The sequence below is a fragment of the Amphiura filiformis genome, chromosome 5 (assembly GCF_039555335.1).
Source record: "Amphiura filiformis chromosome 5, Afil_fr2py, whole genome shotgun sequence".
NCBI lineage: Eukaryota > Metazoa > Echinodermata > Ophiuroidea > Amphilepidida > Amphiuridae > Amphiura > Amphiura filiformis.
This window is the reverse complement of record NC_092632.1, coordinates 7189431-7249982: the sequence shown is the minus strand read 5'-3', so window position 1 is coordinate 7249982 and position 60552 is coordinate 7189431. Positions and strand designations below refer to the sequence as shown.

General features: G+C 37.2%; 2 protein-coding genes and 1 long non-coding RNA gene across 3 annotated transcripts; all 3 read left to right on the top strand.

Annotated features, from left to right (window-relative positions):
* The first annotated feature begins 2540 nt into the window (after positions 1-2540).
* Positions 2541-3514, top strand: LOC140151792 (uncharacterized). Its single transcript, XR_011858954.1, has 3 exons — positions 2541-2690; positions 2872-3021; positions 3392-3514. It is a non-coding gene; the product is annotated as an uncharacterized lncRNA (long non-coding RNA).
* A 13112-nt stretch (positions 3515-16626) lies between these two features.
* Positions 16627-19204, top strand: LOC140151791 (G-protein coupled receptor GRL101-like). Its single transcript, XM_072174128.1, has 3 exons — positions 16627-17763; positions 18039-18274; positions 18809-19204. Exons 1-3 carry the CDS (start codon positions 16653-16655, stop codon positions 19043-19045), a joined length of 1584 nt encoding a protein of 527 aa, XP_072030229.1. The 5' UTR covers positions 16627-16652; the 3' UTR covers positions 19046-19204.
* Positions 19205-28623: 9419 nt separating this feature from the next.
* On the top strand, positions 28624-59864 carry LOC140152545 (uncharacterized). The gene is made up of 7 exons (XM_072174927.1): positions 28624-28801; positions 52864-52936; positions 53506-53599; positions 54901-55170; positions 55865-55961; positions 56554-56666; positions 57830-59864. Exons 1-7 carry the CDS (start codon positions 28763-28765, stop codon positions 58041-58043), a joined length of 900 nt encoding a protein of 299 aa, XP_072031028.1. The 5' UTR covers positions 28624-28762; the 3' UTR covers positions 58044-59864.
* The last annotated feature ends 688 nt before the right edge of the window (positions 59865-60552 follow it).

Here is a 60552-nt window from a genome sequence, read left to right as displayed (position 1 = left end):
GTCTTGTGACCCCATATCTGAGCGTACACTACGAATGAGCCGTAAAGTCGGCAAATTGTATTCTGAGATACAGTGTAAAATGTGCGTGAAGGTCGTATTCATAGGTACCTTAATTAGGCGCGACATGTTTCTCATTTGATAGCGTTTAAACCAATCAATTCAATAATCCTTCCTATCCTGAAGAGGATAATAATCTTCTACCTATTTCTATAGAATCATTAAATAGCTCTAGTCTTTGTTTGCTTTGGCTAAATCCTGTTCAAGTGGCGGGTTACAATTGCATTGTATTTTGTTTAGGTATGTATAACCAACAATCAACAATGAGAGGACATTCCTGAACCTCGTTGACTTTGAAATGACCGCCAATTATGACTTTATTACCAGCAATGATACACATGTAGAACCGAAAAAGGTACCATTTTGTTGAAGGAGCAGAGTTCAACAAACATAACCCCGCTTCTGGATATCATTATCATTTGAAGTCAAATGATATAACCATTTTCGTAGTGTCCGGTTACATATATAGATTATTTTCAAGGCATTTCTCTATGATCACATAAACATTGTACCTTTGGCTTTCAAACAACACATGTAAAAAAATCGCACACTTGATAGCATTAGCATAAAAACAATGGTCTAGAGTCACTGGCTGAAAACGAGTTGATTTATTAAAGGAAATAAGATGCTGAAATGAGGTATTGCCTTTTGGAATAGTAGGCAGCACTTTTCCCGCTCATAAAACCACCTTGTCGAGCTGTTAAGGTTTTAGTTTATTCACAATGTGTGCATGGTCAAATATGTGTTACAGATGTAAAAACATGATATCGCACACTTCATTACGTCACAGCATTAACATAAAAACAATGGTCTACAGTCACTGGCTGCAATTGAGTCGATTTATTAACGGAAATAAGATGCTGATCTGTTGTGTTTTTTACATTTTCTCAAGAATTAAAGTATGGAGAGTGCTGCCTTTTGGAATAATAGGCAGCACTCTTCCGGCTCATAAAACCACCTTTGTCGAGCTGTTAAGGAGGTACTCAAAAATTATAGCACATTGGTGACAAGTAAGATATGTATATTATAGGACTACAACTACTGTACTGAAAATTCAGCAACTCAAATCAAGTAGTTATTGATTTATTGATCAAATATTGGTTTTCCCTCATTTTTGACTGTAACTCCACAACTGTTGTCCGTGCTGAAATAAAATTTCCCGTGCAGTTGTTATAGTACAATACATATCTTACTTGTCCCCAATGCGCTATAATTTTTGAGAAAAATGCAAAAATAGGCACAAAATTGGGCAGGGGTGTAGACATACTTATGGTCATCAACAATGTTTATGTCTCATTTAACGATATTGAAGAATTTTTAACCTGTCGGGTTATGTTATTTTCAGACATATGCCCACTACCTATTGGATTAGAAAATGGCAGTGATACAGAGTTGATTCTGACAGCCTCAAGCACCTTCGATTCCAGTCATAATGCCAGTTTTGGTCGGTTAAGGAATACCTCTTTCTGGAGACCTCTAGAAAGTAACAGTCTTCAATGGTTGCAGGTAAAACTGATATAATCGGATATGCATTCTGCCAAAATACGATAAAAGTACCTCCCCCAATAATAATAAATAGCTTTGTGCAAGTACATATTTGATTGCAGGTCCACTTTGGTGTTCCTGACTGTTACAGAATTATGAGTGATAAAAATTGCTCCTAAAAGATAACCGTCACGTTTTCACTTCTCTCTTCCTCTCTTTTCTTTCATTTTTTTTAATATCTCGGGCAGGTTTGTTTCGGATCTCAACATATCATAAGTGCAATATCTTTGCAAGGAACAAACAAAACAAAATATGGAGAACCAGGAGGATGGGTGACAGAATTTGCATTGTCTTACACCACAGATGGTCTTCTTTGGAAATCACATACATCGCTATATTTGGTAAGATTTTGTGAAAAAAATGCACTCTATTGGGTATTTATATGTATGTGCTAATTTATCTAACCTCTTTTGAAAATCACAGCTGCATTGATAAACTAAGAATTTTGTGGAAAACCAACGAAGCAATCAGTTAAACGCGACACAGCTACGTGTAGCCCTTCAAGCCGAAAAACAAATAAACAAAAACACGAATTTGAACCATAGCCCAAGTTGTCCGGTATCATAATTCAAACCTTAAAAACCCAGATTCAGTAAAAGAGAACACCAAAGTCTGATTTCATTTATCAAATTCTGTGATTTGTTTTCTCTCGGCAGACAAACGGAGATCAACATTGTATAGCACCAATAATATTCCTGCGTCCGTTTCAAGCCACGTGCATTCAAATTCAGCCTACAAAATGGGCCAACTACATAGCAATAAGACTCGAGGTCTATGGATGTAATGACAATGGTATGTCAGTTGTAAACGCTTGTCACGGATCTTTTATAGATGGTTTATACAAGCCTATTGTTTGGTCTGCATGAAGACATCTTGAAAATTGATCATTTACCTAACTTTCGTTTTAATTTTGTAGATTGTGACTATCCAGTAGGTATTATCAGTTCCCGCCATGTATCAAACGACAGCATCGAGTCATCTTCTGATTCAAGTGACTTACATTCAAAAACACAGCTCGTATTAAAACATGGCAGCTTCAAGGGACTGGCTGGGTGCCAAGGCAGGATGATATCCAACCGTGGTTACAGGTAAAAGTCGCTGATTCTCCTGTTGTAGTCTTTGGTTGTTATGATTAGTCTTACTCTTTTAATTGTTGTTGGAGATGATGTTGGTGTTGTTGGGCATGTAACGGTGTTGGTGCTTGTGGTGGTAATAATGCCGTATTGGTGATTGAGTGCTTTTTACAAGTTTTGTGTTTATCTGTGCCAGCTTACATTACAAATACCTTACACAATACGAAATTTAGTGACGCAAGGTTGTGAGAATCAAGACTATTGGGTGACGTCATACATGTTATCATATTCTTCACAAAGGAGCAGCATAGTGAATTACACTGATCAAGTCTCTACCAAAACAAAGGTAATTTTCGGTTTTTTTTTATTAATATAGATAAATGATAAATATTTAAAATGATCATAATTATAGCAGTCTCGAGATTTGCTTCTTTCAAACTAAACCTTCATTCCCCACCACTGTATCCGTAAAGACATTGGTTCTTTTCAAGTTCTTGGTGTTGGGGTTGATCACGTTGTTTCCCAGTGTTGTGGTAGGGTTTCCCAGCAGCTGTTATCAACACAGTTGTGTCAAGTCTTTTCACTTTCAGATAAATTGAAAAAGTTGTGTGTTGAATTAATTATTTAAACTTATCAGCATCTTGTGTCATTTAGAGGAGCACCTCCAGTGGTAGTTTTGCTTGCATAATCAGCGGCATTGGTTATTTCTTAAACAGATTTTTCTAGGAAACAAAGACAGACATAGTTTAGTGCGGAATCTGATGGACCCGGCATTTGATGCTGACATCATTAGAATCTATCCAATCACGTGGCATACTCAAATATGTCTTCGATGGGAGCTTGTGGGATGCATTGCTGCAAGTAAGTAAACATTCTACTTTGAACCTCAATTTGATAAGCATAGCTTAGAATTTGACATCAACATTATGAAAGGGTTGGTCTATTATAGTGTGGAATAATATTGAGAATAAGGAATTATGATTTGACAGATTTTCATCATCTTCCATCAAAAATTTCTAGTATTCTAAGGGAACAAACCAAAAGATCGATGACGTCCTATAAACGAAACTAGTTTCGTTTAGGGGGGAGGGGGTAAAAATACTCGATTACGTTTGTACAAAAACATCGGTCTGAAGAATGTGTCATTATTATTATTATGTCAAAATTTTCAACATTTCATTATTACGTTTCTGGCAGGGAGGGAGGGAGTCGGCTGAGAAATGAAACTAGTTACGTTTATAGGACGTCATCGATCTTTTGGTTTGTTCCTTAATGCCATCGAGTCCTTTAAGAGTCACATTTGACAATGATTTCGTAATGTATAAGAATATTTTATTTCTTCGTAACATTATTTAAGTTCTATATCAGTCAAGGCAAACCTTCATGCGGAGTAAGTCATCCGAGCTGTGAATATGAGCGACAGTGTTCCTTACCACGAGCCCGTATATCCAGTGTGAATTATCCCAACACATACTTCGATAATACGGACTGTATTTGGACTATTACAGCAGAGGAAGGGAACTATATTTCTCTTCGTTTCATCTCTTTTGATATACCATCAGATGAAGATTGTGATATAAATGGACTAATTATATCAGAGGATAAATCAAGAAGTTCAGAGATTGCCACATTTTGCAATGATAACACCCCATCAAAGAATGGATCTGTTTTAAGCAGTTATAATTTCATGTATTTGAATTTCTATGTTGGGATTGGTGGCGACCTTGGTAGTGGTTTCTTGGCTGAGTATAGAGCAATGGAATATGAGAGTAACAACGTCAACCAATCAAACGCAGGTATTACATCGTGGCGATTTCTGCATACTGACGAATACCACTTTACTATAAACCGTCCCCATATAACCCGTGAAGTGCATTGTGTGTGTCACTGAACGCGGGCAGCGACAAAAACGCACTTGCACTGCAAAATAGCGCCCTCTATATTCAATCAAAATATAAAAGGACTGGTTATAGTTATCTGGGATTCGTCAGTATGTAGTGATCATGGTTATGAGCCTATCTAATTACCAATGGCACCGTTTAATAGCCACCGTGTAACACACAGTCATTGCTGAAAAGTTGTGGAGTATTGAGGTTTTGTTCTCAATACAATCGCAGGTCACTTATATGCACATGTTTGCGATCCTAGTGGAAAGCATAATGTATGTGTGACATAGAATATGATATAGATTTCAATGTAATGTCAGTCTAATGAATATGTTACGTTTGTGTGCCATGTTGGTTGTATACATAGAAATTTCGATATCACGTGTTTCTTGTTCTTCTCTGGACAGATGCTAGTAATATCTGCAACATCACATGGACATACTTTGCTGGATTCTGCTATCATTTTTACGATGTGGTAATCCCGATTCGGTGGACAACAGCCGAAGGAATTTGTCGATCGTACGGCGGCCATCTTGTCAGTATTAGAAACAAGGCTGACATGGATTTTATTCACCAGTTTATAATAGAGAATAGGGCGTGGATTAACTCAACGTATATTTATATTGGTACGTTGTATGTTCTTTATTATATGAACATCAAAGAAAATTATGATAGAAATAAGGGAGACAAAAAGGAAAACATAGACACCGGGACGTAACGGAGCTACTGCAGGATATGTGCTTGTTAGGCTGCGTTCACATAGAAGTATACTATTCGGGTATACGGTGCACGTTTTGCAGGTGCACGCGTATAGCTCAAATCGAGCAGGGCAATTTCATAGTACCGGGTCACCGGGTCACATAAGGCTACGATCGCATAGAAGTATACTATTCGGGTATACGATGCACGTTTTGCCGGTGCACGCGTATAGCTTAAATCGAGCAAGGTAATTTCATAGTACCGGGTCACATAAGAGCTATTCGAAAAGCCCGTATAGCTGCGTATAGTTTAGTATAGTGGGAATCGTGCGTGTTCGATTTTAAATGGGGTAAATTCATTTTTTTAATAGATGCACTATCTAATTCTGCACATGACACCTCATTGAATGCAATGTGACCTCAAGAAGTAAAGTTACAAGCATTTGATAAGACGAAGAAAATGGGTAAACTGACATACTCGCTATCCGCTATACGAAATACGCTCATTCGATCAGGCTGAGTTCACATAGTATACTCCTATATGAACTCAGCCTGATCGAATGAGCGTATTTCGTATAGCGAATACCGTATACTTCTATGTGAACTCAGCCTTAAAGACCCATTCAGTGATCCCAGCGCAAGTGTGAAAAAATTTAAATTGTTTATAAATTGCTTAAAAGTGAAGGATAAGTCATTCAAATTGCCATTTGGTATCTTTGAAATGACAAATTTGGCAAAAACGAAGAAAACAGCAGTACTGACGAAGTTGAAGCCCCATTCAAATACATGTAGCTAATTTAGATACTGTCAGTATCTAAATTACAGATAGATTCGTGTCGTGTAAAATGTCTTATTTTGTCTTAAATACGCGGCTTTCGGCTGAACCACTCGCAGGCTATGTTAGCACATCTATGACAATGACAAACGTTCCAAAATCTGAATCTTGATGATTTTTACGATCGTCCGGATGAGCAAATCACTCAATGGGCCTTTAACTCCATTTGAATGCCTTGTTTGTTCTTTAAGGGTTGTATTTTAATTCAGTGAATGGACGATACATATGGTCTGACGGACGTATGGCGAGTTACATGGATTGGTCAGTTCCCATAGAGTAAGTAATTACTTTTTGTAGTTTTTCCCTTCGTGAAAGTAAATAATAAATCTAAATCTAATAAACAGTTGTCATATTTGCTAGCGGAAATATTGATGTCGAAAATATAAGAATAAAAGCCGAACAAAAGGCCAAAAGAAAGTGGTCGTTCACGATCATCACCAATCAAACGTGTCCTAGCAGCTAAGTTGCTTAAGTTATATTAATTTAACATGGTTGATTCTGATTCTAGCCAATGGAATGAGCGCCAACCAGATGGAGGAAGCTTGGAGGCATGTACTCTGATAGATTTGGTCAACTTTCATTCAACCAATCACTGGCATGATGTGCCTTGTGCTGCTAGGGTCGCCAGCAAGTTCGTATGTATGGTACCTGCAAGTAAGTAATTCACATAAAGATATATGCGGACAGGGGCAAGCTAGGTGTCGCCCTCCCGGGTTAAAATACTGGGACCTTTGGCCTGTCCGGGGTAAGACTATCATCCTTATCAGCCAGTATCTGCCACTACAGACCGTAGAAGAAGTTTGAACCACGTACGCCAACAGACGACCATTTAGAAAGAGTCGGCGACTGGTATGTCGTCGTCAATGGCTGTTAATGTGAAAATCAAATCCAGACAATGGCAGATACAAACTTCAATATTCAGAAAATTTGTTCAACTTCCGTGGGCAAAGTCTCAATTTACCGAAGAGATAATAATGTGTAATTGACCCATTTAAGTCTCGGGATTTCAGTTTTTATCATTATTATTATTAAGTAGACGTTTGCACTCAATAGTCCTGTAATTTATCTGATACATATTACTGTGCATTATTACAAATTGAATAAAGTAAAAACAAAATCAAGAAGAAGCAAAGAGTTTTGTAAGTACAGTTCACAGGACATCATATTCACGCAACCAGAGCTCCTCCGCGCAACCAGTGACTTCTAATTACCGAAAGGACTTATTTTGAACACATAATTGCATGAACAATACTTACTTTGTGACGGATGTGGTTCCCAATTTATTTTCCATCATGGCACACACTCTGATTCCCAATTTTCTATCATTTATGATCAACACTGTTGGTGTTTAGATTTTAATTATCTTGATTTACAAAGTTCGTTCCTTCGTCATACGATTGCATCTTTAATGTAAAATTTAGTAGCTTTTAGTCCCAGTTGTGCGTTCATGACCTCTTGAAATTGCAAAAATTTTAACCTTTGAAATAGCCTAATAAATTAAAAGTTGAACTCAGCAACATTTATATAACATTAACTTTGATATTATTGGCTACGCTGGTATTAAAGATTTTGTGTTTTTTCCAACAATGAATGTTTCGATTATTTTCTTTGCAGTAAATCAAACGAAGAGAAGTATTCAATCGGAAATAGGTACTAAAGTTATAGTTATGTTATATTGACTACCATTACATTATGTCTGTTCTATTTTTATTTTATTATGTCTTGTACTTGTAGCGTAGTCAATTCCTTTGTCTGTCTGTCGGTCTGTCTGTTTGGCTCTGACTGCCTGTTAGTCTGTCTTGGCAGTCCGCCTCTCTATCTGTCGCTCTGTCTGTTTGTATCTGACTGCCTGTTAGTCTATCTAGGCATGTCCGTCGGTCTGTTTGTCTCCCTTCCTATGGCTTTATGTTTGACAGCATGTTTTTGTCGAAATACTGGGTGGGGTACTAGTAAACGAACATGTGCGAAAAGGTAAACCGATTCGATTGCACCAAATCTCAAATGTAAATTGTGTCAAGTTTTTATACTTGCTTTTATTAACGTCACAATGTCACAATGTTTATTTTAGATACATCGGGGGGATGCCCAGAAAACATGTTCACATGTTTATTCGGAGAATGTATCCATTCTATGTTTGTATGTGATGATGTACCAGACTGTTATGATCTAAGTGACGAAGATAACTGTGAAATCGGTACGTAAGATCTGTATCTAATAAGGTCCTATGCACGTACAGGGGTTAGCAAAAAGCACACAGAATTGCGCAAATGTGGTGTCCAAACTCAACCCATTAACGTTTTGACATTTTTCTAACTTTGCGCAACCCGGGTGTGCAACCCTTATTAGCTTTGAATGGCTCGTCAAGTTTCGCACAATTTTGTGCAATTTTACTTTGAGCATCTTTCAACAATTCCCCGCAACTTTTGCCGACTACGGACTTTGTGCAATTTTGGGCAACTTTCAAAAGTTTATCAAAGGAACTTTATACGTATGTAATATGTAACTTTGGGCAACCTAAAGGTGCTTTAGCCATTTTCGTATTTTGTGTCCAACTTAGGAATCCAAGGTGCAGCCAAATTTAGACATTTTCACCTCCATGTAATATGGGATCTACCATACAGAATGTAGCTGATCTTCAATTTTTATCAGATCTAATTATAAAAAAAATCATAGACTCCGGGCAGCGAATGACAAATCAAATTACTCATTAATAATCTTTTTTTTTCCTTTTTGTCTTTACGATTGTAATATCAATTGCAGAAGACTTGAGCTTACCAGCATTAAGACATGATCTAACCTCTGGCTGTCGTCAAGGTCGTGTCCGGTGTATGGACGATAATCGATGCATATCTACGACGTATTTGTGTGATTTTAAACAGCAGTGTGATGATGGAAGCGACGAATACATGTGTGGTATAAAAAATTCAAATATACAAAAACTTTTACTCTATACACAAAATACTTCAAAATAGCATCCACCCCAAAACCACTACACATCTACATAAACCCCCACACACTACCCTTATGCAAAATCACAGAACACTCCCTACACACACCCCTCACCTACACACCTCCATTGAAAATGATAGTCTTTATAAGTTATTACCAAAATTGGTAAAAAAACCTTTTTGAAAGTATCTGTAAATTCCGCAAAGATACACATAATTGAAGTCGATTATGCATGTATCGAATTACTTGTTATCGATCGACTCGATATTCATTACTATGGTAACATTATGCATGACACCTCAAAACGTTATTTTTTCAGTGCCTCTTCCATGTGAACACGACCAGTATCGTTGCGCTAATGGTCAATGTATTTTAAAGAGAAGACATTGTGATCTTATAGTTGACTGCGTAGATGGATCCGATGAAATACAATGTGGTAAATAGCTAATGGGTTTGTCTGTCTTTCTGTATGTCCGTTTTTCGTCGTGATTTCCGCATATGGTCATGTTTTTTGAGGTGGGCACCCAAAAAAGGTGGAGCTGTCACATTTTCCAAAATATTTTCTCTTCTTATTCTTATATTTTTGCTAAAATCCATCATGAAGAAATGGTTTTGGTCTTATTTTGAAGATAAATTATTAATTAAATGAAATAATAACAAATACAGTTGAACAAATCAATTAATTAATTTCAACAGCTTAATTAAGTTAATTAGTCAGGGGTGGAGCCGGAAGCGGAGGAGCCGGAAGCGGAGGAGCTCTGTGTAATTCCAATGGGAAGTTGGTGTTCATTTTAAAATTTATGCATTTGTTGCCTCAGTAGGAGTAAAAATGCATTTGCATGATGTTAATTTTATTATATTAACTTTCTATAACTATAATTAGCTAGTTAATCTTAATAAATTTAGTAATTAAGGATTTAACAAGCTTTTAATTAATGCAGTGGAATGTGTGTCATGCAATATAATGGGCTTTAAATTTTGCATGCATTTCATCTGTCATAAATAGATCTTTTAAATTGTTTTATCTTTGAAATATCTATAAAATAAATCTTCTCAAAGGAGATTATTACAGTCAAGGATTTAATCATTTAATGACATATTGATCTCTGGCTATTGTTAAATAGTTTATTGATGTAGGCTAATTGTGCATGTATGCCTATTGTACATGTACTATTGTTACAAATTATTCACTGTATATTGATTTTTGGAACACCCTATATGGGAATTGGATATTTATGTGATATTATAGCAATTCTTTAAACTATTTTCAATATATTTTCCAAATTAATGGCACTTAGTGAAATTTTTCATTAAATTAAACAATTTAAAATTTAACTTTTTTCACACCCTGTATTACACAATGGGCTTAACAAATATAGTGCAAACTTTATATTCAATGAAAACACTAATTGTGTTCATTCCAAATATCAAGTTTATTTTCAAATTTAATATACCATGTAGAAATATTGGAGTGGTAAAGAAATGTAATTTTTTATGTATTTTTCAGTGGAATCACCCTGTATATTTTTTGGCACACCCTGTATATCCACTCAAACTTTACAGATTTGCAATCCTGACAATATATGCTTTCTAAAAATGTATAATTTTACATAGTTTGGGTGAAAACCTTTTGAAATATAATCAGAAATACAAAAAAGGAGTTGATTTTTGGCAAATTGCAAGATGTGACGCAATTGGGTCCCACCTCAAAAAACATGACCATATATAGTTACGAAAAGTTTTACAGAACATGGCTAAACGATTTCTCCCCCTTCTGACAGCGAGAGTGCCCCATCCGAGATCTTCCAACATTTGGGTGACACTGCTTTCCCTCTGATAGTCCCCTGTGCAAAATCTTGCAACTTTTCTCTGCACACTCTCAAGTTTGTTTATTAGCCCTGCTCTGTATGGGTCCCACGCACAACTGGCGTACTCTAGGATTGGACACACTAGTGCCAAATATCCAGTAGACTTCACTTCCCCGGGACAAAACTACAGATAGCGAGTTACTCAGCGATCATGTTGCACTGCCGAAATATTGATGCTGTTGCGCCCTCTACAGTTAATACAAAAGGGTGGTTAAAGTTTTCTTAAAGTCCGTCCCCCACAGAACTCCAGGGTGCACTACACCAAATCCTTCCGCATTTGGTGTAACCCTTCATAGTTCCGGTAAAAATAGCACCTATGCGAAATATATCGGCGTCCCGAGGGAACCAAATTTGAGTGACTCTTGGTTGTTTTGATAAAAAAGATAGAATAGGAGCTCAACATTACATATCTGTTCAGAAACTTTTCTGAATCGAATGTGCATGGGTAATAGGCCCTCGGAACAATATCATGGCCGGAAATGGTAAGGAGGCGAGCGTGTCGGCTGAAATTCGGGATGGCGCTGTTCAGGAGTTCGTATCTCTCAAGTTTGTCTTAACTTGTCCCGAAAAATTAAATTTAAATAAAAGTTTAATCTTTATTTAAGACATTGGTTTGATCAAAATATTAAAAATGTTGTTACATGGGGTAGAAAAACAAACTTACTTTCTTGTATTTTCCCGTGTATTTCAATGGGACGATTATTTAGTGGTGTGTGCCCTCCATGTTAAATAGCCAGAGCGCTGAGCCAGTAGGTTTTCTTTTATACAGAAACCCTTCCTGAGCGTTATTACTAATATTATTTCAGAATTAAAATTTGACGGTAATCGTACATTATGGATTTTAAACAAACGTCATTTTCTCCTTGTCTTTTCGAAACATATCATATTAAGATAAGTCGTCGGTTGGCTTCCAGTGCTACGACGGTACTTGGTTACCTTCACATGCATACTGTGACGGACAACGAGATTGTACGGGCAAAATTTGGGAGGATGAACCAACTGCTTGTTGTAAGCAAAATAGGTTGTCGTGTTAAAAGGAAGCTATATAGCAAACAAATTATTTTCTGAATGTATCAACCTCCTATTCTATATATATATATATTCCAAATATTATCGACAAACTATGTTTTGGCACGCTATTTGCTTGAAATAATTAATACTCGTATATCTTGTTCTGGCTTCCCACGTCATATATTTGTCTTCGTAGCTGTCAAATTCGCTCATTTGGTTAAATAAAAGGTCCGAGAATTGAAAAGAACTGATCTAATATTAAACCTAGCGGTATATAAATGCAGTTTACTAGCTTTTATTGGTATACTAAGTTAGTGTCCGAATACGGTATGTTATCTTATTTTCCAGCTTCCATTGTCTGTAATAAACAGGACCAAATGGAATGTAAAAACTTGGCCTGTGCAGATGTTAACTTTCGATGTTTATATGGACTTGATGAGTATGGTTTGCAATATGGGTGCAGAGATGCTACTCATCTCCGCAACTGTGGTAAATGTTTTATTATAGTCCCGAATTATATTATAATATTTAATACCAATTTATATAATTAATATGATAAATTAATATTTCAATATAATCTTGTTTGATTAATTAATTTTAATAATAGTCACTACAAGAAACTTATCTGACTGAATATTGACTGTATATGTAATGAAATCCTGAAAAGTTTAAACGTTCAATAATTGCCTGAAAACATCGCACTCAAGGACGAGACTCATCTATTTTTTTTTTATTCTACAGGTGTATATTTACCCGGGATATTTACTCTACGATTACGCTCAAATACATTCTTTTAGTAATGAAGTTTGGAATTAAATCAAAATACTGGACTTACTATTTTTAGCAAAGCTACGTTGCGTGTGATACCATCACACTTCATCAGGCAACTGACCCGCTGGACTGGTCATGTGACAAACTTCATATACTACAACTGGATGACTGAAAACATTCATCAATTCTTTTAGTAATATTCACTCATTATAACTTTTGATCGTTTATTTCTTTACAGAACATTTTGAATGCCCTAATGGGACACTGAAATGTCCCGACTCTTATTGCATTCAGCTTCAACACCGGTGCAACGGTGTATTGGAATGCCCGAATGGTGAAGATGAACTAGACTGTGGTAAGTGGTGCAGGTGGTGTTGGTTGTGGTGCAGGTGGTGTTGGTTCTGATAGCGGTTGGTGGTCGTGATGTTGGTGCCCGTGTTTGCGTTGGTAGCTGTGCTGTTGATGGTGGTTGTGGTGGAGTTCAGTAGTGGTATTATGTATATCTTATTCATTATAATCTGAAAACATTGTCAATCATATCTGCAGAGATCTATACTTGTCCTGGTCATTACCGTTGTCATGGTTACCATATCTGTTTGATTCAAAACCAAATTTGTGATGGTGTACGACAATGCCCATCTGGTGACGATGAAGAATTATGTGGTGAGTTTTGAAATAGATTTAGTTTCCATCAAATCATATTCATTTATCATCAAATACATTGTCTGAGATATGTGTTAATTAAAATCAATGTATTTCTATTCTCTTATGCAATCTGCATACGATTTATCAAAAATGAAAAAACACAATTTATTTTGACTTTGACATTGCTAGTACAGAGGTCTAGTACAGATTGAAGGCTACTCGGCCGCCAATATCTAACCTTTCCCCCATTATTTGTACATATTTCTTTCTGGTCTCATTAAAGGTTTCAAGTGTCCTGATGGTTGTTTGTGCACCGGTCTTTCTTATGTTTGCCACGACATTGTGTGGACATCACAAAATGGCGCCCTGATCCCATACACTGTACGCCATTTGTAAGTCACATGCATTTTGTAACTCAAATAAGTTTGCAAGTCATGTTCTAGTCAATAACATTAATAATTCAATCGACATGTGTGACAGGTGTGATTATGATAATAAAGCGTTGATTATGTCATCTATAAAGCAAGACAGTGAGATACTTTGGTGTTTTCTGACTTGGAGTAAGTGATTCAAAGCTACACCAGGAGATCAGATTGTAATGTAATGATGAAATGTCTATTGAAAAGTTATTATTTGATTAATGAGGTTTATTTTAACATCATAACATCGTACATTTCTAACAGACATCTCGTAAATTTGATGGTCACAAATACCTCACGGAGGCATACAGTAGAAGGCGTACTTTTCATCAACTTGGACTTATTCAAGATGATCATTGTATTGTAAGTAGATGAGCCGGAACATTTATACGTTGCTAATATTTTCTTACGCATACGTGGTCTTTAAAGAGCATTCGGAAGTACAAATCAATCAAATGGAACATGTGATCTGTGTGTTAAAGTCCCATTGAAGCAGATGATCAATTGAATACAACAATATTATATGCATAAAATATTTTTATCGTCGGATATTCTGATTGGTATTTCTTGTAAGATCCAGCCATTATTTTAATTACGTAATCCATACTCTGTGTTTGTTCCAGAAATTTATCCGGTAATAGTTTAAATGATATAAGTGAATCTTTTCGTCAAAATGTAAACCTACAAACTTTGTAAGTAGCAAGTGTAGAATCTTCACAGATCATATCACAATGCAGAAAACAGTACATTGAAACATAATAGGTTTAAAGTTTAAATATCGTAATACGAATTACTGCAGAAACGGGTAAGACGATGTTAATGTCGAATGATCAAATAAGTAAGTACCACTTGGTCAGGTCTGCCTACTATGGAATATATATGACACCAAACTACACTCATAGAGCTTCTTCATTATCTAGTTTAAACACATTTAATAGCCTTGGATCAGATCTTCGATCAAAAGCGATTCTCACACACGCATATGTGTATGGTCCATACGATTCTATGCGATGAGTGCAGGGCAAAACATTCAAAATTGTATTAATCTATTAATCCTGTTAGTGTTACATCACTACTTCTACGGCGAATGTAACAATTACATATTGATCTGTACTTTCAGAGTACTTGCCGCAAATGACATTGAGTACATACCAAATGGTACATTCGATGCACTTAGATTTGTAAAATCTTTGTAAGTATTACCATTATTATTATTATTATTATTATTATTTTGCAATGTCATATAAAACGGTCACTTTAGGTATAATGAATGATGACTTTTGTGAGCAACCAGGACTTCATAAATCACATTTAAGTGTGCCAATTCATGTGTTACAGGATGTCTTAATAAACAACAGTCTTCATTTGTTTCGTTTTCAATTCCAAGGGACCTGTCTGCAAATCCAATTATTCATATTGATGTTGGTGCTTTTCGCAACTTACATAGTCTAAAATTTCTGTAAGTAAACTATATGTAACGTTTCAATGATTGAAGGCATATGTACTCGCTAGTTTGATCTATTATATATAATCGCGCTGGTCTCCACCCCAAATGGAATTATTTCTAAATAAAATAACGGTTGAATAACATTTACATTCATAGCTAAATCTCAGTCAATTTCAGTTTAATCACTTTGAATGTTCTAAGTTGTTTACTACAGTTATAACGATTTTAATTTCAGTGACATTCGTAAAACTAGTATTATTGGTGCAACATCCGCTGTATTTTACGACCTAGTGCAATTGGACACACTGTAAGTAATCATTTTTCTTTTAAACATGTTGTATTCCGGGGACTTTCAACACTAAGATGTGTATTATGTGTAGTCCAAAGACCCCCTGTTTTATTGCCCCTTTCCCCAAAATACATCATACTTATCTTGTTCCCACCCTAGACTATGCCATAGTCGAATTTTATTAAAAATATGTTATTATTAGTCATGATGAACCCATTTCGTTGAACTCAAAATTATACTGATGTTTATTAAAATTAAAGTATTCAATAGTCAATGGTCATAAAGAGTTAAAAAATATCAGACGATTAGTGACAATAAAAGTAATTGAATTCAACATTAACTTGCATAATTATAACGGCTCACTTTAATACTGAACAATTCTGATTTTGGAATCTACCAGTTTATTGATAGCGAACCCCGAAATTTGGGAAGCTAACAAACAGAGGGAGTAGGGTGACTGATCAGATGTGAAAATCTATCAATTGTGCACACATTAATTAAATCAGAGTTTTAAGCTTAAATACAATATCCAGAGTATGCACAATGGGCAAGTGGACTACGGGGTAGTCTAGTTCCCACCCCGGCACATTTTTGCTCCCAAGACAATTTTTGTTTAAGAAATACTACAGCACTGTACTTTTACGACATCTAATCCCAAAACATCTACCCAGGAAAGACCACATTTTATAATCTGCCCAGGAAAGACTATATTTTATAATTTGCCGAGGAAAGATCACATTTTTAGTATCTTACCGTATTGTGTTAGTATCTGCCCGCGAAAGACGCTAATTCTTTAGCAGTTTCCTGCAAAAGGACCCTATTATTCACATTATTATGTTTCCAGAATCTTCCTTCCTATACTGTGTACAGAGTTGAAGAATCCAATATAATCAAAACTCATAGCTCGACCAATAAATCTGTGTATTTGGTTTTTAAACACCATCCAATTTTATATCACAATTTTTCCCACGAAAAACCCAATGTTGAAAGATGCGGACACACATACATGTCACTTTACTACTGGAATGGAAGGTATATAATTTTGTCTCAGTTCTCTAGCATGTTATTTTTTCCTTCAAGTTTGTGATTGTTTCTCCAATCAATTCCACTTTTCTTCAGATATTCTGATAACTATTTCTTCTGCTGCCTTGTCAGCGACATGGAAACAGTGACCAGTTGCCTACCAGAGCCAGACCAGTTTTCATCATGCCAGGATCTCATGCGTAATCAATTTCTACGAATTTGTATGTGGCTTCTTGGTTTAAGCGCTTTCCTTGGCAATGTATTTGTCATACTGTGGAGAACAGTGTTTTGTGGTGCAAAAGAGCGCTCAAATTCTGTACAAGATATATTGGTGTTGAACTTGGCCATTGCAGATGGTCTTATGGGGGTCTACATGTTAACTATTGCTGCAGTCGATATGTATTATAGAGAAGTTTACATAGCCCACGCTGATGATTGGAAGAGTAGTATTCTCTGTCAGGTTGCTGGATCTTTTTCAGTCATTTCTTGCGAAGCATCGGTTTGCTTTCTAACAATTATCAGTTTTGATAGATATGTGTGTATATCATTTCCTTTTAGTAATAGAAAATTGAAGCGTAAATCTGTCAAAATTGTAGCTTTAGTAGTTTGGGTGTTTGTAAGCATTGTAGGTCTTGTACCTTTATTTGCACCACGTTATTTCGGTGATCATTTCTACAGTCGGTCAAGTGTCTGCCTTTCCTTACCCTTAAGTAACGATCGTCCTCCCGGTTGGTTCTATTCAGTATTCTGGTCGTTGGGAGCAAACCTTGTTTGTTTCATCCTCATTTTAGCTTGCTATATTGCAATTTACATTGAAGCCCAAGTTTCGGCAAAGATTCGACATGTTGACTCCAAGAAACAGAATGAGCTTGATATGGCCATGAGGATGTTGTTTCTAGTTGGTACTGACTTCATATGTTGGATGCCAGTCATTGTTATGGGTATATTGGCTACTTGTAACATAGTGCTTATACCTCCTGTAGTTTATGTTTGGACTGCCGTATTTATATTACCAATAAACTCATCTCTGAACCCCTATTTATACACAATCTTAACGAGAGAAATAAAACGGAGAAGTTTACGAAGTACTTTGAGAAAATCGAATAACAGTGCCGGATTGACCTCTCAATCTACAAAAGGGAAATCGAAATATCATGGAGAAGAAGAGAACAGTGTTAGTATGACGAAACAGTCAACAAAGAAAACTGTGGAGTTTGACCAATCATTACAGAAAGCTACAGGCGGTGGTAAGTACTTCAAAGAAGAAAAGATGATGATGATGATGATGATGATGATGATGATGATGATGATGATGATGATGATGATGATGTATGTTGTGGTTGTCTTAGAAGTGGTCTCAGGACAGTGGTCATGGTGGTGGCGATGAAGACGAAAAATGATAAAAACAGGATGACTTCGACCAGGACAATGTGATAATCAATGAATTTGAAAAAATTTACACAAATAAAGATTTATGCGTTTTCATGAGTTTATACAATATTTGATATTTCCTTCTTTCTAGCATTTCACCTATCAAATCTGGTCACCAGTCACATTTTAAGAAGCCGTTTGATTCCTGCAATTGACAAACATCTAATAGAGCCATATTTGTTATCTAAAATCATCGAACAAGGACTGCGGTTAAATGCAGCACATTTGAATCAAATTCAAAGAGACCTGATGAAAGCATTGGACTCTTGTCATTCCTCAGAAGGCGGTCATGGACAAGTTGACGAAGAACATATACTTATTGAAGAGGTATTCATTCTACTAGCATTTTCAAACTTGTAGATATTTTCAAACTTAAAATTTGAATGCCTTATTCAAACTAGATTAAATGCCAAACTAGATTTATTATAGCATACGCACCAACAGTTTGATTAGCGTTATAGAAACACAAAATATGTCATAATTATTTATCATTCTTCTAAAATCATTAAAATAGGAAGTCATACAATTGTTAACACAAAAATGTGGGAGCCATGAAGCTTCTTTTGTCAAATATGCTACATTGAAAATGTGTAATTTTATTAAAATGAGTGCTCAGAGAGCACCTCTCATCATACCTTAAAAATCTTAAAACTCCTGTGCTTTTAGGCTCCGCACCAGGAACCTGTGTCATTTTGTTAATTGTGAAGGGTTAAAAATAAAAACTTGGATTGGAGGTTACAAACAACACTGGTCATTGACATATTTAGGACCCCACCAACTAAAATGACGGTACCAATTTGATTTCGATCTCAATATCATTACACTTATTTGACAATTTATATTGGTTTTGTTTAATTTCAGATTGGGTGCCATGTGCGCGCATTTTTGATCGCAAGTGATGTCAAAGAATTAACTAAACACAAACTTTTATCTAATCGGACCGCAAGCGAGATGGAACAGGAGCAAAATGTAGCAGAAATACAGTCACGTGATTTGAAATCAGAAGATTTGAATGCTTTGGACAATTTACTGTTAAGACTTCGCAAGTCAGAAAGTGCAGTCTTAAACACTATTTCAATGCACTCGGCAGATGTCTGAATGCATTGCTCAGTCCAGAATAATTGTCCAGATAGCTGTCAATAACTATTTCACCTGTTGTCTGATCAAATTCCACCTGTATATTACTTCAGATATTGCACATTTCGAACAAAGATTTCGTGGTAACATAACACGTAACGTATTTGTCTGTTCACTATAAGATTCCTATTGCGGCATCCTGCACATCACAGGTACAACGTCGCCAAGGTACCAGAATGGTACCAGTGGCGTAGCCTCATAGGGCACGGGGGGCACGTGCCCCCATCGATTGCAAAATTTAGAAAATCCCAACTGCCAGAAAATGGCTTGTGCCCCCCCATCACACCCGGTGCCCCCAATCATGGTCGGTGCCCCCCCCCCCCTCCAATCGGATGACCCACGTTACGCCACTGAATGGTACACACACAGTACACAGTACCGATGCTGCTGGTACTCTACTGGTACTGTACAGTACCTCGGCGACGGTGCACACCGTCATCATCCCTATATCTTCGTGTTAAAAATTGCCGTGATAGTACGATGAATCCTCACGTTTTTCAACAACTACGCATGGTGATTTTATTCGAGATAGGCCGTGCAACTCAGGCTAAGCATACAATTTGAGATTTTGAGCGCCTGCCACACTGTTTCTATTCTATGTTTTACGATTTTCGCATGATCAATATATGGCTGGCCGTAACCGCCACAACGTGGAGCTGCTACGCGTAGCTTACTTTTCGCTTCGCGGAGCTAAATTGACCAATCATGTTAGATCTTTTCATTACGCGGAGCCAGTGGATGCATCCTCGTTCCAGAGAGAGAAAACTCTTGCCAAAATTAATGTTTACTATGGGGATTTTAAATGAATCGCTTGTAAATAAACCACGACCAGTTGTACAGGATCAATACCATTGTTTGATTAGTGTATAGTCAATGTTACCTTGCATGCATGTGTCATGTGTGTGGCGTGTTTGTTTGTTTGTTTGTTTGTCTACTGTGTCAGGCCAGGATCACTGACACCCACGGTACTGATACTCTCATACTATCACGGTGATCATATTGTTGAATGTTGTTGACTTAAAAATAATCATGATGCAGTCATGTCTACAGTAGAACTCACCACGACCTTTGAAGGACTTAAACCCTATTAAAAGCTATTAAACCAAGATAACACTCAATGAAAACGGCTCAACTATGTTACATCAGATCTTCTCTGGTTAAATACACACTGCACTTGTGTCTGTTTTACCTGTGCAATGAGCAATGAGCTGGTATTATAGTTTCAGTTGGGTGAACGATTATAAAGCGAACGCAAGGTAACAATACTGTGGGCTTTTGTTTACGAAATGAGACAATAGTCTACTTATTGTTAACCAGCGTTCTTGAAAATGAGAAGCTTAATGACTTAACACGGTTTAGAAATAATTTCTTCATATTTTTTGGTACAAAAGTACCAATATTTCCAAACACCTAAATTAGCTAAAAATTTAGAACATGTTACAAAACTATATTTTCTAGAATTTCAGAGAATACTTTAAATATTGGTCGGTTATTTTTTACACAGTAGTGACGTCAACTAGGCAATGGCCTATACTTCTAACATACACTATTTGTAGAGGTCACGCGTCAATGGTGAGCGCACTGAGTATTGTGTATAGGAAAACGGACAGTAACTACAGTATGTATGGCCTACTACTAGTATATAAAGTAAATCCGAACTGGTTTGCAGTTTGCTGAAGGTCGAATTCCGCAGGGACACCGCGCAAGTTATACAAATTAGCTCCCGGCGATACACTGCAGATCGCAGAACTGTGATCATAGTTTACCACCACTCTGCCTAGCTATATAGTTATGTACAATACTGTATGAGTTTCTTATGAGTGCATGCCCAAATAATAAGTCAGTTCGTACTTTTCATAAACTACTTTTTGAATCATAACTTTCGTGACCGAGGATATCTTGCAACTACGTGACGCTCGTCTGGCAAATTCTTAATGAATAAATTCGCTTCACGTAATGAGTAAGTCGTACCGGTACTTAATTAGTCAGTTTTACCTCCGAGTAATGAAAAACTCTAACATGATCATGATTGGTCAATTTGGCTCCACGGAGCAAAAAGTCAGCTACGCGTATATCCAGCTCCACGTTGTGGCGGTTGCGGCCTACCATATCAGTATCCCATATGATATTTCTATTGCAAGAAAATTTTATTTGTTGTCAGGTTTTGTCTTAAATACACTAACTGGAAATTAAATACACTAATTAGTGAGGACCGGTATTTTGCTGTGGATATGTTTAACTGTAATTTGCGGGTAAAAAATTTGAAATCCTGAGTAAAAATTTTGATCATATTCAACTCTTTGAGAAAAAATTTATATAAAAGAATGCATGTAAAATCCAGCTGCAATACAATGTACATTATTGACACACTATCACCCTCTTTATCTACGGCAATAATAGAATATCGATTTCAATCGAATTGAATACGATGCTCAGTTTTGAGTTTGTAGTTGACTACTAAGCGACCTAAGCGATCGATTGCTAGCCAATCAGATAGAACTCCTTTTCTTGCGTTCGGTGAAATACCAGTCGCCCGTCGCTCACCAACGGAGTATTAAATTTATATTTATCGAATAGGAAGTCGACACTGTGCGGTGTACCTGCGCAGGCGGACTCAATAGGAATCTGGTTGTGTAGTTGTATATATCAACTAAGTGCTGTATTTCAGAAATTTGAACAAGACAATGATAAGTGAGCACCAACTTAAGCTTTAAGATTCCCCACGTGGCAAGTCTAAAATCTAAATCATAAATAAAATTGGCATAATCATATATTTACCTTTACATATTTCTTTATTTTAACATAATTATATGCAAACATGAAACAAGCATATTGTGAAAGTATCAAAGGGGTTTCTTATGAAATGGCACTTTACTAGTCAATGGCATAAATTATTTTTTGAAACCGAGGCATTGAAATCATGCATTTAGAGAATATTTGCCAAAAATCATCCAAGATGGCCGATATGGCACAAAATCAAAATTGCACAAGTCCAGTGAACTTTTGTTTCACAACCAAAAATTTCAATGTTATTGGGTTTAATATGACCAATTAGTAGGTGTATGCAAACAAAATCTTAAGTGCCATTGAAGGTCATTGACTCATTCACAACAATAGAGGTTATCCACTTCACTCATGAGTGACTTCTAACAAAAGGCGCTGGTTCCCGTAGTATTCCTCATTCAAACCAATATTCAATGCATGGCCTCGGAGCAGAGGATGATTTAAGGAAGCCCCATCATGCACTGCAAACGTGTTATCACTAGAGTTTCAACTGCCACTTTACTTTTCAAATCGCATTGAATTCTGTGCAAAAGATGTTGTTTAAGAATTGTGCGTGTGTCATTATTACTTGGTCGATTTCAGAACAAAAGTGATGTATGCATTTAGATAATTCACACCTTCTGTAGGTAACATAAAATGTGAAATCGACTAGCATTTTGAATGCGTTTTGTAAATATATCAGTCCAAATTCAAATTTAACCGTGCCCGTCAATGCAATGTGCGAGCAGTGGTGTCATGTTCACTCACACAGCTGTGCTAACCGCAAGTCAACACAGTGGCGTGGTGGGAAGTGCTTAAATCATCCTCTGGCCTCGGAGTTGCCTGCATGACTTTCGCGGGCTATTTTGAAACAGTTATGGTTGTACATTCAGGTACTTCTTTTGAAAGTCCTAAACAAGGTATTGCCAGCAGCAAGTTGTAGATGGTATATAGGCCTAAATATAAGAAAATGTTTAGGGTTGAGATCAGGTGAAAAATACATCGAATGAGCACGGAACTTCACATGTTCAGAAAGGTGTCTTCTTGATTCGAAAGGAGTATGGAAATTCCAAAGGGAAGCTGGTGATTTAATCTGTAACTCGAGATCTAATTGTTCAATTTTTTAACCTTTTTACAGAAGGTATGATAGAGGTATTACTGGCAACTCTGCCAAATTACAGCCCAGTAGGCCACGTTTTTCACCTGATCTTATTGATCTGAATATTTTGTGCCATTCTTGAGCAGTGCTGAACTCAGCCACTGGCAATAAGCGCACTGTGGCGATGGACCAATTTTGACTCGCACTTACAGGAAAACGAAATAAGTTATGTTGCTGTAATTTGCAAGATAGTTACATAATATTATTGGCATTAACTTCCCCAATTTTTACAGAAAAATATTGAAAAATAAGAGAATGAGCTCAATTTAGAAGAGAAATGTCTGTGCACAGTTGAGCTCCCTGCAGGTCTATAGGAGTGTTATAATCAAGTTGATGGTTTATTGGTCATCCCTAATAAAACAATGAAATGTATAAAATGTAAAATGGAGTCGATCTTGCATTTGGACCCTTGCGAAGGACCCTGCCATGACTCTCCAGTCGGGTAGGAGGGATGAGATCTTTTGTTCGAATAGAAGCAGAAAGCCCTTTTGCCAACTTACGACAATGGTCCTTCCTCATATCAGCTAGAGAGTCTAGCTGGCACAGATTAAGAGCGTTATCATGAACATCATACAAATTGCCCAGAACTATTTTGCAAGCTCTTTTTTGCAGCTGCTCTAAAGTATGATCTTGAGTTGTGGTGAGTGAGGAATGCCAAACTACATCCGCGTATTCACGTGATGGTCGAACATATCCTTTGTAAATTGAACATAAATTCCTGGGTATTAAAACCAAACCTTTTTTAAAATTTCAGCAATGTTTCTATCCCATTTGAGGTTGTCCTGCATCCAAATACCCGAAATTTTTGCGTCGGAAACAAATTTGAGAGGAATGTCATTGATTTTGATAACATTATTGGGTGGATTCCTCTAAAAGCAGACCTGCAGGATTTGACATTTCAAAGGGTTAAGTTTCAGATTATTACTGGCAGACCATTCACTAAATTCATCCAAAACATTTGGTCTAAAATAGAGCAAAAGGAAGATGCAAATTGTAAGTTTTGTCACAATATAAAATTTGTTGCCTGAGCAGCGGAGGGGACTGACTTTTTTGATGAGGGGGAAGGGGTTGGAAAAATTTGTTGAAGTATTATGTGAATCCAGCACCTTTTGGCGACAGAATAAGTTTATGGTACAAATTCACCAGAAGCGTGCAAAAAAAGTTGCGATTGCATATTAAAGCTAAACTCAAAATATGGTGCAAAAGTGGAATTTGGTCAGAAACCCACATGCGTCAAGACCGTCCATGATACTTGGTCATAGTGAATAATTATTAAATTTCACATGACCCCCCCCATCAGGAAAAATAAAATCATATAACCCCCACCCCCTGTTTGTTAAAGTGAAAATAACATAGCCCCCTAACATTTCTCCCGGCCCCTCCCCTCTAAATAATGAGCGGTCCCTAATTAATAAATATATAGATGAAAATACGTTTACAAAATCATCAAAGCTCTCCTTCTTTAGGGGAATGGGGCAATTGCCAGTTTGGCACCGCCCCATGTACCGGTACTGTAGGCCTAACGAAAAACCGTGGCGGCGCCACGGGAGGGGGGTCATGGTCATCATTCAGAATTCTTTCTGGGATTCCTACAGTGACCCCCGGCCCCATGTCACTTCTTGCGTCAATGCCCACCCCCTGAGCTCCCCTGAATTACTGGCGTCCACTGGCCCCGCCACTGGCCACCCCACCCCCGTGCCAAATTGTTTCCCCTTTCGGCCTGCCAAAAATATCCCCAGGCTCCAGTTAAAACTCTTATCGGGAGTATTTTGGAGGAAAAACAAGCAAAAAGTAGGCCTACTCCTCCCCATTTTTTTTAAGTAAGGGGAAGTGGGGCAAATTTGTCCACCTATGTCCCATTTTGCCCCACCAGTTAGGGCCTATACTCTGCTATAATACTATTTTATAACACCCGACAACTTGCGACAAGGACTACAACGACGTCCTATTTTACCACTGCGAAATTGTTGCTGTAACGAAGCTGGGGTAAAATGGGACGCCATTGATTTAGGCCTACTGTGGATTTTTTTTGTTGGAGCAAGATGGGACAGTACGAGTTAGCCCCAATTTGCCAGATTTCTAAAAGAAAACCTTTCAGGCGTATAATATCCGAAGAAAGTAACAATTTTTGTTGAAAAGATGGCTTAGAATTTTTTTTTTTTTTTCATTTGAGAAACACTAATCCGGGCTATTGATTCAGATATTTAGCCTCAAGTCTTGTCCTCTGCTAAGACATGAAAAGAAATGGAATATTTATTTTGATGTGTTTTTAACTTTCGGCCCTATGAAGTTCCCGCTTTAATGAAGAATGTTACCGTAAAATGGGGTAACTTTGGACACTTTTCAGAGTTTTTAAAACACTGCTTCCAAACAATACCAATTATATTTCTAATTAACTCTTTTTTATGACATTAGGGTTCCCTTCTACACCTTGAAATTGAAAAAGATTTGTAAATAATTTTGTAAGGTTGCCCTAGGGGTTAACAATAGCCTGACCAAAGTTACCCCGCATTTGGGGCAACTTTGGTCAGAGTATTACATTCCATGAAGAAAAAAAAATCAAAAAAATTGATCTTCGCTGTATATGGGCAAGTTGTTGTTTTTGTACATTTGACCCCTTGCAAAATTAATCAAGCACACATCCTTGCCCACAAATATCGATATTTATTTTTTCTGAAAAAAAATGTAAAAAAATGCCCATTTTTGGTCAAAAATCCTGATTTTTTCATACAATGTCGAGGAAATTGGACATGAGGGACTATTATTTCTTTCAAATATATTTCTTAACAAATTTACACCAAATATCACTAAAAACGACATTGCTGTACGAAAATATGACCATTTAAAAAAATATATTTGACCGATCAAAGTAACCCCGCTGACCGAAGTTACCCCATTTTACGGTACTTTTAATTGGTTGGAAATATAAATAGACATAATAGTAGTAATATGGTATTTAGAGACGTCCACTTCCGGTTCTGGGTCAACCGAGGTCAAAGGTCAATCGAGGTCAAAGGTCAACTTGGGTCACTTCCGGGTCATGGGTCATGAGGTCAAAGGTTAAGAGTCCAAAAGGTCACGAGGTCACTTCCGGGTCAAAAGGTCAACCGGAAATGATCAAAGGTCAACCGGAAATACCGCCATTTTGAAAATTCAAAAAAAAAAAATTCAACAAATTCAAAAAAAAAAAAAGAAATTAAAAAAAAAATCAAAAAAAATTTCAAAAAAAACTTTCAAAAAAAAATTTCAAAAAAAATATTTCAAAAAAAAAAAAATTTCAAAAAAAATTCCAAAAAAAAAATGACGGAAAAATTAAAAAAAAAAAAAGACAAAAAAATGTTCACAAAGCGTAACGAATCGCGTCAAAAATGCGTCAATGCGTCGTGAAATGCGTCAAAGCGTAATAGGTTGCGTCAAAATGCGTAAATTTGCGCCAGTAAATTGCGTCAAAGCGTTACTAATTGCGTCGATTACTGCGATTTAAATGCGTCAAAGGTTAATAGGTTGCGTCAAAATGCATAAATTGCATCGTAAATTGCGTCAAAGCGTTACTAATTGCGTCGATTAAGCGACGAAATGCGTCAAAGCGTGCATTAGATTGCGTCAAAATGCGTCAATTTGCGTACCAAATTGCGTCGATCATGCGACGAAATGCGTAACGCAAAAGGGAGGTTAGAGGAATGCGTTACGCAAAAGGGAAGTTAGAGGTTTAAAATTGGGAGTAATAACGAGTAAAAGAGTCAATTATATTTTGTTTCTCTATTTTATTATCGTAATTATTTGCGGGTTAATCATCGCCGCTTCCATCTGTGGTAGACTCATCAACGTCGTCATCTTCGTCATACTGGAACAACCCGTCAAATTTAGACCGATGTTTGGCCATCGTTCTCTTCACGGCTTTGTTTACATCGACACCTTTCTCCATTTTCTCCTCGAGATCGTCCGTGATCTCCGTGTAAACGTCTTCGATCTTTGAGACGCAGCGTGACTTCGTAGAGAACGTACTGTATTGGTCGAAAAAGTCGCGTTTGACGGCCCATACTGGTCTTTAGGTAGGCCTTTTCCCTAGCCATCTCCGGTTCATACCGTCTTTGATGTACTTTTCAGTATTTTTCCCTCCTCATGTCTTCCGTAGCTTCTTTAGCTCCCTCGTACCATTCCCGATAAGCCTCGTTGTCTTCCAGTTCGCCGTTGTCTTCGTCCGACACATCGCGCTCTTCGACCTCCGCGTCGTTATCGTCAGCATCCATCTCCTCCTCTTCTTCTTCCTCACTTTCCTTGGAGTGTACGTGTCGCTCGTGTCTCTCGAGATCGTACTTGTGCGAGAACGTCCTGCCGCAGAGGGAGCAAGGGTAAGATTTAAAGGTATTCATATTGACTCGTTGAAGGTTCGGATCGAAATGACCGAGAGGTTTAAGCTAACCGGTTTATATAAGCTTTTGCGTTACGCATTTCGTTGCGCAATTTACGCATTTTGACGCAACCTATTACGCTTTGACGCATTTCGTCAGCGTAATCGCGCATAATTAGTAACGCTCATTTGCTCATTTCATCGCTCATTTGCTCATTTCATCGCTCATTTACTCATTTCACCAAAATTGACGCGTTTGGTGCAATTGCCGCATTTGAGGAGAGGTCATGTAGGGGTCAAAGATCGTGTAGGGGCACTCAGGGTCGAACCTCACTTCCGGGATAAAGGTCACTTCTGTTTTGTATGGTCTCACCTCTAAGTTTTACTTCGACACGGGTATAAAAGCGAAAAATATTTCCCTAGAGACAAAATATATTTTTAAGCGCATCGACCTTTTGACCTCTCGACCCCCACGGGTAGTTTGCAATTCAACTCTCACACTGTATGCGAATTTGCCCGATCGTTCCATAGAACGGCCGATACGACGTTTCAAATTAGGGAAAAAAATCTTATTTAAAAATACAGTGTTTCTAGAAAAAAACACCCCTGAGGATCATTTTGGGTCAAAGTTCATTTCCGGGTCAAAGTTCACTTTTTGAAAAAAATTAAATTTTTTGAAATTTTATTGTTTTGTGAACATTTTTTGTCTTTTTTTTTTTAATTTTTCCGTCATTATTTTTTTTTGGAATTTTTTTTTTTAAATTTTTTCTTGAAATTTTTTTTTGTTTTTTTTTTTTGATATTTTTTTTTTATATTTTTTTTTTTTTTTTTTTTTTTGAATTTTTTTTTTTTTTTTTTTTTGAATTTGTTGAATTTTTTTTTTGTGTATTTTCAAAATGGCGGTATTTCCGGTTGACCTTTGATCATTTCCGGTTGACCTTTTGACCCGGAAGTGACCTCGTGACCTTTTGGACTCTTAACCTTTGACCTCATGACCCATGACCCGGAAGTGACCCAAGTTGACCTTTGACCTCGATTGACCTTTGACCTCGGTTGACCCAGAACCGGAAGTGGACGTCTCTAAATACCATATTACTACTCATAATGTATCAAAAAAAAAAAATGGACTATTTTAAGGTATAAAAGTATTACCGAAATCACTGTCCCAAGATACCCCGTGTCCTAATTTACCCCAGTCTACCCTACACCGCGCGGCCAAAAATGCATGTCTATTTGCTCAGCACTAGTTTTAAAACTGTTGTCGCCCATCGCTATTTTCGATAGCAGAAAAAGTGATGAGAAAACTCCGCAAATTCGCGCAAGAAACGATTCTGTGCAACTTTTGAAAGGTTTATTAACCAGCAAAGATATTGAGAAGTGTCTACTAAATACCAAGAATAGCATCATGCCAAGCAAAAAGAAATACAATGCTCGGTTTCCACCGGTGAGTTAAGCTTGTCAATGTTGAACGTCAATAGTGTCATACATGTCTGTCGAATTCGTAGGGCTCCTGTATTATTATAATACATGAATAGTATACAACATGTTTTGAGGGAAAGTAGTCAAAACTACTGGTCCCTCTGTGTTGGATGAGTCAAATCATCCAACACAGAGGGCCCAGAAGTTTTTAATACTTCCCGGGGAACCGATATGGCGATGCGATGATTGATGACTGATGATGTAGGAATCCCAGGCAAACCTTAGTTAGACTGCGGAACTCAGTCCTCAATGATAGTCAGTCATTTATCTTTTGGTCGTTATATGACTATCATTTGAGGGACTGAGTTGTTATAATATATCTTCCGAGGTGCAATTTCAGACAATAGCTAGGGATTAGTGGGGCAGAGGTTATCTATTGAATCCTTTCATGACCACTGAAGCATAGTCAAGTCTGCCAAGGACACTCGGCACAAATTGAAAGACCATCGCAAAAGAATGCATGCATGTCAGGTCATCGACACCAATTTGGTGTTTGTTATGACACAAATTTGGTGTCTGTTATGCACCTCGAAATATGTACCTTAAAGTCTGTATCTAAACCTTAGTTAACACATTTGCTAGTCAGTCAAATTCGCCGACAATGTCAATGCATATTTACATAGAAATTTAAAACAACTGGCCGAAGAAAGAAACCTACATAAATATGCTTTCTATACTTCACTTGACCCAATTATATAATTTTTTATGGTGATAAGACAGCGCACATGGAATTTTAGAGGGATTTTGATAGCAGTTCCATTAAAAAAAGCTGCTATCATAATGAGACTAAGATAGGGACGCTCATAAAATTTTGAAGTTCAATATTTTTAGCTGAAAGTTCTTTCATTTGAAAGAGAATTAAATTACCTAAACAATAAGGCGTCAATCATGTTTCTAGTGCATATACTTTTGAAGTTACAGACAATTTTGTGTCATCAAATTGCCAAAAATTTTGTGTGTGAAATTGTGACAGCAGGCACATGTACAATGCACACTACTGTATGTGACCCCAGATTGTAGTAATAGCGCCCCCACTACGACACTTAGTTACCCGGTCAAAGGTCGTCATTACTCGTTACCAGGCAGGCGGCCATATTGGGGCTACCGAATAAATCACATTGACATGAACTCTACACCGCTTGTGTCTGTCGCCTTTATCGTTATTTCTACATGGTGGCAATCGGTGTTTGACCCATGAGCCATGCCAGACGATGGCCCTACTCCTCCGCCAGGCGTTCCGGCATCACATCTGCCTCTGCCGGGCGAATTTCAAGGCGCAAATGGGGCACAGCAAACCGAGAACTGGTCAAAATGGAAGCGACGGTTTGAGAGATATAGACAAGCTAGCGGTCTTATCAAACAGTCCGAAGAAGATCAAGTCTCATTGCTACTCTATTGCATGGGCGATTCAGCCGACGATATCCTGGTGACTCTAGAAATCGACGAATCCAAAGCAACTTATAAAGAAGTTATCACGGCGTTGGATGAATACTTGATGTTAGAAAAATACAATTGTTGAGCGTATGCGAAGTTCAACAGAAGACAACAGAGACCTGGTGAGCCCATTGAAAAGTTTATCCAAGATGTATACAAACTTGCTGACGATTGCGAGTATGGTTCACTCAAAGACGAACTTATCAGAGACAGACTGGTTGCAGGGGTAGCTGATGAAGCTTTATCTGACCATATGCAACGCAAGGCCAAACTAACCTTGATAGAAGCAGTCAGAATTTGTAGACAATCTGAAGCTCGTAAGCAAGATAGAGGTCTAGTTCGCGGTAATGGCGCAAGCGTAAGTGAAAGTCAGTCAACAAATAATGTTGATTATGTGAGTAAGCCCAATGCAGCGCAGCGTAGTGGTAGGCGATATCAGGGTCCCACCCAGGGTAACACCTACAGGTCCAATGTCTCAAGGTCTGCACGAAATGTGAAGGTAAACACACATACAAGTACAAATCAATGTCAATGGTGTGGCAAAGAATACCACCCACGTAAACACTGTCCTGCCAAAAATGCAAAATGTAAACAATGCAATAAGCCTGGTCATTATGCTGCAGTATGCCGTGGTGGCTCGCAGTCACACTCACAGGTAAATGAGTTACAGGTAGAATTTGATGAGGTAAGCTTACAGGATGAGTATTATGGTGATATGGATAATGAGTTTGGCATCGATGACACACCTTTCCTGGGTGAAATTTCTGATGTTGATGCCCCATTCCTAGGTGAGAATTACTATGATGGTCCTAGTTCAGACCCATATGACGACGATGAATACTGGTCAGAAGATGTGCACGTGAATAACCACAAAACAAAGTTCAAATTAGATTCAGGTGCAAAAGTTACTGTAGTCAGTGAACATATGTCTTGGGTTAAAAATGAGAAATTAGTGCCATCCCAGGAAGATCTTTTCGGCCCAGGACACATCAAGATCCCAGTTGTCGGTAAGTTTGTGGCTACTCTCCAGTTTGATGGTAGGAAACTTGATGAAGAAGTATATGTTATAAAACATCAGAAATGCTGCTTGCTTAGCAGGAAAGCGTGTTATCAGTTAGGTCTAATAGCAAGGGTCAATGAAGTAGGCCTACAGGAGTCTAGTCCTAGTGCAAATTTCCAGGAAGAGTTTCCCGGATTGTTTAAAGGTCTTGGGAGAGTCAATGAGAAGTATAAGTATCACATCACTATGCGTGATAGTGCCAAGCCTCTATGCCTGTACACGCCTAGGAAGGTCCCTCACCCATTGTTGTCCAAACTCAAACAAGAAATTGATAACATGGTTGAGCAAGGGGTCGTGTCACCGGTCAAGACACCTACAGAGTGGTGCTCAGGTATTGTTTGTGTTCCCAAAAGTAATGATGCAGTCCGGGTTTGCGTTGATCTCACAGCTTTGAATAAAAGTGTGCAACGGGAGATACATCCAATGGCTTCAGTTGACTCGTCACTTGCAAACCTTGGCAGCAGCAACAGCCAATTCTTCACAAAGCTGGATGCCAACAGCGGGTTTTGGCAAATTCCGCTGGATGCGGAATCACGTCTGTTGACAACCTTCATTACGCCATTTGGGCGATTTTGCTTCAACCGCTTGCCATTTGGAATAAGCAGCGCCCCCGAGATCTTTCAGAGGATGATGTCCAACGTCCTGGAAGGCCTTGACAGTGTCATATGTCATATGGATGACATCCTTATCCACAGTGCCACACAAGAGGAACACAACCGCCAAGTGAGGGCGGTATTGCAACGCTTGCAAGAGGCAGGCTTGACTCTCAACAACAAGTGTGAATTCTCAAAACAGAAGATCAGATTCTTGGGACACATCATTGACCATAAAGGTCTCCAGGCTGACCCTCAGAAGACATCAGCGATTGCTGAGTTCCCTGCTCCAACAAATATTACTGAGTTACAGCGATTCATGGGGATGGTCAATCAGCTTGGAAAATTCATCCCAGGATTGGCTGAAATGACAGAGCCCATGAGGCAACTTCTGAGGAAAGAGACAGCATGGTACTGGGGTCCACATCAGCAGAAGTCTTTCCAACAAGTGAAGGATATCTTGATTTCTCCACGCATTCTTGCACATTACGACCCAAACCATCCAACAGTTATAGCAGCAGATGCTTCCTCATCTGGAATCGGCGCTGTTCTTTTACAAATTCAAGATGACGGTAAACGTCGACCCATCAGTTATGCTTCAAGATCCTTGAATGAGACTGAACAGCGCTATGCAGTTATTGAAAAGGAAGCCTTAGCAGCTACTTGGGCGTGCGAGAAATTTTCTGATTATGTGATGGGACTAGAGTTCACGTTGGAAACCGACCACAAGCCACTGGTACCACTGCTGAATTCTAAAGAATTAGCAAAAATGCCACCACGCATTCAGCGCTTCAAGCTCAGAATGATGCGGTTTAACCCCGCAGTCAAATATGTACCTGGAAAGCTACAAACAATTGCAGACTCACTTTCAAGAGCACCAACAGGTAGACCCCTGGTAAGTGATAGTGAGTTGGTCGCTGAAGTTGAAACTTATGCAGAAAATGCTGTCAAGGAATTACCAGCGACTGAGCAACGTCTCAACGTCATAGCTACGAGTCAGAAAGCTGATCCGGAATGTGCTGCTGTCAGAGGTTACTGTTCAAATGGTTGGCCTGCATACATGCCCCATGCTCCTCTCCTCCGACAATGGTGGGAAAATAGAGCACACTTCATAAATGATCTCCTTCTGTATGATAATCGCATTGTTGTGCCTTCTTCCATGAGACTTGACATCCTAAACTGCATCCATCAAGGTCATCTTGGGGTCAGTAAATGTCGTGCTAGGGCGCGTACTTCAGTATGGTGGCCAGGTATGTCTAAGACTATTGAAGAAATGGTTCGTAAGTGTGTCACATGCGCAATTCACAGACCTGAGACAAAGGAACCTCTAATGCCTCTCTACCTGAACGCCCATGGCAGAGACTAGGTAGTGATCTCTTCCAATTTCAGGGTAAAACATATTTGATTGTGGTAGACTATTATTCTAGGTGGGTTGAGAAGAAACTCAGTGACCAGACTTCTGAGAGTGTCATAATAGCCCTCAAAGAGCTGTTTTCACAGCATGGCATTCCGGAAATTATAATGTCGGACAATGGCCCGCAGTACAGCGCGTCACAATTCAAAGAGTTCGCAGCTGCGTACGGGTTTACACACATAACCAGCTCTCCAAATTTCCCTCAAGCCAATGGCGAAGCAGAGCGTGCGGTGCGTACGATTAAGTCGCTTCTCCGCAAGAACCAAGACATTTATCTTGCACTTCTGACCTATAGAGCCACCCCTCTTCAAAATGGCTTTGCACCAAGCGAGCTATTGATGGGCAGAAAACTTGAACTCAACTCCCCATGCTACCCAGTAACTGCTCCCAGCTGTACCACAGCCAATCAGTGAGAACGAAAGTAAATATCGTCAAAACCAAGAACTGAACTTTAATAAGCGACATCGGGCAAAAGAACTTCCCACATTACACCCAGGTGATAATGTTTATCTTCGTGATAGAAAGCAAGATGGACAAGTTGTACAGCGTTCTCAAGAACCGCGTTCATATCTTGTCAAAACTTCTGATGGAACTGTGTTTCGTCGCAATAGAGCAGCAATTGTTTACACTGCTAAAGAGCAGCAAATGACTGAACTAAGTACTGGTGAAGAGTCAAATACACCAGTCACTCATAAAAATCAAAAGACTGTGACCAGTGATTGTCATCAAGAAGCTGCAGTTGTGGAGAACCCTGCCAGTCCAACACAGTCAACACCACCAAGACTTCGCACAAGAAGTAGGGAGATTAAACCTCCAAGCAGATTTAAAGACTATGTTATGAATTAACTGTGGGCAATTAAAAGACAGGAAGCTGAAAACAAACTTGACCAAATTTAGGTCCCAAATGTACAAAAATTGATGTTGACAATTGCATTTAAGTTTGCAAGTTATTGTGTTAAAGTTGTTTGAAAACTTTTCAATTTGCATGGTTTCCCAAATTAAGGTGCCAAAACATTTAAGAAAAATATAACTTGTCAGCATAAATCTGTCATTTAGAGAATATTTGGGAGAAATACATGTACACCACAACATATTTGGTGCCAACAGACAGACAAACATTTGAATGATTCAATAAATGCACACGAAAGCATTACATACACAGACTTGGTCAGTCTGAACAAAACCAGCAAGCAAGACGATTACAAGATGGACAATGGACATGTATCTTCTTTAGCAAAAAACTATAGACTGGACAAAAGATTTATTCATGTGTGCTGGCCACACTTGTTTCAATCTACAGGCACAAACTTGTTTGTTGATTTGAGAGTTGAAAGTTTCTAGTTTTCAAGTTTAAGTGTTAACTTTAAATTCCAAAATGTTGCCAAAAATTTGTTTGCAAAATTTGAACCTGGTGGGAGAGAAGGAATACATTGAAGGAAACTTGTGTACACTCCCGACAGGATTTGTGCCTAAAAAGGGTTCTTGTTAAAAGTTGAACAAAAACAAGAAATGCCTCTAAAAGACAGTACAGTGCACAGGACACTTAAATTGAAAGAAACTCACAGCGAGTCATATTGCTAGCACAATATAGTTTAATGATTCTTCATGAGAACTGGACTCATTACAAAGTCTTAATCGACATGAGATAACACTTGGTTATCTTAAAGGGGAGGTGTAGTAATAGCGCCCCCACTACGACACTTAGTTACCCGGTCAAAGGTCGTCATTACTCGTTACCAGGCAGGCGGCCATATTGGGGCTACCGAATAAATCACATTGACATGAACTCTACACCGCTTGTGTCTGTCGCCTTTATCGTTATTTCTACACAGATGACCTCCTATTCTTTACTGTAAGAAAGCTGTTTTGGATGGTCTTGATTTACACACAAATTGCTTTTGAGCTAAATCGAGTGTCGACTTGGTGGAACATGGATTGCACTAGATGTGATAGTTTATGAATCCAGTATCATGCCAGTACCAACATAAGTCAACATCACTTGGGTTTTGGTTGTCAAAATTAATTTTTAGTGATTTTCTCCATTGAGCCCCACAGTAAAGCCATTTTTGGACCGTACATGCACATTCCACTTCCCTATGGACGAATAGCGCCACCTATAGTGTGTGATGTGAGCTAGGCTAACTAAGATCTAGAAACACCCCCGAAATGCCGGTTTGGGGAATTTTGCTAGCTGAATCTTTTTGATGAAAGTCAATCTTTGACAAGATGTAAATTGCTATGGAAAGTGCTATGAAAAAAAGGTTTTCAGTTTTGGCTTTGTTTACTCAAGAGCTTTAATTTGATATATAAAATGATGCAGTTTGATGGCAAATTTGAATTCACCTAGCATACCTACATGATGATGTTGACTTGTTGTCTTGTAATAAGTAGTATTAGTAAGTAGTAAAGTTACTAGACTATATAGACTATATAGTTGACTATATAGACTATATAGTCTAAGTATAATCGTAAATAAAAGTCAAAACACACACCAGTCAACGTGCCGGCCAGCATGGTAAATAAGCTTAATATTTTGCTTACCCCGCTACCTGATTTTATTGCAGGATTGCTGCACACCAACATCGCCCGGTTAATAATTACACTAGACAGCAAGAGACACTGAAATGAATACACAGAATCGATACACGTGGATGTGCTATGCACGATTGATATTCAGATGAAAATGATGAATATCTCCCGTAAATGATTTCATAAAAGAAACCAGATGTGGTTCCTTGTAGGCTTGGGCATCGTCAGTCTTTTGCATATCGCATATCGTGGTCAAAAACATATCACAATATCGCCATCTGACGATATTTTTATCAATGCATGTCATATCAGAAGTTCACTGGTATATGGGTGCAAAACAGCCCGGCAAACAGTGAAGCAACAAGTATACAAATAAACAAGTACAAAACATACTTATTCAATCCACTGCCATCGTTCAAAACAGCTTCTTTATATCCGAAACGTTATTAAAAACAGTGTGAAACCAATTGCCGCCATTAGTGTGTGTGGTTTCCGCTACTTTGCATTGCATGAACATTGAACATTTCGTTGGTCATGGCCTCTTGAGTGGATGGGAGACCACTGCACTGCTGCCCTCATACACATTGAACATTTCGTTGGTCGTGGCATCCTGAGTGGATGGGAGACCACTGCTGCCCTCATACACATTGAACATTTCGTTGGTCGTGGCATCCTGAGTGGATGGGAGACCAATTATAAGTATATCGCCTGTCACTGTTTCTACATATCGTCATCGCGATTAGGATTTAATATCGCGATATATCGCAGGGCGCGATATCGCCCAACGCTAGTTCCTTGCACTTGAATATATATTTTTAACAGATATGATAGTCGTTAGCTTGCGTCTTGACAGGGTTCGCAGGTTTTTGCCGCAGGTGGAAAAAACCACGGTTTTAACCGCGGTTTTAACCACTTGGCAAAAACAGTTTTTGCCGGCAAAAATGGCAAAAACTAAAAAAGTGATTTGTTGTTCAATTTTTTCATCTCAAAACAAATTATTAAGTTACAAAAATAAGTTCCCGAGTGTAACAAGCCAGATTTTGTAATTATAAGCAATATATTAAGAAATTAAAGGCATGCGTTTTCATTGCTCAAGTGCATTTAATCGAAATGTGGCATGTATCAAATTCAAAACTTTTTCATTTTAAAGGAGTATTTCGTGATCCTAGCATCCTCTTTTTATGACATTTTCCAGTAGATATCCACGAAAAAGCTTATTTCCAAAATTTCAGTTGATTCCGATTTTGCGTTTGCGAGTTATGCATGATTATGTGTATTACACTGCTCCATAGACAATGTGTTGTAATTTCGTTCTGGTGCACCAGAACGAAATTAAAATTTCGCGATATCTTTGCTAAACGAATTAATCTGCAAGAAATATTTTGTACATAAACATTATGTAGCCAGAGGTATCCAGTGGTGTAAAAATCTCAACTTTTTTTGGGAAAAGTGGGGGGATGAGGCTGTGGATCACAAAATGCCCCTTTAAGGACTTGATGAGACAAAAAATATGTTGAATGATTCGTAGAAAGATGTGTGTTACTGTTTATGAGCTTTCTGTGTCACTTTTTAATGAGTGACTATGTGTGAGTTTTTGCCAGTTTTTGCCATTTTTGCCGGTTTAAACCGGGCAAAAACTGGCAAAAATTGCCAGGTTTTTGCCACTTTGCCGGCAAAAACCGAACCCTGCGTCTTGAGATACTAGCTTGCGTCTTAAGTCAAAAACTGACAATAATTTTGATTTATATGTGCCGAATTATATAACGCAGTGTATAGGCCAATCGTGAAGGTAGTCTAAAACCATATGACCTATGGTGTACCATGCTCGACTAACACACAGCGAGGTCAGTAACCGGGCTAATCGGGGCTATTGTCAGTAGCCTTAGTCAGATGTCCTTCAGCCCATGATGCGACACAAAACTATTAAACAGGTCGATATAAAATGGCTATGCGTGGCGGTGGATTCAACCTACCATGGCGATTTCTGCCATGAAGATATCGGGGCGATGACACTGTGTGCTGTTCAACAAAATGTTCAATCTAGTTACATTTTGACAGGTCTATATTATTCTAATTTTATTTTTAACATTTCATAAATAACATTTTGTTTCATAAAACGTCAAATTTGTGTGTTATTATCCATCGGTAATCTCAGCAAAATAACCGCAGCAGACGCCATTTTCACGATAAACGCATGAGCAGAATCGCCGTTGTGTAGCATAATGATATGTCTGAAAGAACAGCGACGCGCGGTGTCGAGACACAGTGTGGTAGTACTAGTAGGGGTGCGGAAGTTTTCACTACGTGCGCGTAATTGCACAGGTGCGGGGAAGCACGGTAGTCAAAATACCGTATTCTGACGCAGGTTTTATTAACCAATAAGATGTCTGGATTACCTAATGAATATTTATGAGGTATAGTAATTACAGTTTTTAGACATGCAGACAGAACAATAATAAGTTGGCGATAGTATGACTTTTACTAGTTGAAGCTACCGACTCAATCATCCAGATCCAACATTTTGAGAGCGTGCAGAGCGTATACACGGAAATAGGGTTCTGATTTGCTGAATCAATCATCTCACAATCATAGCAGGGCCTAGATTTCGACGAGAATCACAGAATCGATTCTCGTAATGACTTATAAGATTTGGTTGCGAGAATCAACTTCTCTCATTGTATCATACAGTATAAGTGCAGTGACTATGATGGATTTTGATTCTCGCAAACCAAGACGAAATCTAGGCCCTGCATAGCAACAGACTGATAAATTCGGGCCCACAAAAATTTGTGAGGGCCATCAAACATTTAAGGTCAAGGGCCCAAATGGCCCTCAGAAATTCTGGCTTATTTCGAGGCCTGCATACGCGGAGCTTTGTGTTCACCTCAAGGGCGTGTTGTCATATAATAATAATAATAATAATAATCCAAAAAATATTTTGGGTCCAATATTCTGGGTACCAGTACATAGATACTAAATTTGGCAGGTTTGCATATATCCAAAAGTTGGATACATAACTGATAAGTATACATGACCACCATTGCTTAAAATTCACAAGCAACTAAAATATCTTGCCAAGTTTCAGCAGATCAAGTATTAGTCCATATGAAAAACTAATTAAAGGAGTATTTCGTGATCCTAGCATCCTCTTTTTATGACATTTTTCAGTACATATCCACGAAAAACCATATTCCCAAAATTTCAGTTGATTCCGATTTTGCGTTTGCGAGTTATGCATGATTATGTGTATTACACGGCTCCATAGACAATACGTTGTAATTTCGTTCTGGTGCACCAGAACGAAATTAAAATTTCGCGATATCTTTGCTAAACGAATTAATCTGCAAGAAATATTTTGTACATAAACATTATGTAGCCAGAGTATTCCAGTGATATAAAAATCTCAACTTTTTTGAGAAAAGTGGGGGATGAGGCTGTGGATCTCGAAGTGCCCCTTTAAAGCAATATTATAACATTTCTGTAAAAATAGATTAGGTCGCGTGTCATGAGGTGGTCCATTTTGTGTTAGGCCAAGTAAAATGAAAAACATGTGACACGTCCGGGTTTTTGAATAAGAGGAGGAAGAGGGGGCTTTTTTTTTATTTTTTATTTTTAATCGCAAAATCAGTGTAAATACCCATAATTAGAACTGATATACAATAATGTCTGGAACAAGGAGGAGGCCTTTTTTTATTTGTTGTTCTGAGAGATATGCCCCCTCTTACTATCACAAAACTAAAGTGTTTCTTGTGTATTAGCAAGGCTATAGAAAGCACCTCTACATATTTTTTTGAAAAGTTATAACTGAATTTCAAAAAATATTTAAATTGAAGAAACCTCAAAAAAGGAAGCGGGAGGGGACGTGAAACATGTTTATTTTTTTTATTTGGCCTTACATGGTCAAAATGGTCACAAAAAAAACTTTTTAATATATATATTGTAAAACTACAACATCTCATACCATTTTTACCTCAAAATTTATTGTTTTGGCGTAATTGCCTAATTAATAACTAATTAGCCCATATGCTGCAATGTAAATCAAAATTTTCAAATGCGTTTTTCTCAAATTGGACCTTATTCACATAAAATACCCCACAACAAATGTCTGAAGTTGGATTTTGTCCAATGTGCTAGGATATGTTTACAACATAGTGGTGCATCAGTCTCACTCTTTTTTTAAAATGTAATCATGTTCACGATATACAGGGTGCGCCAAAAAAAGTTGATATTTTTTGATTAAAATTAAATTAATCATTCATATTTTCCCAACACTACTTCCTACCATTTTCATAATGCAAAAATTGGAGGTTCCTTGTCTAATTTCCTTTCAGAAAATACATACATTTATCATGATAGTACAGTGAATTTTAAAGGAGATACAAATGTATGGACCTTTGCCGTTTTTGCATGTGATTGCATTGACTTCTGTGCATTTAGAGGCAACCCGTGGTACAAAATGTACCGGCAATGAGAAACTAATATGCAGGGACTGCCGTTTGAGAGGAGTGAGAGCAATCACTCCTCTACAGCTCTTCTTAAGTTGCATTTGCAAGAGCGGTTTATAGCTCCTCCAGCTGACTCATTAAATTCTTTATGCAAACAACTCTTCTAAAGCTCTTCTTGAAGAGACCAGAAGAGCATTCTACAGCTCTTTTCTAATTTTCAAAAGGCAGTTCCTGAATATGGAATATGAAATTGATCAATTTGAAGTCAATCTTGAATTGTTTCTTTGAGTAATTGGCTCTAAAATGAGACATTGAAAAGCTCAATATGACAAGGGGTTATGAAGATACAATAATTTATTCGAACCAACACTTTGGAAATCTTACATTTTCCTATGCTAATAGTACTCCTGATCCATGTGCTCTTGATCCATGTGCTCCTCCACCCCATTAATTTTCAATTCCAGCTGATGCCATTTATTTAGTTTGACTCACTTTTCAGTACTAGTTTACACAGTTTTAGCCCTGTTCTTTAGCTTTAAAATGAGACCCAAAGTAGCTCAATAGGACAAGGGGTTGGTTCAATATGACATTTTTCATTCGCCTACATTCGAAAAATTGTAACACCTCCCACCTTTTTTGGGGTACCGGTACCAACTTGTGACATGCGACCATAAGTATTTATTTTCCATAAAATGTTAGCTTTTACTGTCAGATGTCCCCTTTTAATTTTGAGCCGAACAAGTGAGGTAAAGCATAGAAAATTGGAATTTACCACTAGCGCCCATGCATGTTACTCCCGCGGTTGTAATACGGTAAGATCCTCGGGTGTGTGTCTGTGTATCCTGCACGCCGTGTACGTACTGTGCATACGTGTAATATTTGCATCGTAATAATAAAACGCCGGTTCCATCGTTTTATTCAAAATCTCAGTTTTTGACAAAACTACAGCACCTTTAAAGTCTTGATTTTTGATTTTGCAGAGTATCTTTATTGACTAAAGTACATTACAAAAAAAATTGTTATAATATGGCTTAAGCTTTTTTCCTACATGTGTGCCTACATGTGTGCCACTGAATTGAACTTGACTTGAATGATAAGTCATTGCACTCAGAACTTAAACACTAAAAAGACTCCAAGGTATTTTAAATGTTATATTATTTTCATAGCTAGCTATAATATTATATTCATATGTGACTGGACACCACGAATCAGCCATAAAGTTGGCCCCCGGTCAATTTTGCTTTACTTTATGTTTAGAAAATATATATCATAAGCTTTAAATTGGTATATCATTTGACTTCAAACGATATCCAGAAGCGGGATTATGGTTTGTTGAACTCTGTTCCTTCAACAAAATTGTATTTCTGGTAATAAATATCAAACAGTCATAATTGGTGGTCATTTCAAATCATCCCCAAGTCAATGAGGTTCATGAATGTCCTCTCATTGTTAATTGTTGGTCATACATACCTAGACAAAATACAATGCTTTGTTATCCACCACTTGAACAGAATTTAGCCAAAGCAAACAAATACAAGAAATGTCTTTAAAAAAGACAATGCCTCCAAGATACCAGTGGGCAGCTGTCACTATTGACCAGTATGAACAGGTGGGCGTGTGAAGCTTGCTCATGGACCATGGACGGAACTACTTTGTTTTGTTTAGGCTTGTTCAGTCACTATCTATGTTCAGACGGGAGCTCACCTCTAGCGTAAACACGCCGGAGGTATTGCGAGGTCACCATAACTTGTCCACACGTACACACAGTCCCTCCATAGACTGTAGAATGTCGGTAAATCCATGGTAAATCTTTACCAGTTATATTAGTATCGTGTACACTAAAAGTTGGTAAAAGCCTCGAATAATATACTCAAGATGTTCTCCTCGCATGCTACGCTATTATTTTGTTCAATTTTCTGGGTCTTTTCCCAGTATACCCGGGTGTTCACTGGCATGCTGGAATCAACTCAATAATGTTGGCAAAGGGCATAATTATTCTAATTGTTTTAATAATATGACTCGCCCGATGACTCGTTCCCGGGATCGGTATGCATGACAGTTCAAACTCAAATTTAAACAAATCTCTTGTTATTTTTAACTCAAAGTTTTGCACACCCCAACCCACCAACCATGTTAAATTTGCGTTCATACTATACACGTGGCATACCTACTCTGAAGTCAGTCATTCAACCCCGGGCATTGATGTTTACCATGTTTACAGAAATACATCCGTCTCGAGTCCATGACCTTTGTAAATTAAAAGCTGATTTTACACTCCCATCGCTGACACTGAGCGACAAGCGATCGGTTTTGGGCCCGGTTTTGGGACTACCGATGTGTGCTTGTGCATATATGAGGCTCTATTTCATTGGTCGAAAACAATCGCTTACCAGTTCTATGAACCTGAGAGACGCCGGGTCGGGTCGCGCCGGGCCAAGGATGATGAAGGCACGTGGTTGAATGAATTGGATAAACAACACGGCCAAACTTCAGCAATTTACATAAAATATTTGTTTAGGCTACAATACAACAAAGAGAACAGATGCAGAAGCAACACATTAATTTATTTTTGGCTGATTTATAATTTATTTTATTTATTTTTGTGGCTGATAATAATAACATATTTCTAATTTATATTGAAATGCAGGAAAAAATGACGAGAAAAAAAATATTTTGAGGATTCGTCCCCTTTGTTATTAGTTTTCATATTGTCTTAGTTTTTACAATAATTTTAACATGTAGGTCTACCATTGTCTACCGTCCATCTGAAATGTGATTATTATTCAGTGTGCTTCAAATTTCAAAATCATTTTTATTTATTTATTAGAACATACACTTTTGTAACAGTGGCACACGCCAATCCGGCGGTGCGTTCATAAACATGATATTAAAGGAAACAAAGTAAATTACACATAAGGTGACTTAAATTGCACAAGTCAAAAAGTAAAACTTGTTGTACAGCAAAAGAAATACATGTATATTGAATGACAAATGAATGAGGAAAACACACAACTACCTCAACCCAAGTTGACTTGAAGTGGGTTTACGGTAATAAAAATATTATATAATATACAATAATAGATTATATTAAACAAGCAACGCAGAATTTAGCACAATTATTAGTTGTCAATGGTCTTCAATTCTGATCTTAAATTCCACGCTCTCTTTGCGAAAGATTTACAGAATTTATCAAAAATTTGATATTTCATTTAGATCTCATACTACATGTATATACCGTACTCAAAAGTCCTGGCCCTGAGTTTAAATATGCATATTGTAAAACACTTAAATTTCGCGGGTACTTTATTTCGCAAATTGAGAAAATGCAGGATATTTTGAGGGATTTAAATCATGAATCCAGAAGATTTACTGTTAGTTTCAATGTGAATTTTATATTTCACATGGGATTTAATTTCACAAATTTCAGGTCCTCGCAAAATTAAATACCTCGTGAAATTTAAGTGTTTTACAGTACATATAAAAAATATCAACTCATTGGTAACATTTCCTTTAAAATTCACCTGGAGTGTACTACGAAAAAACCCGTTCTACAGCCCGAACAACCCAGATTTAGCCTTTTGGATTTTTTTAAATGAATTAGAATTCAAAAACAGTCATATTTTGGCGTAAGTGTTAATTTTTACCGAAAGTTTTTTTTTTTTTAAATCAATATTTTTGGGATCATATAGCCACTTCCAGAAGGAAAAAAAATCCAGATTGACCGAACCAGTCTGTCTGTCTGTCCATCCATAGAACCTGGGCGGGCGTAGGCCCTATATAGAACAGAGTTTTTTAGACACAATTTTTTTGTAATTAGTATTAATTAATCAAATATAAATTGTTCTCATGCAGTTCTGATATTACCGTAGTGTCCTTTTGAAATGTTCATCTGTGCATTTTAATCTGTGCATCAAGTAGGCCTATGGTTTGTGTTATTTGTGTATGAATCCTCGATTAGACCTCAACTCTCACGGAAACTCTCAATATCAAGTACAATATTAAAGATCCATCCAGTAAAATCCTGCAGGAAATTTCCTCTAACGTTCACACTTCACAGCTAGACGAGTATTTTGATCATTTCTAATCAAGAATTCATTGTTGCTCCTCAATTTCTTGTGTCAAATGAATTAAAACCCACAAACACCTGCATAGTCTATATTGGTTCCAACTAAATGGTATTTGCATTGACATACATCTCTGATACATGTGTATAGCTTGATATGGTATTCTGGACCTGTGAGAAATGAAAAAAAGAAAAGAAAACAAGAATGGTGTTAAAAAAATAAGCTTGTTACAAGTCTCAACTATATTATAGTAGGCCTAAAAATATCTGTCCATTGCAAAATATCAGCTTCATGTGAATTTGTGTTAATTATTTTCCCTGAGTTAGAGTCTAGTCAAAACATTTATCCACTACCAAAGTACAGTGAGGGGTCGAAGCGTGCATGGACATTTTTGAGTGTGTAGTATCATCACTGACGTATTTTTATGCTTGCTCTCGAATTCGTCTTAAAAAACTAGTCCAATGATTTTAGAAGCATTGGCAAACTCCATTCCATTTCAGAAAAAAAGTCGGATCATTGCATGCATGCATGTTACAGCATGTAGCCTAATATTTACAATGTACTTCAAAAAGCATTTATGATGCGATGACAATGGCACTGTGCCAATACACACATGTTTTACTACGATTCAAGATTCAGGTGTCATGAAAGTTGAAGCATCTTTCGAAGTTCTAGCCAATAAATAATATCATCCAGTCGGTCTTTACTCTTTAATACAATCAAATTTTAGTGTACATAAAGAATCATACTCACAGAAAAGTATATAATTTGCAGGCAAAAATTGAAGTTTCAATCACAGTACGTCTGAATTCTGCCGCGAAGAATAATGTTGCAACTTCGATGATCGATCATGTTGTTGGTGAACTGTTTACATTCATTGACGCGCATTAATATGATTATTACTATTATTGTGATGCATCGTAAAGGGGAGTATTTGTGTTTATTGTGGGTTGTTGATCATTTCAAAGAAGAAAATGCCACATTAATTGAAATGCATTGCATGTATTTCAGATTGATATTTATTATTATAATAATTTGTTTGTTTGAATTATTTACTGAGAACTATCTGCAGTGCGTAACTTTTTCACTTCATGGTCAGCACAACAATTAGTGCATCGTCTAGACATCGAGTTTACTATCCAGTCAAATGCCTCGGGGCGCGGCTGCATATGGTGTTATTGATAAGGAATACCAGCTGCAAGAGTAAAGTTAGGGAAAATAATGACCGTCGATTCTCAACTAATCGCCGGTCGGAGCTGAAAAAAAGTCTCCAGGTAGCTAAACCGTAATGTTACATTTTGACAGGTCTATATTATTCTAATTTTATTTTTAACATTTCATAAATAACATTTTGTTTCATAAAACGTCAAATTTGTGTGTTATTATCCATCGGTAATCTCAGCAAAATAACCGCAGCAGACGCCATTTTCACGATAAACGCATGAGCAGAATCGCCGTTGTGTAGCATAATGATATGTCTGAAAGAACAGCGACGCGCGGTGTCGAGACACAGTGTGGTAGTACTAGTAGGGGTGCGGAAGTTTTCACTACGTGCGCGTAATTGCACAGGTGCGGGGAAGCACGGTAGTCAAAATACCGTATTCTGACGCAGGTTTTATTAACCAATAAGATGTCTGGATTACCTAATGAATATTTATGAGGTATAGTAATTACAGTTTTTAGACATGCAGACAGAACAATAATAAGTTGGCGATAGTATGACTTTTACTAGTTGAAGCTACCGACTCAATCATCCAGATCCAACATTTTGAGAGCGTGCAGAGCGTATACACGGAAATAGGGTTCTGATTTGCTGAATCAATCATCTCACAATCATAGCAGGGCCTAGATTTCGACGAGAATCACAGAATCGATTCTCGTAATGACTTGTAAGATTTGGTTGCGAGAATCAACTTCTCTCATTGTATCATACAGTATAAGTGCAGTGACTATGATGGATTTTGATTCTCGCAAACCAAGACGAAATCTAGGCCCTGCATAGCAACAGACTGATAAATTCGGGCCCACAAAAATTTGTGAGGGCCATCAAACATTTAAGGTCAAGGGCCCAAATGGCCCTCAGAAATTCTGGCTTATTTCGAGGCCTGCATACGCGGAGCTTTGTGTTCACCTCAAGGGCGTGTTGTCATATAATAATAATAATAATAATAATCCAAAAAATATTTTGGGTCCAATATTCTGGGTACCAGTACATAGATACTAAATTTGGCAGGTTTGCATATATCCAAAAGTTGGATACATAACTGATAAGTATACATGACCACCATTGCTTAAAATTCACAAGCAACTAAAATATCTTGCCAAGTTTCAGCAGATCAAGTATTAGTCCATATGAAAAACTAATTAAAGGAGTATTTCGTGATCCTAGCATCCTCTTTTTATGACATTTTTCAGTACATATCCACGAAAAAACCATATTCCCAAAATTTCAGTTGATTCCGATTTTGCGTTTGCGAGTTATGCATGATTATGTGTATTACACGGCTCCATAGACAATACGTTGTAATTTCGTTCTGGTGCACCAGAACGAAATTAAAATTTCGCGATATCTTTGCTAAACGAATTAATCTGCAAGAAATATTTTGTACATAAACATTATGTAGCCAGAGTATTCCAGTGATATAAAAATCTCAACTTTTTTTGAGAAAAGTGGGGGATGAGGCTGTGGATCTCGAAGTGCCCCTTTAAAGCAATATTATAACATTTCTGTAAAAATAGATTAGGTCGCGTGTCATGAGGTGGTCCATTTTGTGTTAGGCCAAGTAAAATGAAAAACATGTGACACGTCCGGGTTTTTGAATAAGAGGAGGAAGAGGGGCTTTTTTTTTTATTTTTATTTTTAATCGCAAAATCAGTGTAAATACCCATAATTAGAACTGATATACAATAATGTCTGGAACAAGGAGGAGGCCTTTTTTTATTTGTTGTTCTGAGAGATATGCCCCCTCTTACTATCACAAAACTAAAGTGTTTCTTGTGTATTAGCAAGGCTATAGAAAGCACCTCTACATATTTTTTTGAAAAGTTATAACTGAATTTCAAAAAATATTTAAATTGAAGAAACCTCAAAAAAGGAAGCGGGAGGGGACGTGAAACATGTTTATTTTTTTTATTTGGCCTTACATGGTCAAAATGGTCACAAAAAAAACTTTTTAATATATATATTGTAAAACTACAACATCTCATACCATTTTTACCTCAAAATTTATTGTTTTGGCGTAATTGCCTAATTAATAACTAATTAGCCCATATGCTGCAATGTAAATCAAAATTTTCAAATGCGTTTTTCTCAAATTGGACCTTATTCACATAAAATACCCCACAACAAATGTCTGAAGTTGGATTTTGTCCAATGTGCTAGGATATGTTTACAACATAGTGGTGCATCAGTCTCACTCTTTTTTTAAAATGTAATCATGTTCACGATATACAGGGTGCGCCAAAAAAAGTTGATATTTTTGATTAAAATTAAATTAATCATTCATATTTTCCCAACACTACTTCCTACCATTTTCATAATGCAAAAATTGGAGGTTCCTTGTCTAATTTCCTTTCAGAAAATACATACATTTATCATGATAGTACAGTGAATTTTAAAGGAGATACAAATGTATGGACCTTTGCCGTTTTTGCATGTGATTGCATTGACTTCTGTGCATTTAGAGGCAACCCGTGGTACAAAATGTACCGGCAATGAGAAACTAATATGCAGGGACTGCCGTTTGAGAGGAGTGAGAGCAATCACTCCTCTACAGCTCTTCTTAAGTTGCATTTGCAAGAGCGGTTTATAGCTCCTCCAGCTGACTCATTAAATTCTTTATGCAAACAACTCTTCTAAAGCTCTTCTTGAAGAGACCAGAAGAGCATTCTACAGCTCTTTTCTAATTTTCAAAAGGCAGTTCCTGAATATGGAATATGAAATTGATCAATTTGAAGTCAATCTTGAATTGTTTCTTTGAGTAATTGGCTCTAAAATGAGACATTGAAAAGCTCAATATGACAAGGGGTTATGAAGATACAATAATTTATTCGAACCAACACTTTGGAAATCTTACATTTTCCTATGCTAATAGTACTCCTGATCCATGTGCTCTTGATCCATGTGCTCCTCCACCCCATTAATTTTCAATTCCAGCTGATGCCATTTATTTAGTTTGACTCACTTTTCAGTACTAGTTTACACAGTTTTAGCCCTGTTCTTTAGCTTTAAAATGAGACCCAAAGTAGCTCAATAGGACAAGGGGTTGGTTCAATATGACATTTTTCATTCGCCTACATTCGAAAAATTGTAACACCTCCCACCTTTTTTGGGGTACCGGTACCAACTTGTGACATGCGACCATAAGTATTTATTTTCCATAAAATGTTAGCTTTTACTGTCAGATGTCCCTTTTAATTTTGAGCCGAACAAGTGAGGTAAAGCATAGAAAATTGGAATTTACCACTAGCGCCCATGCATGTTACTCCTTGCGGTTGTATGTCACGGTAAGATCCTCGGGTGTGTGTCTGTGTATCCTGCACGCCGTGTAACGTACTGTGCATACGTGTAATATTTGCATCGTAATAATAAAACGCCGGTTCCATCGTTTTATTCAAAATCTCAGTTTTTGACAAAACTACAGCACCTTTAAAGTCTTGATTTTTGATTTTTGCAGAGTATCTTTATTGACTAAAGTACATTACAAAAAAAATTGTTATAATATGGCTTAAGCTTTTTTCCTACATGTGTGCCTACATGTGTGCCACTGAATTGAACTTGACTTGAATGATAAGTCATTGCACTCAGAACTTAAACACTAAAAAGACTCCAAGGTATTTTAAATGTTATATTATTTTCATAGCTAGCTATAATATTATATTCATATGTGACTGGACACCACGAATCAGCCATAAAGTTGGCCCCCGGTCAATTTTGCTTTACTTTATGTTTAGAAAATATATATCATAAGCTTTAAATTGGTATATCATTTGACTTCAAACGATATCCAGAAGCGGGATTATGGTTTGTTGAACTCTGTTCCTTCAACAAAATTGTATTTCTGGTAATAAATATCAAACAGTCATAATTGGTGGTCATTTCAAATCATCCCCAAGTCAATGAGGTTCATGAATGTCCTCTCATTGTTAATTGTTGGTCATACATACCTAGACAAAATACAATGCTTTGTTATCCACCACTTGAACAGAATTTAGCCAAAGCAAACAAATACAAGAAATGTCTTTAAAAAAGACAATGCCTCCAAGATACCAGTGGGCAGCTTTTGTTATTAGTTAAGGAGACACTTATAATGCTAGCTTTAAGGTAACGCTATTGGATATAGATTTTTGTCTGATTGAAATATGTGAGCCCATTCTCTCCTGATTACAAAACTGAAATTTTTTATTTTAATCGGATATTCAGTTACCAAAATATGGCCTGTCAAAATGGCACGTAACCAAGAAGTTGGCAACAACTTTCTTTTATTTTGTTATGCAATGTTGTCAGGTAGGCCTTATTTTCTATTTATATATGCAAGAATTATACAAAGTAAAATGTTCAGATCGGCTACAAAATAAAATGGATGCCTTTGGCAAATTTCCATTTGCATAATTAATTAGGGCCCTAATCAACTTTTCTAATAAGTGGCCCTAATTAATTATGCAAATTGAAATTTGCCAAAACGCAACCGTAATTTTGTAGTATAGTGTGTGTTCTACCCCGTGTACCATGCCTCAGTAGGCCTACCATAGCTCTTTTAATTGTATCTGATTATCTGAAATCTTTACTTTGCATAATTCATGCATGAATTAGAAAATCATCTGGCAACTGGACTTGTCAAAATATAGAAAATAAAAAGAAAGTTGTTGCCAATTTTTTGTTTTGGTTTCGCACCATTTTGACAGGCCATATCTCAAGAACCGAATGTAATCTACAGGGCATAAGTTTTAACATACTATAGTATTATTTAAATAGAAAGAAAATCTAAATTTGTGCATTAGCCAATAGGGCCACGGTCACCTAAAGCCATCTTGCAATCTTGCAGATAATTCTGATGTATGAAATAAGACCTTCAAACTTTCAGATATGAAGAGTTCCAGATGCAGGCAGCCGTTTCTGTTTTTTAAATATAGGCCTAAGTTGTATCAAGAGTCATTTCTTGTGGATTTTTTGACTGAAAATTACGATTGTAACGTTTCAGAGTAACACATTTTTGTATCAGATTCTTTTATGCTTGTTTATTATATTTTGTATTCAGGACTAAAATAATATTATTATATTTAGGGGGAGTCTTCATAGGCCATTACTTTTTTTTTGTATAGGCCTATGTGTAATTGAATAAAAAAAATCAAAAACATTATTGTTTTGTTTTCTTTCCTTCATTTGTGCTTTGTTTTGCATCGAAAGGGCCAATATCAACACCTTGTTTGTAAGAAGTATTGTGTGGGGAAAGATGATTCTTGCATTTTATTTTATAAACAAAAAGCAAATTTCTCAGTCATAGTCTTGAAACGGTCATGGGTATATGCATGCAAAAATATTGCAACAGTACTCAGTAGAATGTAAAAACTGACATAGGCCTACATACCACCAACATGACCAACCACGCATGGGAATTGGGGAAGCAAATACTTTAAAACGAATTATTCGAATTATATCAACGCAATAAAATTGCAATACTTTAGTACAGCAATGAAGCCGGCCATAGGCGCGGCTAGGCGTATCATACCATACATTGCAAACATCATCATGATCATGACATGCCGTGTGTACGTTGAACACGGCACTACAGCACATACATCTCGTATGCAGAGAAATCAAATATACTTTGATCAGCTCGTAATCGGCGGGAATTGTTAGGCTTTTACCACTACGCCGAAAAAGTAGGTCCGTGTTAAGAGTGATATTGTTCATCTGGAAGATCTACAATGTGCATGATAAAGAAAGTAGACAAGTAGGCCTATAGGACTTGAATTAATAAATTATGATTTTTCTGGCGAGGTGTCACAAGACAATTCTCTAAATATGATATATTGATATTAATCCGCGATGTTAAAATTCCCGCCGATTACGAGCTGATCAAAGTATAGCTAGCCGGTCTTTTCAATCCCATCATTTCAACCTATTATTATGATGTAGACACGCATGCACGATGATTGCGGCCTAGTCGAGCCTAGCATGCATGCCAGTCGGCCTGCTGACTCACCGCGTATTAAATGGCACAAAAAATACCTCAAATTTTGCACAAAACAATCCATGATGTCAAATAATCACATCCAAAGTGTCGCCATGAACGTCAGTTTCAACTTCTCCAGCCAAAGTTTTTCCATTGATAATCAGATTTCATGTAATCATGAAATTAAACCTTGTTTGATGTGTATTCCCATTGTCACAGCATAACTGTTTTCCATCTTGCCTTCAACGATAAAGCTGCTGATGAGCGCTGAGGCTACAACCTATAATTAAAGACCGAATTAACAAAAGACTAGTTTGCGTCTGACGTCATGACAAAGTCCCGCTGTGATTAGTTGCTGAACTGAAAAGTATGACATTTTTGGTATGGTTTACAGGAATGCATACGCAAGCTAGTCTTTTTAATTCGGTCTTCAATTCTCTAACATATGAGTTTGAAAAAATTCTAATGCATAATTCATGAACTTGATAGACCCGCACCATTGGCGCCCACGTGCTAGGTGTTTCTAGAATCCCTATAGAATAAGATTAATTTTAATGCTAATTTATTGCACATGCCGAGGAAGCATGATTACCTTTTTGAACATTCGGAAATGGCGATAGGCGAATTTATGTATGGCGCAGAGAGGTGGGGGATATATATTGGGCTCTCGATATTTGGCGGAAATTAGAGTACTTGTCAGAATATAAATTTGTACAATCGGCCTACATGCCGCGCAATGTGCGGCATTTTAGGTGTCAATTTCAAAACAAACTACCTCCTGGCGGAGGCAGAACAAGAACTATTCTATAGAAATAGGTAGAAGCTTATTATCCTCTTCAGCAATAGGATTATTGATTGGTTTTAAACAGTGTTTGATGAGGTACTTGTTGCGCCGAATTGAGATACCTATGAATACGACCTTCACATATATTTTACACTGTAACTCAGAATGCAATTTGCCGAGTTTACGGCTCATTCGTAGTGTCCACTCACATTTGATCTGAATAGAGGAAATAAAGGTGAAAATAATTCAAACTAAATTTTCTTTCCATACTATACAAATCTCATTGGGGATTTTGCTGACCCGTCCATACGACGGGTTGATGGTTTTACCACCAATCTACTTTTGATGTTGCCCATCCAAAAGCGGGTGGATGGCTCTCTGGCTGACACCTTGTGGGGGCCACCAGAGTTTTCTGCTATTTTCAATGGGATTTTTCCAAGTTTTCACTTCGATTGGGGGCATGGCTAACTTTTAACTCAGTAACAGTCTTTTCAATTTACTACTTTATGTTTTTGTTGTGTACATACAGGCTCGCATCAAGAAGATTATGCAAACAGATGAAGACGTTGGAAAAGTAGCAGCTCCTGTACCAGTTCTCATATGTATCCTTTTATTCTGAGTGGTGGTGTAGTGGGGGCATTGGCCTTCCCAAAACTGCCCCATCCTGAAACATCTTGGGCAAATATTTTTAGATTTTATTCTTAGAATTAAATCCTCAAGACAAGGTAATAAAGGTATAAGCATGTTAAAGATGATTCAGAAGAAAGTCTTCTGACACCAAAACTGAAAGTAAGTAGTGATGTGTGATGATGTCACTTTCATGCACAGATACCTGGATGATCAAGTTGGTAAAATAACCCAACAGGTCAGGTATATGGTCAGACCCTGGGACCCATGGCATTTGTGATTGGCGATACCAGATTGGGTACTTTGAATATATTCCAAATATTCTAACAGGAGGAGAGCAAATTGTAATTACACCATTAACCATACTCGATATAAAGTTAAACATTGTGATGTATCCATTTGACTGGGTTGATTATCTTTATTGACAGCTCAAGATTTAATTACTGGGTACTTGGAACTCTCATTAATTATAGAAGTGTGTAGCAAGTAACATTATATGGTAACTCTCATGACATGTTTCCCTTAACTATACAAATGAACACAGCTAAAGCATTAGAAATCTTCTTGGAGTCCTTGATCATTAAGTCGTCACACCAAACAGTAGCAAGAAATGCTAAAACCATGACAACAGCACATATGTAAGTAAAAGATGTATGGATAAGAAACAAGCCTAACTGGCTACTGACCAGTTAAACAGTTTGAAGAACTAGGTCAAAAGCAAACCTGACTGCTATGTATAGTACTGAGTACAATATTTGGTATTTGGGGTTCTTAGTATGCTCAAACATGATGTAATACATACTACACTAAGCCAAAAAAGATACTTATAATATTTCACAAGGTCATATCTTAAAATCCTGTCCATCAAAATTAACCAAAATTACACACAGGATTGCCTCAATACTCTACTCTAAACACATGTTAGTAACCAATCAGTTGGCCAACTGACACAACCGCAAAATGCACTGATATGGAACACCTTCCTAGACCACATTCGCAGCCCTATTGCCATCCAGCAAAAGAAATCTGTGAGAATGGCATCTTGAATCACAGGTCACATCCAACAATTTTAACAACATTAAGTTAAAAACATTAAAGAGAGTCAAAACAAACTTACCAGGATCATCATGTCACATGTCCAAACAAATAATGAAGTCCTTTAGTAGCGGGAAGTATAGGGCAATCTTCCCAGGATATCATCAGGAACTTGGTTGGAAGCATGAGAAGCAGGTGCACAGCATGCGTGCAAGCGCACGGTGGACCGTTACTAAAGGACTTCATTATTTGTATGGACATGTGACATAATGATCCTGGTAAGTTTGTGATCTGTTTGTATCGGTTGGTAAGTTTGTGACCTGTGATTCAAGATGCCATTCTCACAGATTTCGTTTGCTAGGTGTCAATAGGGCTGTGAATGTGGTCCAGGAAGCTGTTCCATATCAGTGCATTTTGCTATTGTGTCAGTTGGACAACTGCTTGGTTACTGACATGTGTTTAGAGTAGAGTATTGAGGCAATCCTGTGTGTAATTTTTGTTAATTTTGATCGACAGGATTTTAAGATACGACCTTGTGAAAAATTATAAGTTTCTTTTTTGACTTAGTGTATATATTTTGTTGGTTTTTAGCAAAATGTAGATTTTGGGTTTGATTAAGATATCAGGCAGGTAAACCAGGAAAGACCTGTACATTTTCAAGAGTAATCCTAGCTTCAGGATCTTCCCTTCCCTGTTCAAGAGTATAGAAAAATCAGATTTTCAATGGTTCCCCCAGTATTTCAAGATTTACTGTTGATACCTACATACTTACACATGATAAGCAGAACAATCTCTCTGTAGGATGAGGTTTAGGTTGCCTACACCACCCCACCCACAAACCTGACATTCACACAAATCAATTGTGAAGCTAATTGAACACCACACTAATGTGCTTCTTCACCAGTAAACAATGCATCCAGAGTGAGAGCACCTTCGACTTTTTGAAGGATTTGGTTGAAAATGTTCCTGACATAGCTCAAGGAGAGGAGGAAGATGGAGAGACCAACCACCTCCCATCAGCAGCAGCATCATCATCATCATCAGTAGCTAGTAATAACAGGCACCGCCCACCTGCTGCAGGTGGGGAACGTGAGCGAGGATTTAGTAGAAGTAGTAGTACAGCAAGTTCATCAAGTTACTCTGAAGGACAGGTTACAAAGAGGCGGAGAGGCAGGTAAGAACACAAGGGGTGGTAATGCTCTCCCAATTGGATATTTTGTTTTTAAATTACGTTTTATGTAATATAGAGTCTCAAAAGTGCAGTTGAAACTTGGTATATAGATGTGTTCCACACTTGCTTTGAGTGCAATAATCATTTCAATCAATACACAAGTACCGGTAGTTGATAACATGTTCAATCCACAGCTGAATATGTACTATCAGGACGACGCATGTTTGGCACAAACTTGAAATAATAGCCTGAATGTTTCCAGCCAGTGTCATCATGGAAATTGCTTTTCTCTGCAGGGCTTAATTGCATGGGATAAGATCTGGTAGTGCCATTTCCAAATGTACGCATTTCTCCAATTGAATCCCTTTGCCATAATAAACAAATTTACGTTTACACTTCTTAAAAGCTCTAAATAATATGGAATGAAATCCCCAAGCTTTAGCCATCTATTGCAAAAATTTGGGTGGAAAGAAATGAATTGCACAGAAAACAAAATTACACAGAGAGACACAAATTTTGCGGCATGTGACCGAAACTAAAAAGCTACCCGTCACTTTGAGTCCAAGTTGTATATGTACACCAAACAGAAAGTTAGGGATAATTGATGGTTGGTTTTAATTGATAATGATAATTATTTCCATCCATTTGGTAGCACAAGTTTTGTTACTTTCCATTTTTCACATTATTTTTGCTACAGACCAAGAAAGGAGAGAGCAGAAGATGTAGCAGGCCCTAGCAGAAGTAAAAATCGCAAAATAATTGCACAGTCATCGGAAGACAGAACCACATCAGAGGTATATGTAAAAAATTGTGGTAGAATATGTGACGTGTCATGTCAAAAGGAGACACTTTTGGGCAGGATCGCAAATGGAGAAATAGCCAAAAATCTGCCCGGGGGAGATTTTTTCACAATTTGGTTTTGTTGCGAATTTGTGATGTTATTAATGTTTAGAATATTGTCTGATAGTTTTAGACCGGAATATAACTGGCATCTTGTATTTTTTGAGACATTTTTCTTGTTAATTCATACTCTCAACATTTTCAATAATATTTTTAAAGGCCGATATCTCAATTTCCAATTTTATAATACCATAACTTACGAACTCAATATCTTCGCTTAGGAATGTCTGATTTCATTAGGGAAAACGGCATTGTGGAGCAAAATATCTCTATATTTAAGATATGTAAAAACCTCAAAATTGATAACCTGCCCAAAAGTGTCTCCTTTTAACATGACATGTCACATATGAAACCAGTATGGGAAATAAACTAAATTATATATCAACATAGATAAAATAGTTTCTGATAAATTGATGATAGCATTTTGAGATGTTTGACATTAGTAATTATTATACTTGATAGATTTTGTACTGTGTTTTCTTTCAGGATTCTGATTTTACAGATAACGAGGATGCAGTTAAACTTTCAGTAGATAGCAATTCATCTATGTCATATTCAGTACCAGCCTTATCACAGTCAACATTATCTCAAGATTCAAGGTAATTATCTCTGCTGCATTTAATTCTCATATGCGACATGTATATTGGAAAGTGCGTCCCAAAAGTGTATGATGTTATTAACTATGCACGACTTGAAAAAAAATCAACCAATCATACCACAAAATGTTGTTACTAAGCAGCCGGTTGCAAAGGCTGGAGCTTCTGCAAAAGTATGCAGTCATTACACACATGCAGAAAGACACACATTTCTCTTGTCCAAGAATTAAAAATAACAGTAGTAGCACTAGCCTCTGAAGTTTTGGGATCATCAAAAGGGTCTACAGATTTATTATATGGGAATTCAACACTGATGTTCATTTATTCGCAGCACTGCAGTGCATTGTTGCAATGCAGGAAGAAAATTACCACTACACTGCATGTTTATAATGTAGTACACTAAAATGTGTACACAATCCAACTTGATTTACTGAAGTACTGTACTGTACTGCACTACTGCAGTGATTCGCAGAGCTACAAACATGGTTAAAACAAAAATTATTGTGTTCAGCTGCATATATACAAGCCGCTGATAATGAAGGTATTCTGAACAACACAAAGCTACACTTTTGTCCTTAGCCTGTCACCCCATACAGGTAAAGATACACAGGAGTAGGAAATTGTGAATAAAAATAGGGTTTCTCAGCAGTGTGGAGTCAGAATTTGAGCTGTTGTTGAATGGAGGCTATTGAACTATGAACCAGGACTCACTTTTTTTCCCAAACAGAGTCCTGGTAGAAAAGTTATTTATTTCACCTGTGATATTGAATAAGGTTTGTAAGTATGCTTAACAGGTTTGATTTGCAAACTGAGATAATGACCTTCTTTAAATACAAATTGTTTGTGAAAAGGAGGCACTTTCTGTGTATGGCGAAGTTGCATCAAGGTGCAGTGTGATGTTTTTAACTGTCACAAGTCACCGCAAGCTACTGCATGCATTGTTCTGCATGGTTTGACCTGTATTTGACTTGCAATTTTCAGTGGGAAGCAGAATTGATTTTTTTTACAGTCATTTACCGCAACTTAATGTAATTGTAATTACGCTGAAATATAAACGAGCCTGTATAAACCTAATGCAATGAACAAGTATAAAGCACTAATGTACTGCACCCCCTATCGTAATGCTTTTATCCAATTAATTAATGTTTTTATTTCTTCAATTTTAGGCAAAGACACCCACATGCAGCAGGACATGCAAGTCACAAGCACCTACCACAGCAACCATCATTTGGGCTACCAACCATGCCAACATTTCAAGTACCAACAGCCCCTAGTAATGCATCTACCTCATCATCAGTTGGTATGGGACTATATCAAATGCCAACAGCATCTAATGCTGGCAATAACTATGATGATGATGAAGATGATTATGACACGTAGTAACAGCCTATGGAATCAACAACAATTGTGTGTTATAGATTTGAGAATTCAACATCTTTTTTACTGATGAAGCAAGCAACATAAGGAATTATTGTGTGTGATGAATGACATTCTTCATGGATCTTTCACGCTAGACCTGGCCTACCAAGATGTGTTTGTTTTTCTTATGGTTGGAAACACCATGATGTAATTATGGTTCACAGAAAGTAAAAGATTCTCAGAAAGAATCTAAAAGAGTCAAATTCAATATGCAAACATATTTTATGTGCTTATATAATATACCCTGTATCAAAATGAGATTGTTCAACCAATAGAATACAACAGTTGAGATAACAAGTTTTTTATTTTTTTCAAAGACTTAGGATTTCATTGAGCGGCAGATCGGGTCATTATCTTATGTGTCATTTGGATATACTAGAATATGACATGATATAATCACTGAAACTTGATGAGTATCAATCATTTTGCTATGTTGTTTATACTTATTCAGGCAAATTGCAAATATCCTATGAGGAAAGGGCCCTTTTGGACGTTATGCAAGCAAAAGGTCCTTTTACCCATTAAAAAATATTTTAAATAATGGATGAATAAATTACGTCTTGAAAACTAGTACAGAGCAAAATAAGTCTTTACTGTAAAAGGATATCACCTCGGCAGTATGCACTAAATATTTCAACAGTGATGTTTTTTCCTATAGCATTAGTTTTCTGAATACAGCTTATTCCCAAAGAAAAGGTCTACAAGGGAGCAATTTCTTATTACTGGAAAGGACAATTTTACATAAAGATTGGAATGGTAAATCAATTCATAACTAAAACAACTTCACATATGTGACATGATTAAGGGGAATGAGTCACATATCGGCAATTTTCAATTAGTTTTTTACATCATTTTCTGGTAGTTCACGAATGCTACATTTTGATGTGAACTCTATCAAAATCGACCATCTGGTTACCGAGTTATGAGCAATTTATCAATGGCTGAAAAGAATTTGAACACTGTTTTTGCCAATATCTCAAAAACAAGCGACATTCCCCTTGATCATGTCATGTCATAAGCAACTTGGTCTCATTCAAACCAAAGTGTATACTTGGAATGTGTTGGCTTAATGTCCTCTGTGTGTTGTGTAAACACACAAGTGTCTATGTCAAGCAAATTACATACAAATTGTTCTCATGAATCTTTTACATACTTTTTTACAAACTTGGTATGTGGATTGGAAATTGTAGCCTGATGTGCTGTATAGTTTTGTGTCATGTTATTTGCAAATTTATGAATATTAATGAGCTTATTTGCATATTGCATATAAATTTACAAACACCTATGTGTGGGGGCCACCTTAATTACGAATCGCGTAATTCTAGTTACTGTTTTTTGTTTATAAAATTTAAAAAAACAGGATACACATCACATACACTGAACAGCTTTCAGAACATTAAGACATGTTATCAGTACATAATGTATTTGTCAGATTTTAAGGACACCCTAATTATAGCATCAGTCATATTAAAGGCATATAGTTATTTTGCCAGCAAAATGGATTTAAATATTTACATATTATTAAAACAAACCTAAGAGCTTTTCATGACTAAATGTTTCACAAGTTCAATTCGTGGAGAAAAGTGAAAAGAGAATATTTTGTCCTTGTATAATGGCAGCATACTGTACATCGCTTTCAATTTGTGAGTGGATCTTATCCCATCAGCCAGCTGATGTTAATGATCAACATTGAGATACTTGATGTACCAAAACTAAAAATTATCACAATAAATTTGCAGCCTGGTGGGAGTTTTCACTGTAAAATTACTGAAAAAGTAAGTGAATTAAAGCCACAAAGAAAAAACAACAACCCAGATTTTACATTTCGGGATTTTATTTTGTAGCTGTACATGCAAGTAAAAACAGCCATTTTTGACCGTTGTGGATTTATTTTGAATGAATTCTTTTTAACATATTTGCACAAAGTTTTTAAGTTAAATTAGTGTCTTCCAAGGAAATAATCTTGACTGGCCTACTCACTTGGAAAAAATGAACAGGGAGTGTTTTTGTTGCCCCAACAAAGGAAAATATTATATACTTAAGATCTAGATGGAAATATAAACATGTGGTATCTTTGGGTTACTATTAATAATGTGGACGGTTTCATTTCAGCACATTCAAGCATACAAAGGTTATAAGTATAAAGACTTAGTGATATAAAATATGATTACAATTCATTATACAAGATGGAGCCCTGGCCTGGCTCTGGCACCCTGGCAAGGACATATCAAATAGTAATAACAAAAGTTGCTGACCTAAAAGTACTCCAACAGCACACACACTATTAAAAGGATGAAATGGATGTTCATCCTCCAACTACACAGTCAAGAGACTCCATCGAAAACAAAATCAATAAAAAGGAAAAGTTGAAAATTACACATTATAATTATCCACAATAATGTCAAGGATAACCCAATGATGAAAAGTTATATAGCAAGTTGACCTCTATAATGATGTATTTACAATTTGT

Excerpts from the sequence above, each read along its gene's own strand:
- LOC140151791 (XM_072174128.1), top strand. The coding sequence starts at position 16,653 with ATGGAAACAGTGACCAGTTGCCTACCAGAGCCAGACCAGTTTTCATCA. Across the intron at positions 17,764-18,038 it reads ACAGAAAGCTACAGGCGGTG|CATTTCACCTATCAAATCTG; the intron begins GTAAGTACTTCA and ends CCTTCTTTCTAG. Across the intron at positions 18,275-18,808 it reads AACATATACTTATTGAAGAG|ATTGGGTGCCATGTGCGCGC; the intron begins GTATTCATTCTA and ends GTTTAATTTCAG.
- LOC140152545 (XM_072174927.1), top strand. The coding sequence starts at position 28,763 with ATGCCAAGCAAAAAGAAATACAATGCTCGGTTTCCACCG. Across the intron at positions 28,802-52,863 it reads ACAATGCTCGGTTTCCACCG|GCTCGCATCAAGAAGATTAT; the intron begins GTGAGTTAAGCT and ends GTGTACATACAG. Across the intron at positions 55,962-56,553 it reads AAGACAGAACCACATCAGAG|GATTCTGATTTTACAGATAA; the intron begins GTATATGTAAAA and ends GTTTTCTTTCAG.